Here is a 72,089-nt window from a genome sequence, read left to right as displayed (position 1 = left end):
CTGAGCCATGGTCAGCTTCTGGTCTTGATTTGCTTCTACATCGTCGGCTACAAAGAGTATAATCAATTCAATTCCTCATCTTAATGTATCTTTTTACACATATCAATCAATTAATTAGTTTAAGAGCTATTGTAACACTAAGACTTTTTAACATTCTTCAAATCAACCTTACTTTATGGTATCAAATTTATCTTGTATACCAATGGATAGAATTGACTAATATTTTATTTCTATATCAATATTAATATGTGAGATTGATACCTTTTAGCTTCTCATATAAAGCTTTGTTAAGTTTTGATTCCAAAGTTATACTTCATAAAATTAACTAGAAATGTTTTATTATTTTACCCTGCTCTAGAGCAGATTGTAGAGCATTGGGGATTGGAGCAAATCAGTCACAAAGCCCTCTCAAGACACATCCATGTAACAACAGTTTTACCACTCATTGCTCTCCTTTTCATTTTTTATGATTTTTTCCTTGAATAAATTTCAAGAACTTATATTTTCTCACAATATTATCCATTTAACTGAGTTTCCAATTCCTTAATATAGAGAAAGACCAATTATTAGCTTGTGTAACTGTCCAGAGAGCCTCTTGATGAAAGTGAAACAGGAGAGTGACAAAGCTGGCTTAAAACTCAATTTTCAACAAACTAAGATCATGGCACCCAGTCCTCACTTCATGGCAAATAGATCGAGAAAAAATGGAAACAGTGACAGACTATTTTCTTGGGCTCCAAAATCACTGCAGACAGTGACTGTAGCCATGAAATTAAAAGACGCTTGCTCCTTGGAAGAAAAGCTATGACCAGCCTAGACAGCATATTAAAAAGCAGAGACACCACTTTGCTGACAAAGGTCCGTCTAGGCAAAGCTATGGTTTTTCCAGTAGTCGTGTATGGCTGTGAGAGTTGGACTATAAAGAAAGCTGAGTGCCGAAGAATTGATGCTTTTGAACTGTGGTGTTGAAGAAGACTCTTGAGAGTCCCTTGGACTGCAAGGAGATCCAACCAGTCTATCTTGAAGGAAATCAGTACTGAATATTCATTGGAAGGACTGATGCTGAAGCTGAAACTCCAATACTTTGGCCACCTGATGCGAAGAACTGACTCATTGGAAAAGTTCCTGATACTGGGAAAGATTGAAGGCAGGAGGAGAAGGGGACGACAGAGGATAAAACGGTTGGATGGCATCACCGACTCAATGGAACATGAGTTTGAGCAAACTCCAGGAGATAGTGAAGGACAGGGAATCCTGGCGTGCTGGAGTCCTTGGGGTTGTAAACATTCGGACATGACTGAGCAACTAAACTAACTAAATAGAACTAAAGCAACTAAACTAACTAAGCAACTAAACAGTGACAACAACCAGGTAGTTTTGCTTTGCAGGCCACACCGTCTCCATCATAATTATTCGACTCAGTAGTTATAATGTAAAAACAGTGAAAGATTTGAACATAGCTGTGTTCCAAGAGAACTTTCTTTACAAAAACAAGCATCAGACAGGGTTTGTATACCTGTGAGTTTCAAGAGAGGTGATAGAGATCTCCGTACCTGTTCCCCTGTGTCATTCTTACTCAGAAATCCCTAAACTGCCACCTATTAACCTCCCCTAGATGTTGTTCTAGCTCAAGCATGAGTAGGTCTCTTTGTTTCCTGGTCTCGTCCCCCCATCTCTTGTCCTCAAAGCCTGTGTCCTCCACACTGAGCACATCAGGCTTTGGTCTGCTTCACTTCCCCTGGTCCTCTCTTCCGCACCCTGATTCGCCTTTGAACTGCTTTGATCCCCTCACAGAATCGTCTAAGTTGGCTTTGGCAGACAGTCTCTTTCCCACCGTGGGCTGCCCACGGACATTAAAACAGGACTTCTAAAGGCACACATCTGAAAGGAAAATGTTCTTTTGCCAGAGAATAATCAATCAGTACTCTCCACAATCCATCCAGCTCAATGTCAGGGCAAGTTTTAGAGGAGGAATGAAAGGGAGAAAGAAACATCAGGAGGAAGAAGAGAACAAAATGAAGACCGACAGCCTCATCCTTCCTTGTTGCCTGTTTATCTCCTTGTGTGCCCAGTCGCTCAGTCGTGTCTGACTCTGTGGGACCCCATGACCTTAGCCTGCTTGGCTCCTCTGTCCATGGGATTTCCAGGCAAGAATTCTGGAGTGGGTTGCCATTTCCTTCTCTGGGGATCTTCCCAACCCAGGGATCAAACCCATGTGTCTTGTGTCTCCTGCCCTGGTAGACAGGTTCTTTACTACTATGCCTCCCAGGAGGCCTAGGCACCCACTTTCCTCTCACTTATAAGAGCCCAGGAAGGAAAGTGTTGAGGAGAACTGTGGTCATCAGTCCCATGAGAAGAAAAAGCAGCAGGAGGCTCCCTGTGAGCAAGGAGAGTCAGTCCACTGCAGATCCCCCCTGCAGCCGGCGCCTTCTCTGGGAGCAGCTGAGGACGCGCGTCTCCACTCAGGCTGCCTTCGGTGCTGACCTGGAGCTCACGATGCGGCAGCAGCTGCTCGGGGAAGCCTGGTGTTCAGTTCTGAACGGGCGCTTCAGCCCCTCAGCAGCAGGGCAGCTGCTGAGAGCTACAGCTGCACCTTTGGAGAGATGAAGGGGCTGGAAGACGCTCGAGTCTGTGTTTAACAGAAGCCTGGAGAAGGCAGAGGCAGTGGTGACCACACAGGGGCAGTGCCAGCAGTCAGGGAGAGTCCACGGCACAGGGAAAAGGCCTCTCGGGTCCAGAGAGAACGTGAGCGCTCTGTGCTCCGGAGACGGCCGTGGCCAGGTGCCAGGATGAAGAAAACACGAGCCTTTACCTGCGGTCAAGGCACTTCCGTGTTCCAAGCACAGTTGCTGAAACGGAGTTCTTCTCTCTATGTAACTTGAGAAGTAATTTTTCTTTTTCTTTTAAATTGCAATGATTTCTAATTGTGTTTAATTCCCTATCTGAATATCTGACCAACTGTCCAGTATTTGACAATCCACACCCTCTGTTAATGATCCTGCTCAGTCCTCACGCTTATCCTAAAGGGCCTGCTCATTCCAGTTCTGTCTCCCGTGGACTCTCCATCTCTCTGCCCCCATGTCTATAGCCGAGTGCCCCGTCTCTCAGCCCCACATCTGTACCCGAGTGCCCCGTCTCTCTGTCCCACATCTATATCTGAGTCCCCCCGTCTCTCTGCCCCACATCTATATTGAATGCCCCACGTCTATATATGAGTGCCCCTGTCTATATCCGAGTGCCCCCGTCTCTCTGCCCCACATCTATATTGAGTGCCCCACGTCTATATATGAGTGCCCCTGTCTATATCTGAGTGCCCGTCTCTCTGCCCCACGTCTATATCCAAGTGCCCTATCCCTCTGCCCCACATCTATATCGAGTGCCCCGTCTCTCTGCCCCACGTCTATATCCGAGTGCCCCCGTCTATATCTGAGTGCCCCCGTCTCTCTCACTCCTCTCCCCCATGGCTCCCAACCACTCGGCATCTGCAGCTATTGACCCTGCACTTCACCCTCAGCTGCCTTGCAGTTACATAATTCTTGACATGACCCTTGCACATAATATATTGATAATATAATTATTTTATGTAATCTTCTCCACTCTCACTTTTCTCAGAGGTCTTCCAAGTTCCCCTTCTAAATGGAATGCTAACTTCTTAAAATTAAGTTGCTCACAGTGGAAACTATCTTTGCCTGTGAAAACTTTCTTCAGTATAATGCAGTCACCACCCTTTGGGTCTCAGACTTTACGGCTGGATTTTCTTTGGGCGAATCTGAGATATAGTTAGAGCTGGCCCCTCATCTGACTTTGACCTTTGGGATCTTTATGTGACCCTCTTACTGTTACCTTAATACCTACCCTTGCCAGGTTCTGACCTTCCACAGGTAAGTCTTAATCAGAACTTAGTATTCAGTGTTCCATTTTCCAAGGCTCCGTTAGGGCATTTACTTCTAAAATCCCTTATATGGTGTGACGTTCAAAACAGAAATGCTGAGGACCTGGGTTAACACATGAGTTCTATCACATTCTGCATGTCCTGGGAGGATATCTCTTTTTCGTTTCTGCAAATGGAGATGATTAAAAAAAACCCACATGAAGTTGTCATATAAATAAATTAGGACTCTTGGCAGACAGACATTATCCTAAAGGATTTAAAGGGGGAATGCGGCAATTAAAGAATTATGTGTGGAAATTTTGGCATTGTAAAGAGAAATTTAAAATAAAAATGAGTCTCAACCCACTGGTGAAGTTTAACCCAAGCTAACAAACTGGTCGGAGAAGGCGATGGTACCCCACTCCAGTACTCTTGCCTGGAAAATCCCACGGACAGAGGAGCCTGGTAGGCTGCAGTCCATGGGGTCACTAAGAGTCAGACACAACTGAGTGACTTGACTTTCACTTTTCACTTTCATGCGTTGGAGAAGGAAATGGCAACCCACTCCAGTGTTCTTGCCTGGAGAATCCCAGGGATGCGAGAGCCTGGTGGGCTGCCATCTATGGGGTCGAACAGAGTCGGACACGACGGAAGCGACTTAGCAGCAGCAACAAACTGGCCATGCTGATGAGGGTACTGAGAATGGGAGGCTTCTAACTGAAACCTTCAGATCATTGTTTCATCGACACGAGGTGTTTTAGCACAACAGAGAGACTCGCTGTGCAGGGAGAAGGCATTACAACTCGAGCAAGAGGGTCGACGGCGATGGACTCCGCCATGTCTGCTCAGATCATCAGCTTCTAGCAGGACTCATTCTCATGCTCCCCTGGCCACGTTTTTCAGAGTATCCTCCTCTCTTTGTTCCAGACCTAAACTCTCATATTCATGGGTTGGTCCTATGTCTAAGTCAGACAATGCCATGATGCGTGATGAGGATTCAGACGTTATTCCTGCCTTGGAAATGAGTTTATCTGTACCATTTTCCTAGACTCCATATGCACGCATTACACAATATTTGTTTTTCTCTGACTTACTTCACTTGCTGTGACTGACTCTAGGTCCACCCACATCTCTGCACACGGCTGACATGCACACACTGCCACGTATAAAGTAGAGAGCTGGGGGGAACCTGCCGGAACGCAGGGAGCTCAGCTCGCGGTTTTGTGATGACCCGGAGGGCACGCTGGGAGAGAGGCTCATTCCCTTCTCTGCAGAGTAGAAACTAACACACTGTAAAGAAATCTTACTGCAACTAAAGCTAATAGTTCTGAAAAACAAGCATTCAGACTTCAGGCTCAGGCAGGTCTGCGTTTGGACCCTTGTTCTCCCAAGGGCTTACCTGCCACAGGGTCGCCCGCGATGAAGCAAGAGGCTTCACCATTTGAAGCTTCCCGTCCTGCTCAGTGCGGACACTGACTCCTCCACCCCCAGGTCAGTGTGAGGGGTAACGCCACAGGAGGTGTGGTCTTCCCTGCTGGTTCAGGCAGTAAAGAACCTGCCTGCAACGCAGAAGACCAGGGTTCAATCCCTGGCTCGGGAAGATTCCTGGAGAAGGGAAAGGCAAAACACTCCAGTATTTCATGGGCAGAGGAGCCTGGTGGGCTATATAGTCCATGGGGTTGCCAAGGAGTCGGACATGACTAAGTGACTAAAACTTTCACTTCTCCCCACTTAGCACCTAAATGTGCGGTCAATAAAAGGAAGCCAGAAACTCCATTAGCTGCTTAAGATGTTAAATTAAAAAAAAAAAATGTTGGTGTTGAATTTCTTTAAGGCAACATTTCACTTAAAAGTGAGCATTTCTGGTGTAAAAAGACACTTTAACTCAGCACTTCTTTCCCGTCCACCATGACCGGGGTCACCACGCTCCTTGTTTAGCCAGTACTTGGTCATCATGTTTTAGTAGCGGATCAGCCTCATCTTTCTAATGCTCAAGAAATTAGGGACAATTGAGGCTGACAACTCACATGCCGTGTGACCAGAAATGAAGATCCACAGAAATATCGATCGCTTCCAGGAGCAGGGGGACGGCGAGGGCTTGAGGCAGATGGAGGCGGTGGAGAGGAACAAGGTATACCCTCCGGAGCTTAATTCTTTCAAAAGAGCATCTCTTCCCCGGATTTGATGCAGTTTCCCAGTCTCAGGAACATGAGACCCCCGTGATCATGCTGATGTTCATTTTTACTGTCTCCATTAATCATATTAACTGGATAATTGCTGAGTGCAGAGGCTATGGACCTAGAATCATCTGATCCATGAAATCAGCCGCACCCATAATTCAGCTAATAAAATCACACAAGTGGAGAGAAAACAGTTCCATTAATTTGTCTCTGTGAATTCCACATCTTGGCTTCAATTTGCATCGCATTCAGCAGCGCTTTTCAAATGCAAGTTCATATCCTCAGGGGGCTGTGTGCTAAGGAAATGGGAAGTCAGAGGATAAACATGGCGCATTAATTACTTCATTCTTTCATTCTCTCAGCAAACATTTACCAAGTATTTACGCCATGCCAGGTGCTGCCCAGGCCCCGGAGATTCAGCAAGGAAGAAATGAGTTGCAATTCCAGTTCTCCTTGGTATTTATAAATAGTGCAGTGAAATAGTACAGTGATGGTCACACAGGTCTGGCCGCAGCGTGTAGGTATTTAAAGACTCGGTGGAAAAGTCAGTCAAGTGGGAATAAACTCAAGTATTTTTACAACTTTTAAAACGGATTATTTATTTATTTATTTGTCTGTGCTGGGTCTTAGTTGGACTTCCCTGGTGGCTCAGATGATAAAGAATCTGCCTGCAATGCAGGAGACCTGCGTTCGATCCCTGAGTCGGGAAGATCCCCTAGAGAAGGAAATGGCAACCCACTCCAGTATTCTTTCTGGGAGAACTCCATGGACAGAGGAGCCTGGCGGGCCCCCAGAGTTCATGGGGTTGCAGAGTCGGACACGACTGGGTCTTAGTTACAGCATGTGGGATCAGGTGTCCCGACCGAGGATGGACTCCAGCCCCTGCACTGGCAGCAGAGAGTCTTAGCCCCTGGATCACCAGGGAAGTGCCAACAATTTCTTGTACATTAAGCAGCACATTGCTTTCTATTGCTTACAGCTATGTGTGAATTTTGTCCGCCCTCTGATAGCGGAGGATAAGAGGCCTGCGCAGACTTCCTGATGGTAGGGACTGGCTGTGGGACAATTGGATCTTGCTCTGGGAGGGTAAGGCCAGGCTCAGTAAATCTTGAATCCAGTTTTCTGCCAATGGGCGGGGCCAGGTCCCCCTCTGCAGTTTGGCCTTAGGCCAGACGAAGGTAGGGTGCGGGCTGCCTCCTCCCAAAGACTTAGCAGCTCTCCGTGCCTCCCAAGACGGCAGCTGTCAGCGTCCCTGACCTGGAGGCAGGCTGCTGGCAACCCGGGCACCAGCCGGAGACTCCCAAACACTCGCGGGCAAGTCTAGGTCAGTCCCCGGGGGGCCCACTGCTCCTTCCTCCTGGTCCTGGTGAGCACAGGCCTCGTTTTTGCCTCCAGGAGTCGCTGTTTCCCCAGGCCTATGGATGTTCTGTGATGAAACCCTGCGGACCTGCAAGGTCAGATTCCCTGGGGATTCTCAGTCCCTTTGCGGGACCCCAGTTTGGGAATGTGTTGTGGGGCTGAGAACTTTTGCAAGTGTGAGAACTTCTTTGGCATAATGGTTCTCCAGTCTGTATGCTGCCCACCTAGTGTCTCTGCAGTGGGGCTAATGCGCTCTCCCCCAGGAGGGCTCAGGCCACACTCCGAGCCTCCAGGACTGCTGCTGCCAGAGCCTGTGTCCCGTCGCAGGCTGCCACTGACCCCACAGGAGACCAGCATACGGTCACAGGCGGGCCTGGCCCAGTCTATTGTGGGGGTCACTAGTTCTTCCCCTGGGTCCTGATGTGCATAAAGTTTTGTCTGTGCCCTCCAAGCGTCCGAAGAGCCGAAAGCAAAGAGGAACCAAGAAGCCTCGTGATGCAGATGAAAGAGGAGAGTGAAAAAGCTGGCTTAAAACTCAACATTCAAAACACTGAGATCATGAAATCCAGTCCCATCACTTCACAGAAAATAGATGGGGAAACAATGAAGCAGTGATATATTTTATTTTCTTGGGCTCCAAAATCAATGTGGATGGTGCCTGCAGCCATGATATTAAAAGACACTTGCTCCTTGGAAGAAGAGCTATGACCAACCTAGACAGCATATTAAAAAGCAGGGACATCCCTTTGCTGACAAAGGTCCGTCTAAATCAAAGCTATGGTTTTATGGTCATATGAAGATGTGAGAGTTGGACTATAAAGAAAGCTGAGTGCCAAAGAATTGATGCTTTCAAACTGTGGTGCTGGAGAAGACTCTTGAGAGACCCTTGGGCAGGAAAGAGATCCAACCAGTTCATCCTAAAGGAAAGCAGTCCTGAATATTCATTGGAAGGACTGATGCTGAAGCTGAAACTCCAATACTTGGCCACCTGATGCGAAGAGCTGATTCATTGGAAAAGACCCTGATGCCAGGCAAGATTGAAGGCGGGAGGAGAAGGGGATGACAGAGGATCAGATTATTGGATGACATCACCGACTCAATGGATTTGAGTCTGAGCAAACTCTGGGAGATAGTGAAGGACAGGCAAGCCTGGTGTGCTGCAGTCCACGCGGTAACAAAGAGTCAGACACTACTGAGAGACTGATCAACAAAATACATGAATTACTTTTCCCAGCTTTATTGAGGTGCAATTGACAAATAAAATGTATATATTTAAAGTGTATATGTAAGTTACTTTTTAAAGTAAAACATCAGCACTTCAGTCTATTCCCCTTTCAGAGATAAGGGTTTGCTCTTCTCCATCCTTAGAGTCTTGTTAGTGGAACTGTTTGAAAAGTACTGAAATATTCAAAGCTAGATAATGTTTGGGAATAGTACTTAAGTCTGGATTGATTATGTTACCGACTCCAAGCTTACTCTGCTCTCCCCACGACAGGTCCAAAGAAGACACTGAGGCAAGGGATGCGACTTGAGACTGAAAAGAAGGCAGACTAACTCTCAAAATAAAATAAGGGGATATGGCATCTGATGGGGTGTGGAGGCCAAGTTCTTTTACAGATCAGAGATGGGGGAGGTGAGGAAACAAAGTAAAAAGGCCTTTAATCTTGCAAATATCTCCTGGAATGGCAAGCCTCAGGCAGGGGGATGTGTTAATCCCTGTCTTCCTGCTATTAACACGTGGACAGGGTTCTAAACAAAGGGAAGTCAGCTTAGCAGTCGGGCAGAAGGGCAGGATTCTCTGAGGCAGGCCGTTATGTGTGATTATAATAACAAAAGCAACGGAAAGAAAGTCAAAGAAACAGTTCCAACATGGAGTCAGAACTGATTTCTCCCTGCAACAATTACACCTTCAGGAGCTTACTTTTTGTGAAACTGAAAAAAGGGCCACCTCTACATCTCGGGCCATGATCTTGGCTTGATCAGTCGCCTCCTGCTTGAATATCTCGCCTGGTGGCTGCTGCTGTCATAAAGCACACCTCTCAGCCTTTTGCAAAATACACGGGGGTTGTTGTCACTGTGGCTGTTGCTCTGACCTTGGTTTCCCGAGTCTACGCAGGGTAGGATTCGGCATTGTCCACATATGGTTGTCACTGTGGCTGTTGCTCTGACCTTGGTTTCCCAAGTCTACGCAGGAGAGGATTCGGCATTGTCCACACATGGTTGTCACTGTGGCTGTTGCTCTGACCTTGGTTTCCCGAGTCTACGCAGGGTAGGGTTCGGCGTTGTCCACACATGTATCTTAGTGGCTCCCCAGGTGGTGCCAGTGGTGAAGAACCCGCCTGCGTTAGAGACGTGCGCTCCATCCCTGGGTTGGGAAGACCCCTGAAAGAGGGCATGGCAACCCAGTCTAGTACTCTTGCCTGGGAAATCCCAAGGACAGAGGAGCCTGGTGGGCTGCAGTCCATGGGGTCACATAGAGTCAGACACGACTGAGCAACTTAGCATGCCACATGCGTGCATATAGCTTGCAATTATCTTTATTTAACACCTACCTGAAGTAACTTTTGATGGGGAAACACATCAATGTACTGTTACAAGATATTATTTTTTCAGTAGCCCCATAGCTGAATGGCATTCTGTACTCTCATTTTTGTCAGTGTATAAAAACAAATGCTATGCTTGGTCAGATTTAATATCAAGGAAACTACTGAAGAATTGGATTTGGTTTTACATCTCTTCTATCTCCTCAAATAACAACTAAATTGTGCCAACAGGTGGCTTCCTCAGGTCAGCACGACAATTCCTGTACCTTCCTGGGGCTGTTGAAAAGCAAAATGTATCAGCGTGGATGCCTGGGAGGAAACACGGGAAGGCACACAGGAGGAGGGAAGGAAGCGACAGACTGCACGTTTATCCTATTCGCTTTTGTTGCTGAGTCGCTAAGTCATGTCTGACTCTCTGCCACCCCATGGACTGCAGCACACCAGCCTCCTCTGTCCTCCACCATCTCCCTGGGTTTTCTCAAATTCACGCCAATTGGTTGGTGATGCTACCTAACCATCTCACCCTCTGCTGCCCGCTTCTCCTTTTGCCTTCAATCTTTCCCAGCATCAGGGTCTTTTCAAGGAGTTGGCTTTTTGCATTAGGTGGCCAAATTATCAGAGCTTTAGCTTCAACATAGGTCCTTCCAATGAATATTCAGATTGACTTCCTTTAGGATTGACTGGTTTGATCTCCTTTGATATTATGTATACAAATGATAACTCTAGCACAATATTTCCTTTTGAGTATAAATCAAAATAAGAAGAGTAAAATATTGTCTTAAAGCATAAAAATATTGTTTCTCCTTCCTTTATATGCTTATGTCAGGTGACAAAATTATCAGTCCATTCCTAGCATTAGAGAGGCACATATTTTTAAAAAGAAAATAGATCAGGGGCTTCCTTGGTGGCTCAGTGGTAAAGAATCCCTCTGCCAGTGCAAGAGACACGGCTTCCGTCCCTGATTAGGAAGATCTCACACGCAGCAGAGCAGCCCGGCTGGGGCACCCCAACGATCGGGCTTGCACTCTGGAGCCGGGAGCCGCAACTGTGAGCCCTCGTGTGACGTCTACCAAAGCCGAGAGCCCGCGCTCAGCGACGAGAAGCCTCTACAATAAGAAGCCGGCGCCTCAGCCAGCAGTCCTCACTTGCCTCAACTAGAGAAAGCCTGAGCGGCAACAAAGCCCAGCACGGCCAAAAACAAGCAAACAAAAAATATTAGAAAGAAAACAGATCAAGAGAGATCTTCTTAAGTGATACTTCTCAATTTAATTTCATGAAAAACACAGATGCTGAATTAAAAATTATAATATATACTTGAATCCAAATCAATAAATACTGAACTGTGTTGTTTAATTGTATGAATAACCAGCTAAGTTTTAATAGTTAAATATCAAACTTAAAATATTAAATTTAAATGATAATTATAAAATTAATAGACTACCATTTTAGTGAAGTGTGTGCTCCTTTTTTTTTTTTTTTCCAAAACATAAAACAACTCTACAATGTACACGTTTTCTCATTTCTTCCTCTTAGGAATCTCTGTATTATTGCAGGGAAGTGGGAGCTCATACGGCAATATTCCCCAGATTTCCTCAGCTGGTATATGATGGAGCCAAAATTTGAAACCAGCACTCCTGGCCTTCAGGACCCATCATTTCCCACGATACTCTGACATTTCACACACACATTCATTTAGCTGATATTTGCTCTAGCTCAAGATGTGGATTGCAATGCGTGGATGATGTAGGGACGGGGTGAGGGGTGCTGGATGAGGCAGGATGACAGTCAGGCACAGTCCTGCTCTGTAAGGTATGTGCTGAATTTACCTGCCGCAATTCATTCCTCTTCCTTCCAGGAAAATACAGCTTTTCCTTTTCAAAGACATTTTTACTCTATTCTCAATGCATGTGCTTTCAGCAGAGCCATTCAGAGTACCACCACCCCCAGTCATGACTACTGGCTCACAGATGAGTCCATCAGCCAAGCTGGGCCAGTACCAGCCCTACTTGAGACGTTAATTGAAACTATTGAGAGAAAGACACCATCTCTTTAGTTGATAAACTGGTGGAATACAAGCCTAGAATAATCTGTAGCCTTCTTACTACATGGAGAAAGGCTGCTTGGGAACTGAGTCAACCACGATGAAAGCTGATCTGAGATGGGAGAAAAGGTTCGTATTGCTCGGCCCCGAGCTTCCGGATCTGGCCTCACCTGAAGCAGGCCTACCCCTGGCAGTACACGAGTCAGTAAAGGCCCTGTCCGGAACTGGGCTTCTGGCACTTGCAGCTGAGTTCCTTCAAATACATGCTGTACGTAGACTAAGATTTGGTAGGTGAGATGCAAAGTAAACAAAAGTAATTCGTGGTAAAAAGGGTAATGCCTCAAAAGGTAGGTGAGGTGTGTGATAAGGATTCATATCAGCTGTGATGATGAGGAACACCTTGAATCTATGTAAATGAATTAATACGTAACATTCTAGAAATCTAAAAGCTAACTTCAAAAGCTGTCTTAAATGAAAATTGTTGAAACTAATTCAGAAGCAACATTTTAAATGAGTCACGTCTAAAATAATGAAAGCTGCCAGGCTGTGTCACGGTGCTCCCAAGTGATGGGTTCCGGGTGGAGGGCTGCTCTTGTTTAGTTGCTAAGTCGTGTCCGACTCTCTTGGGACCCTCTGGACCGCCAGGCAATGATGGAGGGTTACTCTCCTTCCAAACTTCTGCAATCAAATTTCTTTTCTCCAATGCTCAGTTAAGTTGTCCTTGCAAAGAAGTGAATTATTAATACAAATGCAACTGTTTAAGCGGAGAAGTTCTGCAAACAGCACTTACTGTTCGTGCTACTAACTCTGGTGTGTTCCTAACGTCCTCTGCTTTGTAGGTTCTGAAATTACTCTGGGCTGTGACTGCTGAACAGAAAACAATGGAGAACACTGGCAACCTCCTGTTGAAACTGATTCAACTGCCACACTGGATAATTAATACATTTCAACTCAATTTATTCATATTCTCTGTCTACAAGCATCAAATTAATGAGGTACTTGCCAAAACTTCCTTTTTAGACTTCCTGTGGTTGTGAAAACCACATGTCCTGGCAAAATTAAAACACAAAGAAGGATTAATACGCAAAACAATGAAAGATGCCAGCAAACAAAAACATTTATGAAACATGTCTCCGAGGCATTTTGCCTATCATAAATGCACAAGAAATGTTAAATCAGTTCTGTATTTTTTCAGGGCCCTATAAACTCATAGCATTATTTCTAACCCTTGAAGTCAGCCAAATTCAGAGGGCTGATAAAGATGAGTTACCAGCAAGATCCATTCTGGGATGGGCAGAGGAGACAAGACAAGAAGACTCGGGTCAGGCTTCACAGACATTAAACCCCCACGTTTAGGGCTCTAACATCAGGCACAGATGAGATGATGTGCTCAGTTAGAGGAACACTGATGGGTTGGAAGAAGGGAGCACTGAGCTCTACACCTGGCTCCTCATACGGGACGCTGCTGCTCCAGGAGTTCGTGTGTGTGCTTGCGTGCTTCCAGTTCAAACACTGTATACCCGTCTTATGCACAGCACACATTTCCATTGAAAACTCTTTTAAAAGCGTTGTTAGAAATGAGTGTCAATCTATACCATGATTTTTATACTTCTGAGTTGAAATTCATTATGATGCAATATTTTAAAGATGTAACTAGACCAGACCTTTATTGCTATGCTCTGGTATTTAAGGACATTTCTAGAAGATATGCCCTTTGCTCATCTTTCTACTTTTCTTTCCCCAGAGTTCTCAGTTCTTGCCTTTGTAATTTTTGCCTTAACCCCCTTTTCTGGCTCCCAACGGATCTGGGGGTTTTATGTACTTTCCTTGGTACTGGGGCCTTAGTTTCCCTTGTGCTTCCTTGTATATATTTCCCCCCCACAACTTCAGCTTTTGGTGTTACCCAAGGAAGGAGTTCTCTTCGTGTGTGCTCAGTCCCTCAGTTGTATTCGACTCGTTGGCAGCCCTGTGGACTGCAGCCTGCCAGGGTCCTCAGTCCATGGATTTTCCAGGCAAGAATACTAGACTGGGTCGTCATTTCCTCCTCCAGGGGATCTTCCCAACCCAGGGATCAAACCCGCATCTTCTGTATCTCCTGCTTTGGCAGGTGGATTCTTTACCAATGAGCCACTTGGCAATTTCCTGCTCTAGAGTTAAAGCCCCAGCAAACCTTCTTTTTGCCCAAAACTTGGGCAACCCTTGTTTTCTGTAAAGAAGGGTCCCGTAACATACTCCTCATCAAGGCATGGAGCACTTCCTGTTGGATACCTATGATAACTGTATCTAAATACGCCTCCCTGATAGTCTGTAGTTTTTCCTTATCTATAGTTTTGCTTTTCATGGTTTCAGTTACCCATAGTCAATCCTGGTGTGAAAGTATTAAATGGAAAGTTCTCAGTTCAGTTCAGTTACTCAGTCATGTCAGACTCTCTGCGACCCCATGGACTGCAGCACACCAGGCCTCCCTGTCCATCACCAGCTCCCAGAGTTCACCAAACGCATGTCCAGCAAGTCGGTGATGCCATCCAGCCATCTCATGCTCTGTCGTCCCCTTCTCCTCCTGCCCCCAATCCCTCCTAGCATCAGAGTCTTCTCCAATGAGTCAACTCTTCACATGAGGTGGCCAAAGTATTGAAAAGTTCTAGAAGTAAACAATTCATGAGGCTTACACTGCCTGCCATTCCAAGTAGTGTGATAAAGCCTTGCCCCACCTGCTCTGTCCTGCCCTGAACATCATTGTGGTCACACGTTCCTGGCATCCAACCCTCCACGTCATCAAAGAGCCACATCCCAAGGTCACCCGAAGCAGACATTCTTTCTTCTGATGTGTCCAGAAGCCTAATGCTGGGGAATTAGACTGTTAGTGGAGTAGAGCCCACGGAGTCACAGAGTCGGGCATGACTGAGCATCTGGGCACTCACTGAGACATGATAAAGATAAGTCTTCATGTGATAAAAGTCATCATTAGAATTCTCCACACAGCCTAACGCTGCCTCACAGGGGTGATGTCATCCTGCTCACTTCACCTCATCACACAGACATTTTATGACCTCACATCCTCATAAGAGGGGTGAGTATAGTAAAATCGAGTATTTTGAGAGATAGAGAGCCACACTCACATAACTTTCACTACAGAATACCGTTATAATTCTTTTATTAGTTTTTGTTATTATTTTGCCTAATTTATGAATTAAGCTCTACTATAGGCATGTGTCAGGAGAAGGAAATGGCAACCCACTCCAGTGTTCTTGCCTGGAGAATCCCAGGGGCGGGGGAGCCTGGTGGGCTGCCGTCTATGGGGTCGCACAGAGTCGGACACGACTGAAGTGACTTAGCTGCAGCAGCAGCATAGGCATGTGTGTTAGTCACTCAGTGGTGTCTGACTCTCTGCGACCGCGTGGACTGCAGCCTGCCAGGCTCCTCTGTCCACGGGATGCTCCAGGCAAGAATCCAGGAGTGGGCTGCCGTGCCCTCCTCCAGGGGATCTTCCCGAGCCAGGGATCAGACCTGCCTCTCTTCGGCCTCCTGCACTGACAGGAGGTCCTTTACCACTAGTGGCAGCAGGGAAGCCCATTACAGGCGCAGACTCAGGGGAAACAGTACATCCAAGGCTCAGCACCATCCGCGGTTCTGGGATCTGCCTGGGGTCTTAGATACGGCGGGATGCTGTAAAGTGATATCTGTACACAATGCATCATTTATAGACACTAATAATTTTAGTTCTTTTTCAGGTCCCTCTGAGACATAGGGCTTCCCAGGTGGCTCAGTGGTAAAGAAACTGCCTGCAATGCAGAAGACATAGGAGACGCAGGTTTGACCCCTGGATCAGAAAGATGCCCTGGAGAAGGAAATGGCGATCTGCTCCAGTATTCTTGCCAGAAAAGTCCCATGACCAGAGGAGCCTTGCGGACTAGAGCCCATGGAGTCACAGAGTCGGGCATGACTGAGCATCTGGGCATTCACCGAGACATGACGTGGATCAGTCTTCATATGATAAAAGTCAGCGTTAGAAGAACACAACGTTTTTATTTTCTTAAGACTAAAATTGACTTTAAGGATAGAAAAGGCTTCTAGGTTTTCTGGGAGCCCTGAGAGAGGAGGCTTGCCCAGCCCTAAGTCTCCTAAGGTGAGAGTGTTAGAATTCTCCAGGCAGGAATGCTGGGGAGGGCAGTGCTCCCTTCTCTGGAGCACCCCCACCCAGGGGCTGAACCCAGGTCTCCCGCACCGCAGGCAGATTCTTCACCAGCTGAGCCATCAGGGAAGCCTTGGGGCCCTTAGAATTACTTGAAAAGGCATTCCCAGGAAGGCCTTGCAATTTCTTTTCAAAGAAAGACTGTAAGAAAGGCTCTAGACAAATTAGCACATAAAGAAAAATTTGCATGAACAAAGTAACACACTAAGCCACAAATAAAACCTGACTCCGGGGAAATGTACCTATCAGAGATGCTCTGGAGATGCAAAACGGTCTTTTCAGATAAACATGATCATAAGCCATTAAGATTCTAAGGTTGTTCCTCGGGTAGTGTAATCCCAGAAAAACTGATACATAAGTGCAAGTGAAGTGAGAGTGAAAGCCGCTCAGTCGTGTCCGACTTTTTGTGACCACATGAATTATACAGTCCATGGAACTCTCCAGGTCAGAATACTGGAGTGGGCAGCCTTTCCCTTCTGCAGGGGATCTTCCCAGCAGGGGAGTCCCCTGTTGGCTCCTCAAGCTATCTGTATCTGTGTATTCCTGCTAGGCCTCTGAGTATACATGTATGGGTGTGAAAGCTGGACCAGGAAGAAGGCTGAAGAATTGATGCTTCTGAACTGTGCTATTGGAGAAGACTCTTGACAGCCCCTTGGACAGCAAGGAGATCCAACCAGTCCATCCATCCTAAAGGAAATCAGCCCTGAATATTCACTGGAAGGACTGAAGAATCGGACACGACTAAGCGTTCAACACATACACACGCTGAAGCTCCTGTACTTTGGCCACTGGATGTAAAGAGCTGGCTCATTGAAAAAGACTGTGATGCTGGGAAAGATGGGGGGCAAGAGGAGAAGAGGGCATCAGAGGATGAGATGGTTGGATGGCATCACTGACTCAATGGACATGAGTTTGAGCAAACTCCGTGAGACAGTGGAGGGCAGAGGAGTCTGTTGTGCTGCAGTCCGTGGGGTCCAAAAGTATTGGACATGACTCAGCGGCTGAACAACAGCACTCCTCTGAGTAGTGATACACAAATATCATCATTACTATTTTTAATTATGGGAAAGAAGGCCTATTAGAACTAGCTTCTTATGACTGGATATAGAGGGTTAGTTCACACTCTCTCCATTATGTCAGATATTCACAAAATGCTACACAGCTAGTCTGCAGAGCACTGATATATCCAGAACCCAAAATGCCACAGTAAACCAGGAGTAGAAGCGTATCTACCCTCATGATGAACATGGGAACGGCCGCTGGGCAGCTTGTTGCCAGCCGTGCACACAGCTGGGCTTTCACAGGGAGCAAGACCCCGGATGGCATCCGGGCCACCTTGGCTGTCCATACATTGCAAGGATACTGGTCAAGCTTCCCTTCTAGAGGTAGTAGAATGAACCACTATCCCCATTAGGGGTTTGGGCCAAATATCAAAATGTACAGTGTGCCTATAGGAACTGAATCTGGGGAGCTCATGAAATTAAAAATGCTTGTTCCTTGGAAGAAAAACTATGACAACCCTAGACAGCATATTAAAAAGCAGAGACATCACTTTGCTGACAAATTTCTGTATAATCAAAACTATGGTTTTTCCACTAGTCATGTACAGATGTGAGAGTTGGACCACAAAAGAGGCTGAGCACTGAAGAATTGATGCTTTTGAACTGTGGTGTTGGAGAAGACTCTTGAGAGTCCCTTGGACTGCAAGGAGATCCAACCAGTCCATCCTAAAGGAAATCAGTCCTGAGTGTTCATTTGAAGGACTGATGCTGATGCTGAAGCTCCAATACTTTCATCACCTGATGTGAAGAGCCGACTCCTTGGAAAAGACCCTGATGCTGGGAAAGATTGAGGGCAGGAGGAGAAGGGGAGGACAGAGGATGAGATATCCGACTCAATGGATATGAGTTTGAGCAAGCTCTGGGAGATGGTGAAGGATGGGGAAGCCTGGAGTGCCTGCAATCCATGGGGTCATGAAGAGTGGAACAGGATTGAGTGGCTGAACAACAACAGCATGCTCAGAGATGGCTTTTTTAGGAAAATGACATGATCTTCCTTACAGATTACTAGAGTGAAGTAGAAGTTATGAGATAGCGAGAAGAGTATCAACAACAGTAAGATGGAAAAGAAAAGCTGTGACAGAACTCGTCCTAAGTCTACACATTTAATTACGTGGTGCCGAGGCATAGGCCCAAGTCCACTGAATGCAAGATTCCTTGTTCTTTTCTCTGTGCTTCAAAATACATGTGTGTGCATGAATATACACATGCTGCGCATGTATCGCTGTTGTTCAGTCACCAAGTCGTGCCAGCTCTGCAGCCCCACGGACTGCAGCATGCAGGCTTCCCCATCCTTCACCGTCTCCTGGCGCTTGCTCAAACTCATGTCCATTGAGTTGATGATGCCATCCAACCATCTCATCCTCTGTCGTCCCTTTCTCATTCTGCCCTTAATCTTTCCCAGCATCAGGTCTTTTCCAAGGAGTTGGCTCTTCACATTAGGTGGCCAGCAATACATTTGTATAAATATTGATTTTTTATTGACCATCTACTGAGTGTCTATGTAAAATACTGCACTCCATCGACTGGCACAAACAAGACTGGCACAGTCCCATGGCTAACAGTGGACCATGGCCACTGTTAGTCTCGGGCACCCTCTCATCTGTGCTTACCACTGCTGCTGTGGGAGAGGAACTCGGGGGGAGAGCCAGTGCTCTGCGACAGCAGCTCTCCTGCCTGTCATCCCACCTCCCCAGACTGTGAAGTCAGGAGCGGAAGATACATGCTGTTTCTCTTAATCCCTCCACTGCCATTGGTCAGGGCCCGATTTGGTTTTTTGCTGGAGGACTAACTGGTCACTCACCCTGAGCGTTAAGCTTTTGAACACTCACTCCAAGCTAGACAGCCACTAAAGGAGGACTCGTGTGTGTATTATGATGTTTGCTGATTTCAGGCGCGATCTGGGAGGTAGGATGATGAACCAGCCATGTAATTATGATTATACACTTCGTTAATTCCAAACGTCATTTACCCTGTGTTGTCTAATATACAAAATAAGTTAAACTGACTCCCTCCCACCCTGCCAATCTCCACTCCCGCCCCTCTCGTGTTCATAAACGTCTGGAGGGAAGGTTTCATGCGGATTCTGTATTCAGGATAAATCCAAGCAGCTGACGGTCCCCAAATGTCCACTCTTTGCTGAGAGGGGTCTGCGTGGGGCTCTCTGCTCGCTAATGAATGCCTCGATCACGCGGTGCTGGGAGAGGCTGGACAGGATGACTTAATACAAGCTAGACAGAACCAAAACTACTGTAACGGAACAAAGAGAGCTCGTTTCCAAATTTCCTTCCTCAAAATAAAATAAAATGAGGTCCAGACTTAGAAACGGGAACATTTCACAGCGTGGAGGAGAGAGTGGCTGGCAGTTCTCGGGCGCTGGACCATCTGACGTCACGGAGTGGGACAGGCAGGACGCTGTACGGGAGGGCTTGCCTTCCCCCTCTCACTCAGCCAAGCAGCTGCAATCGAGCTAAACTCATTGAAAGTGATGAGCTATCCCAGGAAGGCCCAGAGGAAATCCACAAAGGTGCCACGTAACTCCTAAGAGTCTGTAGAGAAAATCAGGAGCAAGACGCCAAGCTGAGTGCAGAAGGGTCTTTGTTTCACTAGAGATGCCACTTGTCATCTTGGGCCTCGAGATAAAATGCCCAAACCACAGATGTGTCATCACATATCTCATTCAGTTAACATGTCCATATGGTCACAATCCAAGTGTCTATTGGCTACTGCAAGGACTGACGCTGAAGCTCCAATGCTTTGGTCACCTGATGTGAAGAGCCAGCTCGTTGGAAAAGACCCTGATGCTGGGAAAGATTGAGGGCAGGAGGAGAAGCGGGCAGCAGAGGATGAGATGGTTGGATGGCATCACCGACTCAATGGACGTGACTTTGAGCAAACCCCAGGAAACCATGAGTAACAGGGGAGCCTGGCATGCTGCAATCCCGGGAGTTGCAGAGTCGGACACGACTGAGCTACTGAAAAACAACAACTGCTTATGTGGAAATAATTTATTTTCAAGGCCAAAAAAAAATAAACATCTATTCTGTTCACTAAACCTTTCATTCAAGAGTGAGTGCGGATACATGCCTCCAGTTTTGTGTCTGGATGTATAAAATTGTATAATCTCAATACTCTCTCTGACTGTTTAAATGTTTGCCTCTAATACTTTTATACTAAGATTTCACTGTTCTCAAGCTCTTAATTTTGTTCCATCGCTTATAAGTGAAATATATATTCACCTATCATTTTTGCTCCAAGCATGCTATATTTTCTGAGCCCTTGATGACCTAAAATCAATCGCCTTTATCCATGAACTGCAATATGGCAAGGCACTCGTTCCTGGACTGAGCACACAACTTTGGAAAGCTGCAGCTGCCCTCTGGCTCTGTAACTTCAAGTGTCGTATATAATTGTTCTGAAGCCAGTCTGTTTTGTCTTGCTTTGCCAGGGAACTATTTTCCTTTCCTCACTAGGGTTCTTGATGCTGTTTAAAAATTATGACCATCTGCACCTCCTGTGGTTCTCTTCTCTTCTGATTTTGCTCAGAGCGCAGCCTCCTTTCTCAGATTTCCTTTTGTATTTTGCTAAAATCAGAGGGACTACCACTGTTGTTTTCATCATAAGCAGACAGACTCATATTCTGTACTTTCTGCTAGTTCTGTTTTGGTCTTTTCTTTTGGAACCCAGAGCACAGATCTCTTAAATCTTCATTCCGTGTCTCTAAATTGATTTCAGGTTATGGACTCCTTTTGCTATATGTTCAGAAAACTTTTCACATGTATCCCTTTTGCCAGGGATGTGTTTCAGCTTCAGAGGGTCCTCAGTTCCTCAGTGTCTCTGGCGTGGAGCAGAATTCCACTTCTTCACTTCTAATTTCCTCGAGCCATCCCGAGTCTCAGCCGTCTCTCCTAAGATACATGACCTGTGCCCTGTCTCTTTCACCCGTGACTCTCTCTGCTGTTTCAGAGAGTGTCCTGTTTGCATTTCCTTGTGGATGATGAACACACTCATGCAATTTCTCCTTGTTGTTGCACGAGTAATTTCCAGAGGGACCATCTTTGTGACACCTGAGGTCAGTTTCCTTTTTTAGTTTTTGGAGATTATTTTTTCTAGACAACACCCCACTTGTTTTCCCTTTACTCATATTTGAATAAACTGAGGCCTCATCAAAGTGAGTGGGGATGGTCCTTGACCAAGGTCTACAGCCACTTCAGAGGGGTCTTACGAAGGTCTTTGAGGGGTCAAGAGAGACCCAGATTGGTCTACAGCCACTTCAGAGGGGTCTTATGAAGGTCTTTGAGGGGTCAAGAGAGACCCAGATTGCTTGTATTTTTCTGGCTTCTGATATATTTAAAAAGGAAAAAGAAAATTGCAATATAATATTAAAAATGTTGTGTCATATTTAAAATATTCAGATTTAACAAATTGCTACTTTTTAATATGTACACATGGAAAAATAACTGGATGTATAAACTTATTTAGAAAAATATCTAAATGTAACCTTCATTGTGAATTTTATGTAAATGTCCTTCTTAACATCCTTCATTGAGAGTTCTTGGTCAAGTTTCTTTTTCAGGTTAATAGCTTGAGATTAGTTAACATGCCGGTCACAGTAATCACATATATTTAACCTAATATATTCATTTTAACCTAACTGTTCATTTTTTCCTGTATCTTGTACTCTTTCAGGCATCACTGATCGTTCCTGTTCAAGTGTTTTACCCAACTCTGAGGTGAGGCAAAAGTGTCACCTGCTGGAGAACAACAAGACTTTTATTATTGGGGACATCGAGGCTGGAGGACATACTGTGAGAGAGCAAAACGGGCTGGATCCACAGAGCCTCCAACCTCTCTCCTGCCTCCTCTAGTTCCTGAGAAGCAGGACGCACTTGCACCCCTTGATCAAGACCCTGTCAGAGCAGCTCCAGCCTGGCAAGAACCAGAGACCCCCACCTGCCACCCACCAGGTGGCCTCACCTCTGCAGAAGGCTGGGGATATTTGGGAATGAGAGGGATAGGGCAAAGTATTATCTTTGAATTTAAAATCTTCCTCTACCCACAATGCTTAAACCTCTGATTATCAGAATGAATGACACATGAAAGTAAGGAGAAAAAAAATCTTATCAACTCCAGAAAAGTCTGAGCACAGAGCTTCCTGTCAGTAACACAGTCTTCCTGGGAGATGGTTCCCTTCTCAGGGTACCTTCGCCTCAGCTACCTGTGCTTTCACCCCCACTTTCTTGCTCTGCTGTTTCCTGTGAACTCCCATCTATGAACAAGTATAGAAAGCGGGCAGAGTCAGAGAACTGCCTCATCTGTTTTTGCAACTAAGGTCGAGTCCTAGGCCTTAAACGCAAGGAGAGGGCCCTTCAGTCCCCACGCGCCCTCGGTGCCGTTACAGACGCTGTGCAGCCCACCGTGCGCCGTGCCCGAAATGTTCCCCAAAGCCTAGCACGAGCTTCTTTGAGTCCTGATGATCACTTCTGGTTGTTACAATTTCCCCTTGTTTCTATCTCTTCTTGGATATTTTAATGGAGTGATACTGAGTCAGGTAAATTTGGGGCCAACTAAAACAGAGTAAAAAGTAAAACATGCTTTTGGACTGTGGTGGAGAAGACTCCTGAGAGTCCCTGGGACTGCAAGGAGATCCAACCAGTCCATCCTAAAGGAGATCAGTCCTGGGTGTTCATTGGAAGGACAAACGCTGAAGCTGAAACTCCAGTACTCTGGCCACCTGATGCGAAGAATTGGCTCATCGGAAAAGACCCTGCTGCTGGGGAAGATTGAAGGCAGGAGGAGAAGAGGACAGCAGAGGAAGAGATGGTTGGATGGCGTCACCGACTCAGTGAACATGAATTTGAGAAAAGCCCAGGAAACAGTGCAGGACAGGAAAGCCTGGCCACAGCCCATAGGATCCCAAAGAGCCAGACAGATCTCGGCGACGGAACAGCAGCAGCAAAAAGAGTAGCTTCTCGTTTTGTTTCTTTCAGAAGTGCGGACCATGAGGCCTTCAAAGTGCTTTCTACTTTTAAAGAGATAGAACTTCTATTGTTCTGTGAGCGGTTTACCTTCAACACATCACACCTAATTGAGTCAACAATGATACCTTGATATAAAAATATATTCTGTTTGGGGGCAGACACATATTTTTTTTTTACATGTTATATCTTGCTTTTTGCCCTGATTTTCAGAAATTGGATGCATTGGAGATATGCGGTTTCCCTGCATCAAGGAGAGGAACATGAATGATGTGAGCTGGTCAGGGACATCATGTTTGCTCAGTGGAGGAGAGATCTCAGGCAGAGTTTCCAAGACTGGGCTTCGCTGATGCAGGAAGCTGAGCAGGGCATGGTTGCCATGTCTGGTCCAGGCCTCACGGGCATGCACGTCATGTTTCATCAGCTAATCGGTGACAGCTATGTCATGCTTTTCAAGATATGTCCCACTGATGGCTTTAAAAGAAGGACAGCATGATGAAAGAGTGACATGTGACATTATGTCCCAATTAGCACGTCTTCCTCTGATATCATCACAATGGGAGCCAAGGAGATCTGAGCACACACTGGTCCTCTTTACTGTAGGAAATGCAGACCCTTCTCCGTCCTTAAGTCCCTTATGGCATTTCTGGCTGCTGGCTGTGTTAGTCACTCAGTTGTGTCTGACTCTTTGTGACCCCATGGACTGCAGCCCGCCAGGCTCCTCTGTCCATGGGATGCTCCAGGCAAGAATATTGGAGTGGGTTGCCACTTCCTCCAGGTGATCTTCCCAACCCAGGGATCAAACCCACACTGCCTGCATTTCAGCAGATTCTTCACCATCTGAGCCACCAGGGGAGACCCTTATGGCATTACTAACAAAATTGTCACAAGACTTCTCAAAGTCTAGTGTGAACCCATGTCACCTGGGGATCTTGCTAAAGTACAGACTCTGTTTTGGAGTAAGGCCTGAAACTCTACATTTATATCAGGTTCCCAGGGCGCTCAGTCTGACTGGCCCACAGACCATATTTTGAATGGCAAGGAGCTAAGATACATCTCCCGCGCAAGAGGGAAGGCCACGAACAACCAGGTATTTGATTGTGTCCTTTTTCAATGCAGCAGTAAGTACAAGAAGCAGGATAGTTTTCTTGTTTCCTCTGATGCATGTGCTTCTAATATTTTAAGTAATAACACTAAATGGATTTATAAAAGTCATCAACCCCTCATGTTAAATATTGGCCTTAAAAATGGCAAAGGCAGGAAATAGATACCAACATGAAAAACTTTGCAGGAAGCCAGGGTAATAAATGATTAGCTTGTGAAGAGGCAGTAATTTAGAAAACCAACTGGGGCATTGAAGGAGCTACAATATTCAAACCTCCATCAATCACTCCTTAAACTCCAGTTTTAGCTCTCCCCTGAAAGAGGAGACAAAAGTTGAGGAGCTCACTGAAGAAATAGAACCCTGCTGTAAGCCCAGATGCCCCCCTTTGTTATAAGTGAAACAAATCAGGCATATTTATGGTATTCCTCAAAAATGAGTCACATCTGGACTTTATTTCTCACACCAATAAGTCTGCGCCTAGCCCCCAACATTCTCTCTTCCTCATAAATTGTCTCTGTCCACAGCCCGTGTCCCCAGGATCAAATTAAATGGAGACGAGACGCTCACTTCCGTGAAGAGAGTGGATGACAGCAACATGATGGACCTAGAGAGTGTCAGGCTGAGTGAAGTCAGACAGAAAGTGGGAAATAACCTACGGTGTCCCTTACAAGTGGAATCTAAAAAGAAAAAAGAAGAAATGGTACAAATTAACTTACAACACAGAAAGAGACTCATGGACGGACAGAAGGAACTTACAGTTGCCGGGGGAAGGGATGCTGCCGTTCAGTTGCCCATTTGTGTCCAACTCTGCATGACCCCATGGACCACAGCATGCCAGACGTCTGTCTCTCACCGCCTCCCTGGGTTTGCCCAAGTTCATGTCATTGAGTAGATGATGCCATCCAACAGTTTCATCCTCTGCAGTCCCCTTCTCCTTCTTCCTTCAATCTTTCCCACCATCAGGGTCTTTTTCCAATGAGTTGGCGCTTCACATCAGGTGACCAAAGTATTGGAGTTCAGCTTCAGCATCAGCCCTTCCAGTGAATATTAAGGGTTGATTTCCTTTAAGATTGACTGGTTTGATCTCCTTGCTGTCCAAGGGACTCTAAAGAGTATGCTCCAGCACCACAGTTTGAAAGCATCAGTTCTTCGGTGCTCAGCCTTCTTTATGGTCCAGCTCTCGCAACCATACATGACCACTGGAAAGACAGTAGCCTTGACCACATGGACCTTTGTCGGTAAAGTGATGTCTTTGCTTTTAATCACATGGTCTAGGTTTGTCACAGCTTTCCTGCCAAGAAGCAATCGTCTTAATTCCATGGCTGCAGTCACCATCTGAGTGCTTTGGAGCCCAAGAAGAGGAAAGCTGCCACTGCCTCCACGGTTTCCCCTTCTATTTGCTATGAAGTGATGGGACTGGATGCCATGGTCTTAGAAATGAAACAAATGACCTTACTTACAAAACAGAAAGAGAGGGACTTAGAGAGAGAACTTAACAGTTGCCAGGCGGAAGGGATAGTTAGGGAGTTTGGGATGGACAAGCACACACTTCTGTATTTAAAATGGATAACCAACACATAACTCTGCTCAGTGTTGTGTGCCAGCCTGGATGGGAGCGGGTTTTGGGGAGAACAGACGTATGAATATGTAAGGCTGAGTCCCTTCACTGTTCACTTGAAACTACCACAAGATTGTTAATCAGCTAAACCCCAATAGAACATGTTTTTGATGTTCAAAAAATAAAAAATTAAATAAAATAAAGTGCATCAGGGAACTTACTGGAGAAAGTGAGAGTGAACGGTATTGATAAGAAAAAGTGCCAGGCATTACAGAAGAAGCAATCTTCCTGACGTCTCTCCCTGGAAGGCAAGGTGATTAGGAGGAAGCAGAGAAGGCAAGCTGGCAGACAATGTGCTTCCCCAGACCCTCCAAGCCATGTAATTTCAACTTTGATCAGTATTTGATTTGATGGGAGCCTTCTGGGGTTTATATAAAATCACAGGGGAAGTTACGCATGGAATTCAGTAAGGAGGAGAAGGTCTCTGAGATCAGATACAAAGTTCATTTAAAAAATCACATCAAGGGACTTCCCTGGTGATCCGGCGGTTAAGAATCCACCCTCCAGTGCAAGGGCTGTGGTTTGATCCTGGCCGGGGAGCTGAGATTCGTATGCCACAGGTAACTAAGCCCACAGGCCACAACTGGAGAAGACTGTGATGCGACTGCTGAGCCCAGCACTCAAGAGCCACAGAGGAGAGCCCTCATCTCAACAAGAAGCGCACGACCCACAGCCAGAGAAACCCACATGCACAGAGGAGACCCAGGGTGGTCAGTCTTAAGAATAAATAGATAAATAAAAATGTAAACAGTTATGTCAAGAAAGGGACAGACTCCCGGGACGGATGGCTTCATTTCCCACCCCGTCTTTTATCAGAAATGTCCCACAGAAAGCGGACAAGGGACTGAATGGGATCTCCGTCTCTTTCCATCGTCCGCGTCTTTTCTCCAGGCGTGTGAATAACGGCAGTTTGTATTCTCCTCCCGAGTCGTCCAAGCCTGCTTTCACTACAGTGTGTTCAGTTTTGAGCCCACATTTCTGTGAGGTAGGCCGCTTGATCACAACATTTCTCAAATACGGAAGAGGAAGCTGAGGCCCTTGGGGTAGAAGTTACATCATCGGCTCATAGAGAAGTCAGGGACTGATTCTCGGGCTCCCTGATAGGGGGTGCAGCCCGCTTCTCACCTCTGAATATGCCTCCCTCCCATTACAGTGACCGTTTCACAGTGGTCTCTAGCCCGACTAAGGTAAAGAGAAGATGTATCACTTCTGAAATATATCATTCATAGGAAATTGAAGGAAACAAGGCATGTGTTCACAGATATGGATGGCTTTCAATGACTCAAGTCAGAAACACAAAAATAAATAAGGAAAGAAAGGTTTTTTTTCCCTACAGAAAAATAATCAGATTCCATCAATGCTTAAAATTGATGGGAAAACCGTTAAGTGCCGTAGGTCTGCTGGAAGCCTCCGGGCGTGAGGGAGATGGGCTGGCAGGCGGATACTGGTCTTTCCCGAGCGTTCCTTGTCTTGCTTTAGCCTCTGTCAGTCACTCAGTCGTCAAAGAAATTAGGCTGAATCCCACTGCAAACCTAACTGCCTTAGAGACTTCCTGTGGACTCCAGACCCAAAATTCACTCTGGACTACCTGTGACTCATCTGGTCTAACTCTTCCTGAGCTAATCCATTGCTTCGCTCACTAACTGATTTCTATTTCATTTTATGGCCTCCGAGTGTATGCATTTGGATGCTTTTCAGCTTAATCTGAATCAATATAAAAGCATTCTGAATTAATTATGCTCAATAAATAATTTTAAAAAATGAACCCCCTGAAACCAAAAAACAATAGGAATTGCTCTCAAATGAGCATCTTATAAAGACTGGAAAAAGTAAAGCTTTAAGATATCTTTTGCCTCCAAATTAAAACTCAGTCAAATATTCGGGTTTCTGAACAAACCATAGGTGAAGACCCTAAGGGTCTCACTCACTTTCTGATATATTCAATTATGTAGATTTTCAGGACCATGGTATCAACTGTGAAATAGGGGCCTTATCAATGGGGTCCCTACAAGCTTTAAACAGACATTTTTCCACATGTGTTACAAAAAAGCTCTGTGATGAAGGGGACTTCTAAATCATCTCTTCTGTTGCACTTAGAAACTTGAGAATGTTTTTGACAGATCCATGACAGGCGGCACATGTCAGTTATTTATCTTTAATTTATAAATCTTACCCAAACTGAATAAACTAAAGGGAGATTAAGTAGGTCATAGAACTAAAATTACTAGAGCTCTTAACCTCCAAGCACAGCTTGATCAAGGGTTCAAATTATTTCACGAGTATACTCTCAGGGCTTCCGTGGTGGCTTAGTGGTAAAGAACCCACCTGCCAATGCAGGAGACACGGTTCGGGTTTGATCCCTGGGTCAGGATGATCCCCTGGAGAAGGAAATGGCAACCCACATCAGCATTCTTGCCTGAGAAATCCCATGGACCAGAGGAGCCCAGTAGGCCATAGTCCATGCGGATGCAAATGAGTTGGACATGATTTAGTGGCTAAACAGCAACGATACTCACTCCCTCTCACACACATCGTTTGTCTCCTTTTTCTCACTTACACTCCAACATATTGGTTCAAAACTCAGAGTCTTTCCTCAAGGCTGCATTGTGGCTGCAGCAGCTCCAACCCTTATAGCCTATTCTGTTCCCATCCAGACAATAGAGTGTCTGTTCTCTCTTAGAAGACTCAGAAAAGCCTCATGGCATCACAATGACTCTGAGAGGTCATATATTCATCTCTAAACCAGGATTCCCGGGGTGTGCATGCACTCACTAAAAATAAAGAGGCACTGACGCACTTTGCAGAAAATCAGGCTTAAAGAGTTACACAGTAAATTTCCTTCCCAGCCTTATTGAGATGTAACTGACAAATACTGCATATATTTAAGGCATACGATGTGAGGATTTCATGAATTCATATTTGCATATTGTCCATCTAGTCAAGGCTATGGTTTTCCCTGTGGTCATGTATGGATGTGAGAATTGGACTGTGAAGAAGGATGAGCACCAAGAATTGATGCTTTTGAACTGTGGTGTTGGAGAAGACTCTTGAGAGTCCCTTGGACTGCAAGGAGATCCAACCAGTCCATTCTGAAGGAGATCAGCCCTGGGATTTCTTTGGAAGGAATGATGCTAAAGCTGAAACTCCAGTACTTTGGCCACCTCATGCGAAGAGTAGATGCATTGGAAAAGACTCTGATGCCGGGAGGGATTGGGGGCAGGAGGAGAAGGGGACGACAGAGGATGAGATGGCTGGATGGCATCACTGACTCGATGGACGTGAGTCTGAGTGAACTCTGGGAGTTGGTGATGGACAGAGAGGCCTGGCGTGCTGCGATTCATGGAGTCGGACACGACTGAGCGACTGATCTGATCTGAAACTCACTAAAATGAAGTTCATTAACATACGCATCACCTCACACGGTTTTCCTTTCCTTCCTTTCGTTTCCTTTTCTGGGAACACTCAGGATCACCCCTCAGTCAGAGGCTCCTAAACGCTCCCCAAAGGCTCTAGCGGAGAGCCTGGCATCGAGCACTAGGGGCATTTGTCAAATGAAATGAGGGATACATTGTTTAAAGATCTAAATTACAAATAAATAAAGTATCAGAACATACAAACTCTCAGTGATATCACAGAGATACTGAGAGTTTGGTTCCAGACCACTGGAATCAAGCAAGTATTTCAACAAAGCAAGTCACACACGTGTTTCGGTTTCCCAGTGCACACTTACCATGACACTGCAGTCTATGAAGTGTGCAAGAGCATCATGTCTAAATAAACAATGCACATACCTTAATTAAAAAGTATTTTATTGCCAGAAAATGCTAACCACCATCTGAGCCTTCGGTTAGCTGCGGCAATAATATCAAAAGATCACTGATGACGCATCACCTACCATTTATATAAACTTCACAGTGATGTTGCGGATTGTCTCACTTTGCTTCTTATAACTATACAGTTAGGCTTTGTGTTATGCCCGTTTTATCTATGAATATTGAATGGCCTCAAGGTGGTTGAGTCTCTGGCTTTTCTAAAGACAAAGCAAAACAAAATACACAAACGTTAAGATGACCCCCAATAATTCTTTTCCTCTAAATTCCATGTCTTTGTGTAGTTCCTTCCCCTTGAATATAAGTGAAACTTGTGACTTGGTTCAATACATGGCAAGCTAATAAGATATCACTTTCCTGATTAGATTTCATTATATGGCAAAGATTCCTGTTATGGTAAATTATCTGCCTGCCAATGCAGGAGATGCTGGACATGTGGGTTCAGGCCTTGGGTCACAGAGGTCCCCTGGAGGAGGAAATGGCAGCCCCCTCCAGGATTCTTGCCTGGGAAATCCCATGGACAGAGGAGCCTGACTGGCTATAGTCCGTGGGGTGTCAGAGTCAGACACCACTGAGCGTGTGTGCGCGCGCGCGCGCGCACACACACACATACACACACACACGATACATTGCATGAAGCTCCATCTCATTAAGCTGGAGCAAAAGGTTCCCTTTGCTGGCGTGGTCAAGTGAGCAATCAAAATGAGGAAGCCCATGTCTCAGGATACCGTGGGTGGCTCCTGAGCACTGGAGCTCTGAGGGTGCTTTTGGCTATAGTCTGCAAGAAAATGGGGGCCTTTCTCCTACGGCCACAATGCAATGAATTCTGCCCAAAACCTGGGGAACCTGCGGGTGGACCCTCAGTCAAGACTCTGAGGAGGCTGCAGCCCTTGCTGACACCTGGTTGCCGTGTGGTGAGATCCTGGGGCAGAGCACCCAGCTAAGTGGTGCAGGAGCCAGGAGCTACCGAGGCAAAGAAACCGAGATGGTAAATGAGAGGCCACCTGAGGTGAAGAGCTGACTCAATGGAGAAGACCCTGATGCTGGGAAAGATTGACGACAAAAGGAGAAGGGGCAGCAGAGGATGAGATGGTTGGATGGCATCACCGGCTCAACGGACCTGAATTTGAGCAAAGTCCAGTAGATAGTGGAGGGCTGGGAAGCCTGTCATGCCGCAGGCCATGGGGTCGCAGAGAGTTGGACACGACCGAGCGACTGAACAACAACAATAAATGAGCGTCATTTTAAGCCACTAATTTGTTACACAGCATAGATAACTCACACAGCTACAAAGTCAGCCTTCCTTGCACAACACCATCGCAGACTTTGCCATGGAAACATGGACAGCCTTGCTAAGGACTCAAGCCTCCTACACAGTAAACAAGGATGAATCACTTTATTTTGTCAAGTTGGCAAAAATGTCTGCTGATTGTGGATGCTCAGCAAAATTAGAGACATACACAACCTAGAGCAACAAGATTAGACGGAAAAAGCCATTTTATCCAAAACAACTTCATTAATCACTGTTGACTGCTCACAAATCAGTGTCAAACTCTTTATCTACACAAATAAAATTGTTTTGCCTATCTTTGCTCATTGAGAAATAAAGAAATAAACTAAAACTGTCCAGTGTGGGTTTTCACCATATTTGGTAGGTCTGCTTGCAATACTCTGACTTAAACGTAGGATTGTTGCACCTCCAGATACATTCTATGGGACACGACGGTGAGGGGACGCATTAAGGTCATCGCAGTCAATCTTTCAGAGCAAGTCAGGGTGGGCCACCAGGCTGGTCTGCAAACTAGCTGCCTCGGTGACATTCTGAAGCTTGTTTGAGGCAAAACTGTGAGCTCTGCTCAAAAATGACTGAATCAGGACCTGCACGTGAGCAGGATTCCTTGCTGACCTGTGTTCACATTAAATTTTGAGAAATACTGCACTGAGAGCCTGTGTGATGCTCATCAGGGGAGATCTGCTAAATCCATCAAGATGCTCCAGGCACGTTAACAGTGGTTTGAAAACAGCCCCAAGTTGGTTTCCGGTTCGTGTTGATTGTTTGCTGCTGACCTGCTTTCCTATGCAGTGTGTTCCAGGGACAGGAGCCAGCTCCAAAGGGAACGGGACTCTTGAGCAACTGAGAGGGAGCCAACCTGTATGAAGTAGAGCACCTGGCATAGGCAAGACTTTGGTGGGTGCCCAGTGATTTTCTGAACCTCTACTCTGAACCCGAGGCATCGGCCAGCACCCAGATCCTCAGTCCTGGGAAGCCTAAAGTAAGCAAGTCCTCTGGCCTCCTCAGGCAGCTGAGACCAGAATCTCCGGGTGTGGGTCTCAGGTGTGAGTATTTTTCAAAGCTCCTCACACAGCTGCTCAGGTTTGGGTACCACAGTCTGGTATTGGGGGTGTCAGATGGGAGTCTTTCAATCCAAGGTAGTGATCCAGCAACTACCATCAACAGGCTAAATCTGGCCCCACGCCTGTGTTTGCAAATAAAGTTTTATTGGAACACAGCTATACTCATTTTTTTTGTTGCTGCTTATCGCCACAGTGGCAGGGGCAGTAGACCTGAAATATCGACCATCTGGACCTTAAAGAAATGCTTTTGCAGCTCTGAGATAAGCTCACACAGCGGCTGTTAAGAATTATCTAAGAAAAAAAAACCCATCCAAGAGAAACTGAGTTTTTGCTTCCTCAGTCTTAACAGGTAGAGGATTGTGAATTTTAGCGAGTTTGTGTGTGTGAGTTCACATACTGAGACTGAGGTATAATTATTTTGTTTTGTTTTGCCAGGAATTCTAGTGAATATAGCCTATCCTGTGAAGAAAAAAAAAGTGATATTCTATCCTGCAACTAATCACAAGTTCTACCTACTTGCTTCAAACAAAGCATTTAAAAATAAGAACAGGTATTTAAAAAAAATAGATGGGTGGTTTCTATTTTTTAAAGCAAGAAGAAAAAGAACATGTGTTGCATGAAATGATGCAGAATCGATTCACTTCTTGAAACCACATGCCTTCAGGAGAACCTCGGCAAAAGTGTCATCTATATTTTCATAGAAAATTTGTTACTTATTTTGGGGGACTGTGCAAATCAAGTTTTTTTTTCCATTTCCTATTGGCTCCCCTCTCCCATGACTTTACCTGGGGTCTATCCTTTAATATGCATTTGCTCTACCAAGACAGTGTCTTCCTTTGGAGGAGTTTGGGCCCAGCTGGATGAGTACATCTATGCTGACTTTCTGTCCATCTTTCCTTCTAGTCAAGTGTCACTAATTTACTGAACCTCTTCAAGCTTCCCTTAAGCAAATGCCAATAATGACCTTCTGTGGATGTTTGAAAATTAATCAGAAGCGTTATACATAATCAGTTACAGTGCTGGGTACAATGACCGCTTTTGCCGTTTGAGGGGAGAGAATTTCGTTATCATTCCTCCTTCTGATTGTCTCTAACTTCTGTCCTGTTGACTCCGAGGGTGAGATCGTGCGGGCAGAGCTGCTCTGCACACTGCGGATGCTGCGGCATCTCTACCTTCTCTGGCTTCCCTGGTGGCTCAGCAGTAAAGAATCTGCCCACAATGCAGGAGCTGCAGGAAACGTGGACTGGGTCGAGAAGGTCCCCTGGAGGAGGGCACGGCACCCACTCCAGTGTTCTTGCCTGGAGAATCCCATGGACAGAGGAGCCTGGCGGGCTACAGTCCATGGGGTTGCAAAGAGTCGGATATGACTGAAGCAGCTTGATACTGCACGACTGCCTTCTGCCTTGATTCCCTGGTGGGTCAGTGGTCAATAATCCGCCTGCCAATGCAGGAGAGGCAAGAGACGCTGGTTTGATGCCTGGGTCGTAAAGATCTCCTGGAGGAGGTAATGGCAACCCAGTCCAGTATTCTTGCCTGGAAAATTTCACGGACAGAGTAGCCTGCAGGGCTACAGTGTATGGGGCCACAAAGAGTCAGACATGACAGCGTGAGCACGCACACAGGCTACCTTCTACCCACTCGATGCCAGTAACATCTGCCCCCTATTCAGTTGTGACAGCCAAAACTGTCTTCAGATAATGTCAAATGTCCCTGCAGGAAGAGTCATTCCTCCTTAAGGATCGCTGTTCTAAGGAGAGAAACCTAGCCCTTCTTCAGGGTATATACATCCTGAGATGTATATATGCTTATATGCATGTACATGTGTGTTTCTACAGGTTGTCGAGGAGACATCTTAGTCGCATTTTTAAAGTTCACTTCAATGAATGTAATGAGTTGCTGGCTTTGCAGTCCCTATTTTTATTCCACATTTTATTTTATGAAAAGGCTAGATGGACCTCATCTGGTTCCTTCACATCAGACAGGGTAACGCTGAGCATCTGTCTGCCAAAAAGCATCACATTGCAAATTGGACTGTCTTCCCATTTCTCACTCAATCCATCTGCTCTTGGTTTGCAGCATTAGGAAGCAGCTGATGTGGTCAGCATATCATCAGAGTGATTTTCAATAAAACTTTATAGATTCAAGACTGTTCCCCAGCTATCAATATATCCAGCATGTAAAAGTCATTCCAGTCCAGAAGAAAACTGGACACATCTCAAATTCTACAACCCAAGACCATGTGGTAGGAACTCTACAGCACATTCCAGTCCAAAGTCCTGGGCTGTAAGACTCCAGCATCTGTATTTACAACCACCACGCCCCCCACATGCTCTGTTGTATCACTTTGCTGAATGCCACACACTGGACCCCAAGAAGTGCACAGTATCCCAATAGCCTGGACCAAAGAGATGGACATTATCCAGAAGGCATGGGTTCTCTTCAGCTGAATGGCAGGGTCACTCCACTTTAATATTACAACATGCTTTAATTTGTAAATACTTTTTTTTAAATTTATTTTTAGTTGCAGGATAACCGCTAGACAACACTGTGTTGCCTTCTGCCACACAACACCGTGGATCAGCCGTGAGTACACATACGCCCCTCCCTCCTGAGCCTCCCCTCCGCCCCACCCTTTCCAGGTGTCAAAGATCATACAGCAAATCCCACTGGCTGTCTACTTTACACACGGGGGAGTACATGTCCCCTGCTACTCTCCACTCGTCCCTCCCTCTCTGTGCCCGAAGTCTGTTCCCTGCGTCTGCATCTCCCATTCTTCCTGCAAGTAAGTTCCTCAGTACTGTTTCACAAGATTCCACGTGTGTGTGTTAATATCCTGTACTTGTTTTTCTCCTTCTGATTGAAATTGTAAATACTTTTCTTTGCACCCATCTCTACACTTTCCTTTGAGCTTTTTTTCTGCTCAGGAATACAGTTTTCCCAGCCAGGTATTACCCCTTAACTCTAATGTGGTCTCCTGCCTTTGGGGATGGACACACCTGTCTCCCCTTCCTGCCCCCTTCCCCCCATCAAAGCAGGCACTCACATGCTTCCTCTCGGTTTTTGCCCTTCTTACCTCCAGCAGACACTGTGAACTCTGCCGGATTAAGCGCACCGCTGCAGATGTTACAGTTTATAAGGTTTAGGGCAACAATTCATCTTTTCCTCCTCTGGTGCTGTCAACACTGCCCTCCAATTCTCCACCCTTCAAAATTAGGGGCAGAGAAGATGAGCAGCTGCTTTTCCTGCTGCTCTGAATAATTCATGCCAGTTTAGCTTCAGCTTGGTGATATCAGTGGCCTTGTTTAATACCGAGGGGAAGGAAGAGCCTCTTGAGAATTTTCCAAAGCATGAATTTAAAAGGAATAAGATTTTTTAAGCCTCCAGATTCTTCTGACTTTTTCTCCAACACAAATAAAATACAACAAAAATTAAATTGACAATGGAACTTTCATTCTTTTCAAGATTCTTCTTCAAGATGAAATTAATCAAGTACATTTATTTACATTTACTTTAGGAGCTATGCCATCCAGCCAATAATCTGTGTTGAGTATTCTCTGTGCTACAGGCACGTTACTGGGCAGCTGGGGGGCTGGGGGTGGGAGACGCCGGCATCCCCCTCAACCAGGGGGCGCACCTGCTGGCGGAGGAGACGGATACACATCAAAAGAACTGCCGAATAACCACTCTCAAGGCAGCAGACGCCCTCCGCTATGACTATGGACCCACCACATTAATTCATCTTACAAATGCTTGTATTTAAGGGCTGTGCACCAGAGGCTACTGGACAGTGAGGAAACAGCAGCGCGTGAGCAAAACGGACACAGCGGCGGCCTTGATGGAGCTACTCAAGTGCGGGACCGAGTGGTTGATCGTCCGCACGCACATAAAGGCACCATCTGAGATGAGTGCGGTGAAAGAACGCTCCGCAGCAAAAACACTTCCCAGGAGTTCTCACACGTCCGCTTATCCGCTCATGCCTTCATCTGAGTGCTGTATGTGCATTTCCTTCTCAGCGCTAGGCACTTAGATTTCAGCGCTGGCTGCGGTTGGATGGGCCCCCTGACCTCACAGGACTGCAGTCACCTGGAGGATGAATAATTGAAGAAGCAAAAACAAAGACGCTCATGTACTTAAAACTGTGCTAGTTCTGGGTCAAGGTTGTAAATAGGAAATACGTAGACTTTTTTACATGAATTACCTTACGTAGCGCTCATAACTGCCCTTTCCATGTGATTAACTTGTTTACACATGTTGGCACAGTGGTAAAACAATCTGCCTTCCAATGCAGGAGACCCAAGAGCCGCAGGTTTGATCCCTGGGTCAGGAAGACCCCCTGGAGTAGGAAATGGCAACCCACTCCAGTATTCTGGCCTGAAGGAGCCTGACGGCTACTGTCCCTGGGGTGGCGAAGAGTCGGACACAACGGAGCGACTGAGCTGCATGCGGGCAAACCTGAGTCTCACAGACGTTTTAAGGACACGGGACTGATAAGCCCCATTGAGGCATCACCACCATGGGTTCCCATTGCTTTAGGATAAAACTTAATCCCTGACTATTTACAAAGTCCTGGATGAACCACCCTTGTGTTGAAGACAGATTGCAGGATAAGCAAGAGGCTATTGGCCATTACACACGAGGCCAAGACTGAAAGCAAAAATCAACATTATATCGAGCCCTTGACCTCCATAGCTTGGTGCTTCTAAAAAGAACCCATTCAGCTCTAAATATCACAAAGCTTGACTCTAGTATAGTGTGACTCACTGTATTTTTTCGTGTTTACATCCTTTGCTCAGATTTTCTCACGTTTATCTCCGGTTTAGCAACATGGCTCTTGAACAGCTTCCAGATGTTGTTCTATAGCCCAGGCCAGATTTCACTCTAACTAGTGTCAACTCTGCATATAAAGAAAGGAGTTCAGAAATCAGGATTTCCTTTCCTGCCAAGAATCCCTAGAAACCCTGATCCCAATATATTGTAGACATTTTTCCCTTAATTTTACCGTTTAGCCTCTAAGTCTAACCAGGTGGTACTAGAGGTAAAGAACCTGCCTGTCAATGAAGGAGACACAAGAGACACGAGTGTGATCCCTGGGTCAGGAAGATGTCCTGGAGAAGGAAATGGCACCCCACTCTAGTATTCTTGTCTGGAGAATCCCATGGACAGAGGAGCCTAGTGGGCTACAGTCCACAGGCTTTCAAAGAGTCAGACATGACTGAAATGACTTAGCATGCACCCATGCAGCTTCTAGGGTCTGTGCTTGGTTAATGAGTGATGGGGTTTTGTGCAACAAAAATCAAAACACAATACCATGCTTTTGGAATAAAAACTGATACATTTTATCTAGATGAGAAAAAAAAATGAATTTGGGAATATTTTGGCTACTTAGTAATACTGAGAGTGACCTATGAAGCTAAACTAGAGGGGCAACATATGTCTGAAACTAGACAAAAAATTTCTCCCATGAGATCTATTTCAATTTTTTTCCCTTAATGTCCAGTTACAGGGTTGGGCAGTGATGTTCCCTGAGTCTGTTTCATGTCACTGGTGTCAGAGTAGCTGGTGTGAAACATGATAATCGGGTTCAGGACCTATGATTTTGAGTTTTTCATGCCTACAGTGTCCTTAAAATTAATCTGTTGAATGTACAATTATTTTAAACACCCTTTTTAGTTAGAAATCATTTTTAAAAGATAATTTTACATTAAAATATGACTCCTTATCCTTTAATTCTTAAAGTTTAAGCTCATTTAATATAGCAAAGGTTGAATAAATTCTCTAGGTAATATATGGATGTTAATTAAAATTCCAAATCTACCTTCAGTGGAGATACCACATCAATATGTTTCCTTTGAAGCAAACCAAATTAAAAATGTGACTTTAAATTTATTATCAAGTATCTGTTGAGGAACTATTATGCTTTTGTTCATTCTTTTGTTTTTTGAGTAGGAAAAGAAACAAAAATTTTACTCATAAGATATTATGGTGTATTGGGATCACAGTGTACTGGGAAAAATTTTAGCAGATAATTAAAATCAAGTGTGATTACATTTGTCTTAGATTTTTTTTTCTCTGTAAAGAAAATCTCATTATTAAAATCCCTATAAGGAAAAAACAGGTTTAAAAAATAAAACTTTGTGTAGATGGAATTTTAAAATCCTTTAACGCCAACTTGATTTTTTTTTCCCATGAAAGCTATTGTTTTCTAACACTCTTTGTGAATAACTTGGCTCCCATATTGAGAGGAGAATCGTGATGTAATTAAGAGCATGGACGCAGAGACTCCTGTCTGGCCTCAATTCCGTCTCTGCCAACCTCTAGCTGCAACTTTGGACAAGTTCCTGAGACATATTGTGCCTCCGTTATCCTATCTGTAAAATGAGATAATCATCATAGCTATTATTATCAAGTTACTAAAAGGCTTAAATGAACTCCTAATTGGAAGTGCTTAGAGTAATGTTTTATATCTCACAGACACTCAAGAAGAGTTGTTTATTATTGGAGAAGAGGGCGGCAGAGGATGAGATGGTTAGGTAGAGTCCCCAGCTCAATGGACATGAATTGGAGCAAACTCCTGGAGACAGTGGAGGGCAGAGGTGTCTGGCGTGCTGCAGTCCACAGGGTCACAAACAGCTGGACACAACAACCAGTTGTTAACATTATCATTTCACAGCAAGAGACTATTTTCCTATACTTTTTATTGCTTTTAATTTTACACAATACTTTTGCATTTCTTATCCAAATTGACCCTAAAACCACCAGCTAAAGATGGGGAAGACAATACTGCCCACTATATATGGGGAGCCTGCATCTGAGAGCTTGAGACTCTCAAGTTTATTTCACGGCACAGGAATCCTTGTTCTCTCACACCTCCCCTACCACCATGCTTGGCTGGGAGTCCAGATGGACTTGATCTTTACTGGTCACTTGGTCTTCATTTGATACCTCTCATCAGTTCTTTCACAGGAATCGAACATGACTGAGCGACTTGACTTTCACTTTTCACTTTCATGCACTGGAGAAGGAAATGGCAACCCACTCCAGTGTTCTTGCCTGGAGAATCCCAGGGACGGGGGAGCCTGGTGGGCTGCTGTCTATGGGGTCACACAGAGTCGGACACGACTGAAGTGACTTAGCAGCAGCAGCAACAGACTGACCAACGACTCTGGGGAAGTTAAAAACCACATTGTAGGAAGTAAGTTGGAGAAGCATTTCTGTCCACAAACCCAGAGGAGACAGCTCCATCTGCCTCTGAAGCCATTAGATAATACCAGGCAAGAGTAATGGAGTGGGGTGCCATTGCCTTCTCCAAGATAATACTTGTAATGATACCAAATTAGAATGAAGTCTGATGGGTCCAACCGGGGCCACCCTCAGGTAATTCTCATTGATAAGAGTAACTGTGTGTTTTCTGTAAACCACCCAGTCCCCCTACCCTAGAGGAACAGAGCTCACAAGAAGGCTGCAGGTCTTGTAGGATGGCCGCAGGCTGCACCTGTGAGGGGTAGAGATATCTTAACATGCTCTGTCCCCATCTCAGTCATCAGGCAGCTTCCCTCTGCACTGAAGGCTAGTAAATAAGTATTAAATGAATTAATCATAGCATTGCTTCAGGACTTGAATTCATGGACTTAACTAAGCACTATATGTTAAAACACATGGTATGCAGGCCCTGAAAATGTTACTTCTTCCTTTCTTTGCAAATAAGTATAATAGCACTGTACCATTCCAAGCAGATATGCATTGTTTTTTCACTTAATAATAAAATTGTTCACTGAATGACTAAAACTCTTTGCTGATTGAGTATATGGCCTGGAGATATGCTTCTATTTGAGTGCAAAGGAAGCTGAGTAACCCTGTAATTATTATAATATTGTTTTCCATCAACAGAATCATAAAGTTGAATCGGGTAAGTAGTGGTTAGTAGTTAGTGGCTAGTGGTTAGTAACCGAACTGAAGGCCACCCTGCTCCAGCCTGCTAGTTTATGCAGGAATAAGACTACTGCGTAGCCAGATATTTTTAAGGGAATCCAAATCAGTAGATTATTATGTGAAGTTTCCAGATTGTTAAATATTGATCATAAAATGCATTTAAGGTAACACACCAGGCATCTGCTTCTTGCCAAGTCGAATAATAGGAATTGTATTTACTACCCCCTAGCAAAAAACTACACAAGATACTTAAAATAACGGATACGGTAACGAAGGACAATGATCCCGAGAGGTAGGAAACACAGGAGAAAATCCATAAACAAGAACTCAATAAACTTGACTTCACCACAATTTAGAACTTCTGCTCTTCAAAAGACAATGTTAACAGAATGAAAAGATTGGAAAGAAATGTATCTGGTAAAGCACTTGTGTTCAGAATATATAAAGAACTCCCCAAACTCAATAATGACAAATATTACATAGTATCATTTACATGTGGAATCTAAAACATTGACACAAATGACTGTATTAATATTTACAAAACAGAAACAGACTCACAGACATAGAAAACAAGCTTATGGTTAATAAGGGCAAAGTGGGTAGGGATAACTGAGGAGTTTAGGATGAACATACACACACTGCTATACATAAATTAACAACAAGGACCTACTGTATAGCACAGGGAACTGCACTCAGGATTTTGCAGGAACTTCCACGGGAAGAGCACCTGAAAAGCCGCATATATGTGTGGCACTCACAGTGCAGCTGAAACTAACAAAACTGCACAGGAACTAGACTTCAGGTTTTAAAAATATAAAATAACACTCAATAAGAAATCAACAAAATATTTGAATGGACTTCACCAAAGAAGATATACAGATGGCAAATTAACACATCAAAAGAAGTTCAACATTATTAACCAGTAGTGAAATGCAAATTAAAACCCTGATGAGATACCATTACAACCCATTAAAATGGCTTGAATTAAAAATACTGGCAATACCAAATGATGGTGGACACGTGAAGAAGTTAGGATGTGAAGAAAATGGTGGTTGGAAATTTAAAATATTGCAACTACTTTAGAAACACAGTTTGGCAATTTCTTTAAAACCTAAATATACACTTATTTTCTGAGCTAGCCATGCCAAGTGCAGGTATTTGCTGAGGAGAGAAAAATGCATCATCCATACAAAGATGCATACCCAGATATTCACAGAAACTGCATCTGCAGTGGCCCCAAGTGAAAATAACCCAAATATCCATCTATTGATGGATAAACATATGGATATGTTTAAACACATGGATAAACACATGGCATATGGATAAATACTGTGGTATGTCTATACAATGGAAGACTAGTCCACAAAAAAGGGATGAATTATAAATATCTACTGCACCATGGATCTCAAAATAATTATGCTCAGTAAAGAAAAACAAACCAAAAGATTATATTCTCTATGAATCTTTTTTATAAATCTCTAGAACATGTAAACTAATCTGTCAATCTGGGCTGCTATAACAGAAATACCATAGCCTGGTACTGTCTTAGAAACAATAGAAATGTATTTCTTACCTTTCTGGAGTCTGGGAAGGTGAAGGTTAAGATTTCGTATCTGGTGAGAGCCTGCTTCCTGGTCCTGGATGCCATGTCCTCACCTGGGGGAAGGGGTGAGGGCGACCTCTGCAGCCTCTTTTTTAAGGGCACTAATCCTATTCATGAGGGCTCCACCCTCATGGCCTAATCACCCCTCAAAGACCCCACCTCTTAATACCATCACACTGGGGGTTAGGTTTCAACTGATGAATTTGGGGGGAACATAGACACTTAGTCTACTGATAATCTCTAGTGACAGAAGGAAGAACGGGGTTACATAGGGATAGGGTAGGGCAGAGAGGGGCAGGCGGGAGGAAATACAGAGGCATATGAGGATATATTTGAACTTCCCTGGTGGCTCAGATAGTAAAGAATCTGCCTGCAATGCAGGAGACAGGGGTTCAATACCTGGGTCAGGAAGATCCCCTGGAGAAGGAAATGGCTCCTCACTCCAGTATTCTTGCCTGGGAAATCCCATGGACAGAGGAGCCTGGAAGACTACAGTCCATGGGGTCACAAAGAGCCGGACACAATTGAGTGACTAATACATTACTTTTTTTTTTCATGAGGATATATTTAGGGATAATGGATACGTTCACCACCTTGATAGTGGTGATAATTTAGTGGGTATACACGTACAAAAAATTCTATAAAATTATACTTTTTAAATATGTTTGGAATTAAATGTCAATTACAGCTCAGTAAAGCTATTAGAAAACAAAACAATAACATGGATTTTAAAAGGTAAACACCAGGTCGGCGACACGCAGGACTCTGGGCTATGAGTTTGCAAACTCTGATCTGTGTTCATGACTTACTTTCAGGAAAATACTCACAGCCCCGAACACCTACACTAAATTACGAAATGAAATGTTTGCTAAATGGGGGCTCTCTTGTTGGCTCCTTTCAAACAAAGCAAGTACCACTTCCAACTCTTTCCTTGAATGATCCAAGCCAACTCTTTCTGAATGGTTTGATGGCTGCTGAGCAAAAGTTCTGATTTAAGTCCAGAATCTCTTAATAGCAAAAGATGGCATGCGAGGCAGAACTCGTTTCCCTTTTGACGTTCACACATAATTCCTCTTCACAGCGGCAGGAATTACAGGTTTAATAGCACCCTGAATCTCTGCTGACAAAGTCCCTTCCCAAACCTCACTTGCCTCACACAACAGACTCTCTCTGTGATGTGGAACTATTGTTCACAAAGCACTGTGGAGACATCTTTCTGAAAGACTCCAATACGTGAAGGGAATGGAGATTTTCCTTACAGCGGGTTTCATAAATGTATGAGGTAGAATAAAAAGTTTTAAATCCGCATTTAGGAACTTACTGAAAGCATCTACGTGTAACTATGGATTGCACGAGCTGGGCAGAATGAACAGAGCTTTCTCTTTCTCCTCTGCTCCCTTAACCTCGCTCCCTTTTCTACACTGACGTCTTTGAAAAGACGCAGGCTTTTTCATTCAGGAGCATGGTCATTTTGGTAATAAGAAGATCCAGCCAACGGAAACACCGCTCTTCCCAGCGCTGTAACGCCTGTCTGTCTCCACTGGCCTCAGAGTGGCTCCTTCCTCCCCATCGGCCGGGCCGACTGCGGTCCCGGGCAGAGGCAGCAGGCACAGGGCCTGCCGCGGGCCAGCGGGCCCGGCCGTGGGCCGCCTCGGCGGAGCCGTTCCTGCTCTGTCTGGCACGTGGGGCGCATTCCTGAGAGCGGCCCCGTGGGGGCTCCATCTACGCGCCCCCGCAGAGATGCGAGCCGTCTCTCCCGTCGTCCGCTGGGACGCCTCCTCTCTGCGGGGGCGCCGGTCTGTGGGGCTTCCAGGGCCTCCTTTACGACGCTTGGTTCTGCCTTCAGACGGTCAGGGCTGGTCCGTGAGAAGCGCGCCTTCCTGTTCTGAGCCCAAGGGAGGCTCGCAGGGCAGCCCTCTCTGCTCGGCTAAGCCCTCCATCCCTCGGCTTCCCTTCATTCAGCATCCGATGCTGATCCCTATGTCCCCAAAATCAAGGAGGACGTATGTCTAGTTCTCAATGTGGTTCTCTTCAAAATCTCTCCGTTGGATAGAGGTAAAGAATCTGCCTGCCAATGCAGGAGACCCCGGCTTGATCCCTGGGTCGGGAAGATCCCCTGGAGAAGGGCACAGCTACCCACTCCATTGTTCTAGCCTGGAGAATCCCATGGACAGAGGAGCCTGGCGGGTTACAGTCCATGGGTTGCACAGAGTCGGACACAACTGAATGACGAACACTGACACTGCCTAAGAAAGTAACACCGTGTTCATTTCTCCACCGCGAGGTGCAATTCCGGAATACACAGCACAGCCACTGCTCTGCGCGAAGACCACCGAGTCCTGGCCCTGCCGCCCCTCCACGTGGCTGGTGGCTGCGTGACGGGCTGCTGCTGGCGGCACCCCAGAGTCCTAACCTCTTGGCAAAGCCTGCGCAGCTGATGGAACCTTGAATTAAAATGGGAGAGCATTTGTCTCTTGTCCATTTCTGAGCTTTAGAAAACAACAGGAAGGTAAGGGAAGGCAACAGAAAAAGTCATATTAAATTTCATAAGCTTACATAGAAAAAAGGGCTCAGTGAATGTTGTAATTACAACTGGCCAATAGCTTATCTCTCTTTTCTCTGTGCTCCAGGGATGAGATCATACTGCAGTTTTCAGCTTAAAATTAATTCCATGAAAATCTATTTTATGAGAAGTTTTGAGAATTTTCTTGAATTACAATCCATAAATGAAAATGTGTGGAAACATGACTCAGAATAACTTGAACTCAGTACCTCAGTGATTATAACCTTATTTTAAATTGTTTAAAACATTCAAGCTAATCATTTAAATTATCTAAAATTCTTTGTGCTAAAATACCCAAATGTTTCAAAGGAAAGTAGGTTGGGGTGATAGTGTTTTATTTAAATTAAATACATAATTGCCAAAAGTATATTCTTTAAGGTTCGGGGAGCTTGGGTTAATTCAGTTTTCACTGCCTGCTTAAAATGGGGTATGTTCAAAGAATATAGAACTAGGTTGGATATTTGCTAAGCTGCCACTTATCTCTATTACCTTATGATTCTATCTTTGCTATTTTTAAATGACAATATCCAGGCTTAAAACGAATGTAAAAATGGGTATAAATGTAAAAAGGTGCTCCTCTTCCCATCACAGTCTGACCTTGATACCACACCTCAAAGGGAACTATCGTAAACAGCTTAGTTCTTTACACACACTCATACACAAACACACACACATACACAAACACACACACACACGCTAACACACACACACACACACACAAATAAATATCCAGTGGCACAAGCTTACACAGTGCTTGCCTGCTTGCTTTTACCAAAAAACACAAAAAGCAGGGGGCGCCTCTCAGCACAACTCTGTAACCAGCTTTCTGGTTTGTGTTGTCCCGTCACTTCCTTCTATACATCATGGCTCTCCTTTAGCAGAGGCATGCATGATCTGTATTTCTTTTTAAGGTGGTCAACACAGCTCATATTTACTAGGTCAATTCACTTAATCATCTAGTCTTGTTGGTCTTTCAGGCAGCTTTAGGGTTTTTGTTTTCTTTTTCCAAGGCTGCCATAATTATTAATGTGCCGTGCTGTGCTTAATTGCTCGGTCCTCTCTGACTCTTTGTGACTCCATGGACTGCACGAATCCTCATGTGCCCACCAGGCACCTCTGTCCATGGGATTCTCCAGGCAAAAGTACTGGATTAGGTTGCCATGGCCTCCTCCGGAGGATCTTCCCGACACAGAGCACGAACCCAGGCCTCCCGCAATGCCGGTGGATTCCTTACCATCTGAGCCACAAGGGAAGCTCAAGAATACTGGAGAGGGTAGCCTGTCCCTTCTCCAGGGGATCTTCCTGACCCAGGAGTCCAACTAGGGTCTCCTGCCTTGCAGGCTGATTCTTTACCAGGTGAGCTACCAGGGAAGCCCAAATGTCAATAATAAGACTTAAAAGTCTGTATGTGACATTTTCTTGTTCAGAGCTCCCATTACTCTTGCTTATATTTTAAAAAATAGAAAATGCAGACATTAAGATGAGTGATTAACTCAAGGGTGAGGACAGGGGGCTGCATGGGAGCGGGTTTTGATGTCTCTGGCCATGATCAGGCAAGTGGAGTAAAATGAAACATAACCGAAACTCCTTCCCCATGGGGGTAACAGTCTGCCCTTTGCACAGACTTATCCAGAGATACTGCGTTGTAAGTACCAGATGGTCTATGATGCTGCGGCTTTATTTTATGATTTTCAAAGGTTGGAAAGAATCAGACACTCCAGGCTGCTTCTCTGCTTCGCATGAAAGACCCACAACCTTTGCACGGTCCTGGAGAGGGCCACCTGACCTTCAGTCCCTCTGAACGTCCTAGGGAGACCCCTGAGTCCTTGAGGGCAGGCCAGTGTGTCTTTCCATGTTCATTTGGGAAAATATGCTCTTTATTAATCCAGACACAGTGCTCAGGCAAATGGAATGAGCAAAAAGGGACCACCAGGTCCATTACAATCAGAATCTTCTGTGTATGTAGATAAGATAAAATGGGTTACATTAGCTGCATGTGTACATTAACTGTTCATTTTTCATACAGATAGTCCTGTTTAATAAGTAATGGCACCTTAGTCCATTAAGTTTCATGGCTAATATGTCCCTCCTCCCTCTGAATCTTGTTTAAAGAAAAAACATTTGGTTGGGTAATGTGCAGGATGTACCTTGGGGTACCAATTTATAGTACTCTCTTATCAGAAATTGCTTCCAAATGCCTCATATCCATATTTGAAATTCTGCAGGCAACAATTTCCTACACCGCGCTTGTGGCGCTCCATGGCAGATTACCTCAGTTGATGATGCAGTGGGTCAGGTAGAGAGCGGACGGATACACACAGGGGAAACCAAACAGAAACAAACGACTATCGATTTGGACAAGATTTCTTATTGCATGGAATTTTAAAATTTAACCATTTAACTAGTGTAGTAAAGCCAGGTTTTATTCATCAGTGTTGTAATTCCTAGAATATTGGCTACAGCTGTCATTTTTAAAATACATTATTTACATGCATGTTATACAAATGTCTTTGGACTCTATCCCTTCTGTCTTCATTCCTGAAAAGCCCTTTCCCGGGTCTGTGTCTGGCTTATCATTTAGCTGTTAGCCCAGGTCACTTCCTCACGTCAGGCAAGGCACTCCTGGGCCGATCGGCAAACATGAAATGCGGACTGTGTGCATTCTAGCTTTGTATCCATGTTCAACATCCTGGCTACGACACCGTTCCATGGTGATTTCTAGAATGACGTTGTTCTTAGGACACACACACTAAAGGGTTCCTAAGTGAGTAACACAAGCGAAGGATCAAGGTGCCCAAAGCTCTTAATTGGGTCAGAGCGATGTATTATACAACAATTATACAGAAAATACGGCAAGTGTTAGCAGTTGGTTAAACTGAAGGAGTCATGAGTCAACGATACTACTTTTGTAACATTTTCTAGATTTGATGTGTTTTCAAAATGAACAGTTGGAAAAAACAAAATAGCCTCCTTAGAGAAGATGTCTCTCCATTACTGAAGTCTCCACTGCCCCGTGCCGTCTATGCCATTATTCACATCACAGAACATTGACTTAACATCACTAGAATGCTTTACTTTTCAGTAACTCTGTCTGCCATCCTTCCAGACAGAATGCATGTAGGGCCTTCACATTCATCACCTCATTACACAGAACATTTCACAGAATGTTAAAAGATGCTCAAAAAATTTTTTTCTGAAAATATTTTTTGAAAATCTTAATTCATGGCAAATTCATATCAATCACCCAACATGTTTTCTGAAATTAGTATCCTTCTCGTAGTTGCCAGATTCTTGGGAAATGCAAATCTTTTGATGTGAGCTAAAAGTGTAATGTCCACACACACACACATAGCTAACCAACAAGCGTGGCAGAGCACAGTGACTTTACTTGGCCTGTTCATCCCATTCACTGGCATCACTGGCAAAAGTCAATCGTGGATTGACTACATTTCCTTTAACATCGGCACAAAACCCAGCATCTAGTAGCTCTGGCAGAACCAAGAGGAGACTCAGGCCCCGTCACCAAGTGCACACATGTGCCGTGTGCGCTGGCAGAACTGTGACTCAGCCCACGTCACTAAGTGCACACGTGTGCCGTGTGCACTGGCAGAACCATGACTCAGCCCACGTCACTAAGTGCACACATGTGCCGTGTGTGCTGGCGGAGCCGTGACTCAGCCCATGTCACCAAGTGCACACGTGTGCTGTGTGTGCTGTGCGCTCAGTCACCTCTGACCCTGCGATTCGTGGGCTGTAGCCCTCGGGGCTCCTCTCTCTGTAGGTTCCCCAGGCAAGAACACTGGAGTGCACTGCCATTTCCTACTCCAAGGGATCTGCCCAACTCGGGGACTGAACTCACGTCTCTTGTGTCTCCTGCCTTGCCAGGCAGATCCTTTATAACTGGGCCACCTGGGAAGTCCCTATATGTGTAAATATACACATACTTTACTAAAAACTCCAGAAAAACAGCATGTAGTCACAAACATCTGTGCCCAGAATAGGCATCTGTACAAGACACATCCTCTTTGCTTTGTCCATATTTAGAGAAGCCCAGCAGCAGGTGATCTGCCTATTCCTTTTACAGGAATTTCTGGTCAATGTCCAACCTGTTTCTTCCTGATCATAACTGATTTTCCAGTGCGGATTATAAAATTGCATCTGATTTCTGTTGGATTTTATTATTTGGAGGATTTTTGGAGTTCTAAACTTATGCTTTTCCTTTGGATGAGGAATAGGTATTTTTCACCAAGATAATAGATGCAAATGACGTGGCTGAGGCTAGTTATCAAGTCAAGTTTACATAGCACATGGGGTACATGCTTTTATGCTTTGAGGTGTTTTGATTTTTGTTGGGCAAAACAGCCATCTGGCAGATCAGAGAGAACAATTCTAAAATGAAAAGGATCCCTCAGTCTAAAAATAATGAGCTTCATGGGTGCAGCTCATTTTTTAGTTAATTGCCCTTAATTTATTCAGCTGAAATACCTTACAGTTTTCCGTGATTAAAGGGCACCATGTTTGACTTGTCATTGAATTAGTTTGATATTGATATAAATGAGCCATAAAGTATCCCATGATTGTTTCCTGAATAATATAAATGCATTTTCTTTTGTTACTGGCTCAATAAAGAATGAGATATACCTGATCTGTGGGTTTTTAAGCAAATCTTCTGCAGTTTGAAAATGAAGGGAAGATGGACTTAATCAGCAAGGAATGTATTTCCACAAGAAATTAAAACGTCTGTTGGTAATGAAGCTTATTTACTGTGATGCAGAATGAATAATGGTACCAGTTTCCATTTCTGTCTTAAACCTGAAAGAAATAAATCTCCATCAAAAAAAAAAAAAAGAGGAAAAAAGGAAAAAAACCAGCTAGACAAACAGTTGTCTCACCCCAACCCCTCTGTTGAACAATGGTCTAATTTACAGTAGCATATTGACTGAATTTGCTGTTTGCCTCAAAACTGTGTATTACAAACATTTATAAAAAGTCAATTTATTATAGGATAATTTAAGAAAATAAAAAAAGAAAATGTACACATCTGCTAGGCATGTCTCAGATAAAAACAGCTTATCTGTACTGCAACCTTCTGCACAAGTCATGTCATAAGAAGCATCCAGCTAAGGGTTACGTGCCAGCAAGACGCACTGAAAGGAGGGCAACTGGTAGCCTCTAAATGCTGATATGTTTTGCCCCAAAACACCGAATGAAACGCTCCCATTTTCTTTCTTTGAAGGACTTTTCCATGTTTCTAGAAGATATTGTTCAGTTGCTAAGTCCTGTCTGACTCTTTGTGATCCCATGGATCGCAGCACACCAGGCTCTGTCCTCCACTATCTCACAAAGTTTGCTCAAGTTCAAGTCAAAAAGATGAGCCATTTGAAAAATATACCTAGAATTTCAAACCTAACTACACAGATCTGAACTCCTTTATTCTATTAAGTCTTCTCCCCTTATTTCTGATTTCTGACCATGTCCTTACAGCTTTTAAATGATTGTGAAAATTTTAATTGTGTTTCCTGGTCCTTTTAACTTGCCTTGGTGCAAGGAATCTGAGACAGAGCTGTCCACCAGAAATAAAATGTGAGTCACACATGAAAGTATAGATTTTCTGGTAGCTACATTTTTAAAAGTAAAAAGAGGAAATTAATTTAATAGTATATTTTATCTAACACAAATGTGTCCCCAACATTTTCATTTCAACCTATAATCAGCATAACAATTTTTTTCATAGTAAGTCTTTAAAATTGAGGTATAGAGTACTTACGCACACGTAGTGGACTGAATGCTTTTGTCCTAAAATTCACATGCTGAGATCTGCAACCCCAGTGCGGTGATATGAGAGGGGGCCTATGGAAGGTGATTAGGTCATGAGGGTGGAGACCTCAGGAATGAGATCAGTGCCCTTACAAGAGACACCAAAGAACTCTCTCTCTCTGCCCGCCAAGTGAGGAATACAAGGAGAAGGCAGCAGTGTGCAACCCAGATGAGGCTCTTAGTCGACCCTGGCATGGTGGCACCCTGGTTTCAGCTTCTAGAACTGTGAGAAATAAATCACTGTTGTTTATAAGCTACCTCCTCTATGGTACTTTTTTTTTTTTTTTTTTTAGCAGCCCCAGTGGACTAAAACAGAACATCTCAGCTCAGATAACCACATTTTAAGACTTCAAGAACCACACACGGCTTCTGGCTGCTGGATCAGAAACCACAATTCCAAGAGAAACATACAGAGTACTAGAACTGATATCAATAAGCCTCGAGGCTTGCAGTTGCCCTCCGTCAACTGTCTCGAGCAAGTTAACCAGGACACTGAACCCAAGGGCTAAGGGTTTTAAATCTTTAAAATAAACAGGTCAGGGTAGATGGTCTTGAGTGTTTATTTTAACTCTAAGATGATGATACTGTTATCATATGAAGAAACTTTTGCTTTCTGGCTTCCCTGGGGTTGCTCTGAAAAACCATTATCCATGGTTAAGTAAATAACATTCCCGCTGAGGACCACTGTGGAGCAGCGACTCAGGCTTGTCCTGCGAGGAGCAGCTGGCTTGCAAATCGGAGCCTGCAGCTTAGAAGGCCTGCTCTAGGGATTCTTTTGGTGAAGGCTCATATTTAAAATCACAGTCTTTAAAATTTGCCTTTTACTTTTTAATAGTATCTTAATAAACATGACATGCATCCTCCAAATACATTTAGGTTTCTCACTGCAGCTAGTTTCAAGTGCGTTGGTTGTTGACACCTGGAGTGTGTCTGTGGGGCTCACATGAGTGCTAAGTTGCTTCAGTTGTGTCTGACTCTTTGTGACCCTATGGACTGTAGCCTGCAAGGCTCCTCTGTCCATGGGATTCTCCAGGCAAGAATACTGGAGTGGGTTGCCATTCCCTTTCCCCAGGGAAATTTCCTGACTCACGGATTGAAGCTGGGTCTCCTGCACTGGCAGGTGGATTCTTTACCATCTGAGCCACCAGGGAAGCCCCATTTTAAGTGAGACCATCCCGCAAATACCCTCCATATCGCAAAATGCTAGTCATCTCCGTGTGGGTGTGCTGGATGCAGAAACATGCTGCGCTGACATAGGTCTTAACTACGTTGCATGGTCTTCATATGCGGGTGGTAAGTGCACGACATGCATCATTTCCTTTCATTCACAGTGAGGGAAGGGGGGGTTGGAAAGATTTGCTGGTTTTCTCAAGATCGCCCAATTGTTTCCTAGTGAAGACAGAACTTGAATGGAGACTCTCCTCCTGATGGATGAGGGTGTTCTTAGCCACTAGGTCCTGCTCCCTAACTGTCCTTTTCTGCTCAGGTGAGCCACTCCTCCAGGTCAGTCTCAACCCTGGCTGTATATGAGAATCACAGGGGGCTTTTTATTTTTTTTAACTTAAAAAATTGCTTTACAATGCTGTGTTAGTTTCTGCTGCACAATAACATGAATCGGCTATAAATACGCATCTACCTCCCACCTCTGAGCCTCCCTGCCACCCAGCACCTCATCCCAGCCCAGCAGGCCATCACGGAGCCCCGGAGCTGATGCACAGCGGGAGTTCTAAACCTCCCACTGTCCTCGCCCACCCACAGCACCAAAACCTACTGACTCAGAGCCTCTAAGCACCATCTGGGCTGGGGTGAGGCCTGGAGCTGGGTGTTCTTTCAAAGGTTTCCCATACACTATGATTTTCATCAAAAGCAGAAAGGAAACCTTAACCTAAGGAATAGCTACTTCCATTTTACTCATTAAAATATAAGTCTGCGCACACAAAGAGAAGTAGATGACTAAAATTGTGTGAATATGTGTGTGCCAAAGGTACTTTTTACTAAACATTTTAAGTATAAGGATGGTGTGTGCTTGTCCTTTAAAATTTCAGTTCGTGTTCCTTAAGCATTTGTTTGTATCATAGCCAAGCACCTTCAGAGACCTGCTGGTAGCCCACTGTTTAATTCTCTTCCGATTTTTCCATCTCTTAAGCAAGTTCTCAGCTCTCACATCCCACTCTGAATTAGCCTGAAAACCGACTAACATATCTTTTAAATTATGTATCATGTGTCAATATGTGTGCAAAATACATAAAATTTGTATTTCAAAATAATTTTTTGTATTTGTTTTTGTCACGTAAAGGGAAGCCCTTGGGGGGACCGAGCTCTTTCTGTCTCTCTGCTCATGCTTCCTGCCCTTACGCCCCGCACGATCGTTCCCCTCCAGAGTTTTGCCGGAACTCCTGTGGGAGGAGGGCCTCCGAGGGACAGGACGGGCCTGGGGCGGTTCTTCCTCTCGGCTGAGTGGCCAGGCCCCTGTCACAGGCTCTCTCTGCTGGAAAAGGACGCTGGGAAAAGGGCCTCCTTGAAGCAGGGCAAACGGGCTCCATGCCCAGGCTCCAAAAAGTGAACGAGCAAGCCAACAAAATTCCCAGACCGCCGCCAAAAGCAGCGAAAAATACAGAGTGCTAAGGACGAAAGGGGGGCCTTGGGAACGGGGCGCCCACAAAGGGGACGCCGTCCCTCGCTGAGGCATCACGGCTTTCCGTCTCCATGTTCCAGCGCAGCCTGTCACTGTATGTTCATTCACTTACCTCCGTCTCTTGCTTATTGTCTGCACTGCCCTTTGTCTCTGTAGGGTCAACGTTTGCTCTTCTCACCAGAGCCTCCCTGCCACCTACCATGTTGTTTGGCCAAGAAATGTAACGAATCTTTGGTTACTGAAAGCTGAATGATGAGGTTATGGAGTGAGGAGAAGTAAGGACAGGAGGGGCTCCTGTTTCCCTTATCTAACCGAGACCTACTCTTTTTAGTAAATTGATTTTTTTTAATCAGAATATCTTTAGTGTTTTAATACCACCACACTTTAAACAGTCTTTTGTTATGTTTGCTTTCAATAAAAGTTTTGGCATAAATTCCCAAACCCTGATCATAAGGAAGATCATAAGGAAGAGTCCATACACAATGCAGAACAATATATCATGACTTCCACACCACAGAGCAAAGTCTAATGCGATGCAGTAAACACAGATACAACACTGAAATGAAACTCACGGAAATGAAAGTTACATAAATCAAAATGTTAATCAGTCATACTGAAGCTAACTTTAAAATTGCTCCCTTAGACTGTTGTAGAAACTAGGAAATCTTGTATCAAAGTATATAATTTCATTTCACAAAAATCTAAACATCACAAAATCCTTTTTCTACACCGCCAGTGATATTGAGTCAGACTGGCTGAATCCCGCTTCGGGGGTCTCCCCTTCTTTCTAAGCCCCACGTTCGCTCAGCTCTAATCTCTCGCTTGACCTTTTTCCCAGATTGCAGGTCATCAGTTAATGCCTTAGAAATTGGCACGGATGGTGCATATGCAGACTCAGCAAAGAAAAAAAGATAGGCTTGGAAGAAAGAACAGAAAACATTATACTCTTGCTTCTTTGAAAGATAAGGTTCAGCTTACTTTGCAAAGAGTATTGAACAAATCATAGTACCACACTGTGTCTTTTAGCAGCGATTTTAGAACGGTCCCTTTACCCTTCCATCAATTATTAAACAGAGCGCTCTAGTTGAGAGGCCGCCAACTCTCACTTCCCATGCTATGCTGCTGCTAAGTCACTTCAGTCGTGTCTGCTCTGTGCGACCCCATAGACGGCAGCCCACCAGGCTCCCCCGTCCCTGGGACTCTCCAGGCAAGAACACTGGAGTGGGTTGCCATTTCCTTCTCCAATGCATGACATCCTCAATTTTTCCTTTGACCCTAAATGACCTTGGAGAAAGCAGATATCCACTCTGCACATCAGTTGCATTCTTGTAAGGTGCCCTGCTGGAAGCTCAGAGTCCAGGTTCGTGGTGACAGACAAACGAGATGTAGAGGGCATGGACATTGGTTGTTGGAAAACAGACACTCTTCTAATGAGATTATATTCTTCCCTTGTTTAAAATCTTCCAAAGTCTTTCCATTACCCTCAAAACAGAACCGACTCTTGGCTCGCTGACGCCTCCTCATCCCTCTGAACTCGCTGCGTGGGCGTCTCCGTTCTCTGTACCCCACCCAGCCCAGCGCACTCCTCTTTATCACAGCGCTTCTCTGTGTCTAGATGGCTTTACTGCCAAATCATCCAGCAGCTAATTCTCAGCATCACCTCTCAACCCCCAAATCCTCTGTTAAGGGGCTTCCTATTTACTGCCTTGTCAAGACCCTCCCTAACCTCACACCCTCTGTTATACTCTTCATAGCACTATGTGAAATGATTATGCTTGTTACAGGTGAGTATTCTGTTTTCTCTGCCTAACACGAAAGTTTCCCAAGGGCATCACTGTCTACCGGGAACAGTACATTGTAAGTATTAAAGAAGAACTACAATGAATAAATAATGTTTGGTTAAAATGAATACATTTCAAATAGTCTAGTTCAACACACACATCCTCACTCAGCTTCAGAGAGCAGCTAGAGCATTCTGAACAGGGACTGGATACTTTGCTGTAAATGCAACTTACATATGCAATGCCTGAGACATACGTAACCCAGACATCAGCTGTGACCTCATTCATTCATTCACTCTCCATGTGCAAGGTCCTAGGCTGGGCACAGGGACATGATGGTACGGTCTCATTAAGACGGTCACGAGTCCGCCAGCCCATAACGTATGGGCATTGGAGACAGTCGGTGTTTCTCTACAGCTTTGCGCTGAGTAAGGAACGAGGCAGAGTGACCCCTGGTTTCGAATTCCTTTCTCTGTGCACACGTCATTTGCTGCCCACAACCTGTCACCCAGCAGGCATTCACCTTCTTAATGCACTCTCACAGAAGCTGCTGTGGGTCCAGCGTATTTGTGAGTGAAATAAACTGTCACATAACAGGGATGGGGTTGCTGGAAAGGAGAAATTCTTTAGTAAAGCAAACACACAACACGTGAACACGCTTCTTCTCAGAACCACTTGCCTCCAGCCTCCACTCTGCAGCTTCACACACCTTGTAACAGGCGATGCTTCACTCTCCCCTTCCCCCTTGGCCCTTCTTAACTCTCTCTTCTCCCCTTCTTGGAGATGCTCTCCATAATATTTTAATAAGGCTTATTGCTTGAGTTCTGTTGGCCAACATCTCAAAATTTCACCCAACAACCCATGTGCCTTTAAACACACACACACGCACACAACTATACAACTAGAGCAATATCTTTCCTGAGATACACCAAATGCCCCTTCTTACCATATTAGTATTTTTTTTCATCTTATTACACTCAGGTATATTGTCTGAGGCTTTCCAGGTGGCACAGTGGTTAAGGACCCGCCTACCAGTACAGGAGACACAAGAGACGAGGGTTCAAACTCTGGGCTGGGAAGATCCTCTGGAGTCGGGAATGGCAACTCCCTCCAGTATTCTTGCCTGGAAAACTCCAGGGACAGAGGAGCCTAGTGGGCTACAGTCCATGGGGTCACAAAGAGTCAGGCATGACTGAGCCCACACATAAATACTGTCTGAAAGAATGGTTAGGGAAAAGACCAATGGCTGGTAACCAGAATGTCAGGGTATTAATTACACGCCTCATGATAATGTTTTATTCTGATAATAGCTGTTGAAACCTAATATAGATTTCCCTCACAGTCTGCTGGTTAAGACTTTGCCTTCCAACGCAGTGGGTATGGGTCTGATCTCTGGTTGGGGAGCTAAGACCCCACATGCCTCAGCCAAAAAACCAACAGGTAAACCAGAAGCAACATTGTGACAAATTCAGAAAGACTTTAAAAACGGTCCACACCAAAACACCTTTAAAAGAAACATAATAATGAAAAAGTGTGTTTTCTGTATGCCAGTCATTGTTTTAGACACTTTGCATATGTTATCTTATCTCAGTCCCATATTTGCATTATATGGTAGGTTCCCAGGTGGGATCAGTGGTAAAGAATCCACCTGCCAATGTAGGAGGTGCAGGGAGCATGGGTTCGATCTCTGGGTCAGGAAGATTCCCTGGAGCAGGAAATGGCAACCTGTTCCAGGATTCTTGCCTGTAAAATTCCATGGACAGAGGGGCCTGACGGGCTAAAGTCCATGGGATTGTGAAGAGTTGAACACAACTGAACACAACAACACTATCCCTGTTTTATGGATGAAAAAACTGAGGCAGGGGTGGGTTAAATAATTTGCCCAAGATCACAGAGCCCTACAGACGTTGCCCGACGTCGCAGCTCTGACCAGACTCACGATGTCCAAGAGCAGGAGGGTCAGAGGAAATGTCCTCCTTCCCAATGAGCCGAAATTGTATCTGTGAGCACTGGTGCCTTCCCTGCAGAGAAGGGAGTGACAAGAGAAGCCTAGCACGGGATCTGATGGAAAGATTAAAGGTCACAACGTCCTTAACTTACTAAAATCAGAAGCCAGTGCTTACCACCACTGAGTACGTGCCAGAGTCTGCTAAGCACTTGCAAAGCTTAATCTTGTTTTAACCCCTCCAGTCTCCAAGGCAAGTATCATACATATATTTTAATATGCTTTCAAATAGCTTAAAACCCTTAGGTCACAAATCTGATGAGCAGAGGAACTGGGCTTCTGCTTCAGTGAGACTTTTCACCTGCTCCCCTGTCCTACCCCACTCCACGCTGAGCTGTGTTTACCTGGGCGGGTAGGCCATCGGTCACTGTGCCGGCCCACGGCTCCCTCGCAAGCTCACACTCACATGTCATCTCACCTCTTCCCTTGGGTTATTGTCATAAACTGCATGTGATGACATTTCTCCCCTATTCAAAAGAAACAAAGAAAGGATACTGATAAATTCATCCTAACTGAGCAACCCTTTTCAATTTCCACTGCATTTCATAGTAACCAAATAACAACAAGCTCATGGAGGTAGGTAGGGTAACTTATGGAGACCTGGTTTTGCTTAGGATTTTTAAAATCACATTGTCTTGCATATTTACGGCAAATCTTTTCTATAAAAGACATTTTTGAAATGCCATCTTGCTACACAAATCTGATATTCCGTGATGTCTTAAACACGTTACAGTACTCCTATGGGTGAGGGTACTGTGGAGGGTCTTTCAATCTATATCAGCTCAGGTGTGTTGGTTTTATGTGTTTATTTCCTCTGAGGGGCTTCATATATTCTCACCAGCCACACTTCTGAAATAATTGAGAAGCAGCAGGTAGTCTAGGCAGTAAGTAATCCTTTAGAATACATAAATCTTTTGACTTGGTGGCTCCTTCAAGATATGTCACAGTAGCTACTTGAAAAATGCTTTCTTTTTGCCAAGTGATATCACAAAGGCTTGGGGTTGGAAAACCTGTGAGCCATCTGAGACGTTCGTCGCAGCTGAGAGATGGGTCTGTGAGATGCCTCCTATTCTGACCACCATCTGACGGCAACTCCAGGCTGTTATCTGTGTGGGAACTGGCCCGTTGCACTGAGTCAATCTGCAGAACTGTGAGGGACAATAATAAATGCTTTAAAGCACAGAGACCTAGGATGGCTTATTTTGTAGCAATACAGGCAAGGGGAACACTCGTTAAATGTTGCAATTTCAAGCCTCAATTTTCTAGGAGCATTTCATGTACAAACAACCACACAAAAGCAAACATTTACAGTGAGCTTCAGATTTTCAAGCCATGGTCAGGCAACTGCAACCCCTACACACTTTTAGAAACACATACACACACACAGAACAATCTGTGTGACCCTGAGTTGGGAAAATTTTTCTTAAATATGATGCCAAAATCATGGTCCATAAAATTTTTTAAAAATTCATTAACTGGACTTCACCAAAATTGAGAAGTCTTGCTCTTTTGCTCTTCAGAAGGCAGAGTTAAGAGCATGAAAAGACAAGTCACTGACTATGGGAAAATATCTGCCAAACAGATCTCCTACAGAACTTTTATGCAGGATACATAATGAATTTTCAAAACCCAACAGTAAGAAAACAATTCAATTAGAAAATGGGTGAAATATTTACCAGACATTTCACTGAAGAAGATGTAAGGATGGCAAAGACACACGTGAAGGCTGCTCGGCATCATAAGTGATTAGAGAAAGCGTGTTAGTCGCTCAGTCGTGTCTGACTCTTTGTGACCCCGTGGACTGTAGCCTGCCAGGCTCCTCTGTCCATGGGAAGAATAATGGAGTGGGTTGCCATTCCCTTCCCCAGGGGCTCTTCCCGACCCAGGGATCAATCCGGCTCTCCTGCACTGCAGGCAGATTCTTTACCAAGTGAGCTACCAGGGAAGCCAAATTAAATCCTTGGAGTGAACCTGCTCCACATGTGAATCAATGGGGGAAAAACTACAGGGTGGAAAACAGATTATTAGTTGCCATGAGCTGGTGGTGGAGGGAAGGCTTGACTACAAAGGAGAAACGTAAAGGAATGTTTTGGATAATGGGAGCATTCTGTGCAGTGGCTGTGGGGCTAGATATGATGCTATGCATTTGGCAAAGCCCATAGAACTGTGCCCCACAGAACAAATCCTACTGTATTCACTTAAAAACAAAATCAGCCACCACAAACAAGGCTGTCACGAAGGGTGATGGTGCACCCTGAGGATGACATGTGACTTCAGATCTCTGCCTCTCAGTTCCAAGAGCTTGGTTCAGTATCTTTTAACTCCTCACCTAAGTGGGGCCAGTGGAGACTGAGGTACGTTTCAGGGGGAATAGACAATATATAGGCTGAGAGTCTTAAAAGAGTCCTAGGTCAACTATTTTGCAAATCAATCCAAATCCACTATGGCTATAGATTCTTCATTTTTTTTTTCCCTCTAGAGCACAAATCTTCACTTTCCTGACCTCTACATTTGTAATAAATTTTGTCTTTATCCCTCAAGTCAAAAATTGTTCTTAGTGGATAATGCATATGCCTGGATACCAAAAGATGACTCTCAAAATATTTTCATAAAATGCACTTTTTAGATCCTGTCCTTTGTCTTATCATTGGGATCCTGATGGAATTTCATTAGGCAGATGAATATCAACATCTTAACTTTCAGAAACTTAGTATATCTAAGATCATGGCATCCGGTCCCATCATTTCTTGGCAAATAGAAGGAGAAACACTGGAGGCAGTGGCAGACTTTATTTTCCTGGGCTCCAAAATCACTGCAGATGGTGACTGCAGCCATGAAATTAAAAGATGGCTGCTCCTTGGAAGGAAGCTGTGACCAACCTAGACAGCATATTAAACACAGAGACATCACTTTACTGACAAAAGTCCATATAGTCAAAGTTATAATTTTCCAGTAGTCATGCATGGATGTGAGAGTTGGACCATAAAGAAGGCTGAGCACCAAAGAATTGATGCTTTTGAACTGTGGTGTTGGAGAAGACTCTTGAGAGTCCCTTGGACAGCACGGAGATCAAACCAGTAAGTCCTAATGGAAATCAACCCTGAATATTCATTGGAAGGACTGATGCTGACTATGAAGCTCCAATATTTTGACTACCTGATGGAAAGGGCCGACTCATTGGAAAAACCCCTGATGCTGGGAAGGATTGAAGGCAGGACGAGAAGTGGGTGACAGAGGACGAGATGGTTAGATTGTATCACAGACTCAGTGGACATGACATTGAGGAAACTTGTGAGATAGTGAAGGACAGAGGAGCCTGGCACGCCGCAGTCCAAGGGGTCGCAGAGTCCAGCATGACTTAGTAAATGAACAATGACAACAAATAGCTGAAATAAAACATTGTGGACTTAGAATTCTGAAAGTTGTGCCAGTCTCCCTGCGAAATGCCACTTTAGCACCATTTAACAGAGGGATGGATGGCAATCAGAACAATTAGCACACACCTCAGGTCACACCCTTCATGCGTATTCCTGGTAAACCCTGGAAACCAGAGCTAAGGAAGAGGGGGAATGATCCCTCCTTGCTCTTCAAAGGGCTCTACAAGTGGGCATTGTGATACCGACATTTTCTGGATAGTTCACAGAGAAATTCAACAGTTCACAAAGAAAATTCAAATCACATATAAAAATAGTGTCAAGGCTCTCAACTCTAGCTTCATTCTCCTAATGTTGAGGAAATCCTGAAAACAGCTTCTGGCATGCTTTCATTCCATGCAGTACTCACCAGTATACCTGGCTTCCCCATGCTTAGAAGAAAGAGCCTCCAGCTCTCATATTTTAAGCCAGGTCAAGATGTCACAACACACTGTCCACACACACAGTATGAAGGTGTCCAGGGTCGGCCGTGGCTGTGACCCGCAAGAACGGGATGAAAGCCAGGACAGAGACCAAACAAAATTTCCCTTTGAAGTGAGTGCAGAAGTGCCAGAGAACACAGGCAGCACCCAGCACCTTCTCACTGTACCCAGTCTACCGGGGATACCACCTCCCAGGGCTTTCTCTGGCCGACAGTCCCTGAATGAACAATGAGGACTTTAACGTTAGGTATTTTCCTCCTGTTCCTGTCACAGATTCAGTTCAGCAGAAACATAGCAGGTGATACCGTCCAAAGCGAGACTTGGCAGTGGTACACAGACTTTCTTTGTAGCTTGTTGTCCAGTAAAATGATTTAGAGGAAAAAGGGAAAATAAGGTGATGTGTAGTTTAGAGAAACCAAATAGTAAATTAGTATCTTTTCAGAGGGATATAGGAGGAAAGTGACTAGAAAAGAAGGCAGCAGCGTGGCTTCTGAATCCTGTGTCCTTGACTTACACCATGAACTTGGATAGGGTACAAGGAGCTGCCATCACCATGCAAGAATCGCCTTGCTTACTTTACCTTTAGTGCATGTGACATTTTTCTCCACAATAAATCAAAGGATTATAACATTGTATGTCTGCATCAGCTTTCATCCCTGGATTATAAAATGATTTGCAAATAGATGCCTCTCATCTTCAAGATTTCCATGAGAGACAGGAAGGAAATAAAGAACTTAATCAGATAATTGATATTTATAGAACACCTACTCTTTGCTCTGTATACTCTGCATCATCTCATTTAATGTCCATCACGAATCACTATGGCAAATATTCTAAACCCCACTTTACAAACAAGAAAGTTGAGATTCAAAGAGATTAAATAATATATTCCACATAACATATCTTTCTCCAATGCCCACAGCTAACCTTCATCTCAGGACAGAGAAAATGTTATTACATATCTGCCCCAAATCATAGAGGGGTCCCTCTGTAAGTAGATGACCTTCCTGACTTCAAGTAAATGTTTCCGCACTAGTTTCTTATGTTATCGTGGCTTTTAGAATAATCAAGAATGTAGGATCCGTGGTCAAAGCCCTTGATTTGGACCTTAGTCAACTTGATAAATGCTTCCTGAGCTTCAGTTTCCTTACAGATAGTGTAGCATAACAAATCTATAGAATTTGCTTTATAGATCCACTGTAAATATCAAATGATACATAGTGTGTGTCGGTCTGTCCATCTGTCTATCTGTCTACAGGTCTCCCAGGTGGTACTGGTGTTATTGAACCCACCTGCCAATGCAGGAGGCATACGAAACATTGGTTTGATCCCTGGATCAGGAAGCTCCCCTGGAGAAGGAAATGGCAACCACTCCAGTATTCTTGCCTGGAGAATCCCATGGACGGAGGAGCTTGGTGGGCTACAGTTCACAGGATCTCAAAGAGTCGGGTATGAATGAGCGACTTTGCGTGCATATATATAGTGAGCAGGACTCTGCCTGGCCTCTATTAGTACTAAATCCTCTGTAAAGGTTGGGCAATGATATCATCATAACAAAGACATTTGAAAAGTATAATTAAACATGTGGCCATGCATTCACTGACTTCTATGTATGGCATAAAATTGTATTTGATTGCTGACAAAAAGAATATGGTTATTTGGCTTATTTCCTGTTCATTATGACTCAGATTTAGCGCTCAGACAGGTGTGCATTTGATGAAGTTTGGAATTTGGCAATCTTTCCTTCTTTAAAAAGAAATACAAAGATAGAAGAATAAAATTACAACAAATATTTATAAATTAGTCCTTTATTTGATAAATACTTCTTGGAAAATTACTTTGCCAAAAGTCAGAAAGCAAAAACAAAACAAAGAGAGAAAAACAGTGGTTATAGTGAAGAAAAAATTACCAAGGAGTGACGTGACTATTTAAGAAGACATGCTTTCAGGACTTAAGGTATCTTTTGCCCCCAAATCCATAAAATGTCTGTGGTTGACTTTCCCATGCCAGTATGTAGTTGGTGTAGGATAAAAAGATAGAACCTCAGCAGAGCACGCAAATTTTTAGAGATCTGGGTTTGAGAGCTGAGTTACAGCAATGCTGTGAATTATTAACTGAGAAATCACAAAATTTACCTGCAGTCCAGGGGCTGTTCATTCCTTTTGTTCACAAATCCTCATTTTATTCTGATCCAAAAGCCCAGTGTTATGTGGCCTTTGCCTGTGTCACTGACCGTACCCTGTACTACAGGCGCTCATGGAATTAGGCAGACTGAGTTAGGCTTTAAGGAGCAAATCCATCATCTCAGGGGCTTCACACACAGCGGCCTTCCCGTCATACTCTGTTACTTATTCCTCCTTTAATTTAAAGCAGAGCATAGCTTCGTCCCCTGCAGGACTTCTCCCGCCTTCTGTTCGCGCGGCTCGCGCTTCCTGAGAAGTAACCATGTGTGACCGAAAGGCCGTAATCAAGAATGCCGATATGTCGGAGGAGATGCAACAGGACTCGGTGGAGTGTGCTACTCAGGCATTGGAAAAGTATAATATAGAGAAGGACATTGCGGCCCATATCAAGAAGGAGTTTGACAAGAAGTACAACCCCACCTGGCAATGCATCGTGGGGAGGAACTTCGGTAGTTATGTGACACATGAAACCAAACACTTCATCTACTTCTACCTGGGCCAAGTGGCCATTCTCCTGTTCAAATCTGGTTAAAAGCATGGACTGTGCCACACACCCAGTGATCCATCCAAAAACAAGGACTGCAGCCTAAATTCCAAATACCAGAGACTGAAGTCTTCAGCCTTGCCTAAGGGAACATCTCCATCTTTGAACCTTTGTTGTGTTTTGTACAGGGCATTCTCTGTACTAGTTTGTGGTTATAAAGCAATTAGTAAAACAGCTTACATTTGTATTTATTTTCTATTCCATACCTCTCTGCCCCATGTTTTTTCTCTTCAAAATCCATTCCTTTAAAGAAATAAATCTGTTGAAGTGTGCGTTAATTACCGTTTGTTCAAATAATCTATTGAAGATGGCCTATTACTTGATCTTGGGTAGGTTGGTGGGGGTGATTCCTTGAAGTTTCTGTGGAATGTAATAGACTAGCCTATTCAACACTCTGGAGTTTCATTCTTGTCCAGCCTGCTCCTGTTGTACATGGAAGAATACTACTCAGAAGTGCATGTTGAGAAATGCATGGCAGAGAAACTCGTACTCCTAACCTGATAAATACATTCCTTAAGTGCTCCTTCTGTGGTAACTGCTATAGACTGTTCTAGGCCTTAGGCCTCAAGAGAAGATGAATGTGTCGTATAACTCCTTTAAGTTTTCTGTGGCTGTAAAATGGAAATAAGCTGGTGAGAAAGTTGGGCTAATGAGAAATTTGTTGGGCTGTAGACATTTACCCTCCCCTGCCTTGGCCAAAGTATACTCTAGAGATTAAAGGTGGTCTTAAAGGGAAAAAGCTTTTGAGCAGCAGTCCTCCATGTGATTCTAATAAAGTCTGCAGGAATTTAAACTTAAAAAAAAAAAAAAAAAAGCAGAGCATTTACCACTATCTGATTTTCTCATCCCCTCGCCCCCTTGAAGCACAAGTTCTAAGAGACCAAGGATTTAGCTTATCTCCTTTATCAGTTGGCATTCTAGCACTTAGCCTGGCCCTGGTACGTAGCTGGCAGTTAGTAAATATTTGTTGGGACAAATGAGCAAACCAAAATATATGCAAATTAAAGTCAGTTCATATGTGACCAAAACTTACTTGACCAAACCATCTATCATCATCATCATGTGTGCATGCTCAGTCGTGTCAGCTCTGCAACCCCATGGCCAGTAGCCCACCAGGGCCCTCTTCCCATGGAATTTTCCAGGTAAGAAGAGTGGAGTGGGTTGCCATTTCCTTCTCCAGGGAATCTTTCTGACTCAGGGATCAAACCTGGGTCTCTTGCATTGACAGGCAGATTCTTTACTGTCTGAGCTACAAGGGAAACCCCCAAACAATCTAATCCAATCTCCAATCCAACATCAGAATCCTCTATACACTATCCTGGGCACCACATCCCCACTCTACCTGAATACGCCTGGGAAACAGGAAGCTCACCACTCATCGAGGGCAACATGAATGTATTTGCTGAGTGTGCAAGCTGTTCTAAGAATATTTCATTATACTTTTACCATTATAATAGCACTAATGAATATTACTGCTATTATCACTTTTTAAATTTATTTTTAATTAATTTATGTTAATTGGGGGATAATTATTTTGCAACGTTGTGATGGCTTTTCCATACATCAACATGAACCAGCCACAGATACAGACATGCATCCACCCTATCCAAAAACCCATCCCCCTATCCTTCTGTGCTGTCCCAGAGCACAGGCTTTGAAGGCCCTGCTGCATGAATCAAATTTGCACTGGTCATCGAATTTGCAGTTTTACATATGGTAGCAAACACGGTACTGTACATGGCTGCAGCAGACCTGTGTCACCCAGCATGGGGCATAAGCCATCTTGGAGGAGGTCATAACTGGCCCCATCATACAGCCACTGAGCAGAGGAACGACACACTGCAGAACAATTATACCAAAGAAATTCTCACACTGTTAAGAAGTTCTAGGACCCACAGAAGATTTCCCAATCTGGGGATCTGGGAAAGGGACTGAGAATCCCCAGGGAATTTGACTTCGGAGGCCAGTGGGATTAGATTACAGAACTTCCACAGGACTGGGGAAACAGACTCCTGGAGGGCGCAGACAAAACCTTGTCTGCACCAGGACCCAGGAGAAAAGAGGAGTGTGCCGAGGAGAGACTGAGCTGGACTTGCCTGTGAGTGTCCAGGAGTCTCCAGTGGAGGCCTGGGTCAGCATGCCTCAGGCCAAACAATGGGGATGGAACACAGTCCCACCCATCAGCAGAAAACTGGATTAAATATTTACTGAGCACTTTCAGAACAAGACCCAGTTTCCCATACAGTCTATCTCTCCCATCAGGAGGCTTCCATAAGCCCCTTATCCTTATTCATCAGAGGGCAGACAGATTGAAAACCACAATCACAGAAAACTAGCCAATCTAATCACATGTACCACAGCCTTGTCTAACTCAATGAGACTATGAGTCATGCCGTGTAGGGCCACCCAAGATGGAAGGGTCATGGTGGAGAGTTCTGACAAAACACGGTCCACTGGAGAAGGGAATGGCAGACCACTTCAGTATTCTTGCCTTGAGAACCCCATGAACAGTATGAAAAGGCAAAAAGATAGGACACTGAAAGATGAACTCCCCAAGTCAGTAGGTGCCCAATATGCTGCTGGAGATCAGTATAGAAATAACTCCAGAAAGAATGAAGAGATGGAGCCAAAGTGAAAATAAGACACAGTTGTGGATATGACTGATAATGGAAGTAAAGTCCGATGTTGGAAGAGAACAATATTGCATAGGAACCTGGAATGTTAGGTTCATGAATTAAGGTAAATTGAAAGTGCTCAAAAAGGAGAAGGCAAGAGTGAACATCGACATTTTAGGAATCAGTGAACTAAAATGGATTGGAATCAGCGAATTTAACTCAGATGACCATTATATCAACATTCAACCAATTCAACACTCAAAAAACTAAGATCATGGCATCTGGTCCCATATCTTCATGGCAAATAGGTGGGGAAACAATGAGAGACTTTATTTTCTTAGGTTCCAAAATCACTGCAGATGGTAAATACAGCCATGAAATTAAAAGATGCTTGCTCCTTGGAAGAAAAGCTATGACCAATCAAGACAGCATATTAAGAAGCAGAGGCATTACTTTGTCAACAAAGGGCCATCTAGTCAAAGCTATAGTTTTTCCATCAGTCATGTAAGGATGTAAGAGTTGGACTATAAAGAAAGCTGAGCACTGAAGAACTGATGCTTTTGAACTGTGGTGGAGAAGACTTTTGAGAGCCCCTTGGACTGCACGGAGATCCAACCAGTCCATCCTAAAGAAATAAGTCCTGAATATTCATTGGAAGGACTGATGGTGAAGTTGAAACTTCAAAACTTTGGCCACCTGATGTGAAGAACTGACTCCTTAGAAAATATCCTGATGCTGGGAAAGATTAAAGGCAGGAGGAAAAGGGATGACAGAGGATGAGATGGTTGGATAGCATCACCGACTCAATGAACATGAGTTTGAGTAAGCTCCAGGAGTTGGTGATGGACAGGGAAGCCTGGCATGCTGTAGTTTAAGGAGTTGCAAAGAGTCAGACATGAATAAGTGAATAGGTGAATTTAACTCAGATGACCATTATATCTACTAATGTGAGCAAGCATCCCTTAGAAGAAATGGAGTAGCCCTCATAGTCAACAAAAGAGTCCAAAATGCAGTACCTGGGTGCAATCTCAAAAATGACAGAAAGATCTCTGTTCATTTCCAAGGCAAGCCATTCAATATCACAGTAATCCAAGTCTATTCCCCAGCCACTAATGCTGAAGAAGCTGAAGTTTAATGGTTCTGTGTTGACCTACAAGATGTTCTAGAAATAACATCAAAAAAGATACACTTTTCATCATAGGGGACTGGAATGCAAAAGTAGGAAGTCAAGAGATACCTGGAGTAATATGCAATTTGGGCCTTAGAATATAAAATGAAGCAGGGAAAAGACTAACAGAGTTTTCTCAAGAGAATGGACTTGTCATGGCAAACCCCCTCTTCCAACAACATAAGAGACAACTCAAAACATGGACATCACCAGATGGTCAACACTGAAATCAGGTTGATTATATTCTTTGCAGCCAAAGATGGAGAAACACTATACAGTCAGCAAAAACCAGAACGGGAGCTGACTGTGGCTCAGATCATGAACTCCTTATTGCCAAATTCAGACTTAAACTGAAGAAAGTAGGGAAAACCACTAGACCATTCAGGTATGACCTAAATCAAATCCCTGATGCTTACACAGTGGAAATGACAAATAGATTCAAGGGATTAGATCTGATAGAGTGCCTGAAGAACTATGGACAGAGGTTTGTGACACTGTACAGGAGGTAGTGATCAAGACCGTCCCCAAGAAAAAGAATGCAAAAAGGAAAAATGGTTGTCTGAGGTGGCTTGACAAGTACCTGAGAAAGAAGAGAAGTGAAAGGCAAAGGAGAAAAGGTAAGTTATACCCATTTGAAGGCAGGGTTCCAAAGAAGAGCAAGGAATGATAAGAAAGGATTCCTCAGTGATCAACGCAAAGAAATAGAGGAAAACAATTGTATGGGAAAGACTAGAGATCTCTTCAAGAAAATCAGAGATACCAAGGGAACATTTCATGCAAAGATGGGCTCGATAAAGGACAGAAATGGCATGGACCTAACATAAGCAGAAGATATTAAGAAGAGGTGGCAAGAATACACAGAAGAACTGTACAAAAAAGATCTTCACAACCCAGATAACCACAATGCTGTGATCACTCTCCTTGAGCCAGACATCCTGAAATGTGAAGTCAAGTGGGCCTTAGAAAGCATCACTACGAACAAAGCTAGTGGAGGTGATGGAATTCCAGCTGAGCTACTTCAAGTCCTAAAAGATGATGCTCTGAAAGTGTTGCACTCAGTATGTCAGCAAACTTGGTGGCCACAGGGCAGGAAAAGGTCAGTGTTAATTCCAATCCCAAATAAAGGCAATGCCAAAGAATGCTCAACTACTGCACAATTACACTCATCTCACAAGCTAACAAAGTAATGCTCAAAATTCTCTTAGCTAGCTTCAACAGTACATGAACCAAGAACTTTCAAATATTCAAGCTGGATTTAGAAAAGGCAGAGGAACCAGAGATCAAATTGCCAACATCCATTGGATCACCAAAAAGCAAGAGAGTTTCAGAAAAATACCTATTTCTGCTTTATTTACTATGCCAAAGCCTTTGACTGCGTGGATCACAACAAACTGGAACATTTTTAAAGTGATGGGCATACCAGACCACCTTATCTGTGTCCTGAGAAAGCTTTATGTAGGTCAAGAAGCAACAGATAGAATGGGGCATAGAAAAACGGACTGGTTCCAAATTGGGAAAGAAGTATGTCAAGGCTGTATATTGTCACCCTACTTATTTAACATATATGCAGAGTATATCATGTGTAATGTAAGGCTGGATGAAGCACAAGCTGGAATCAAGATTTCTGGGAGAAATATCAGTAACCTCAGATATGCAGATGACACCACCCTTATGGCAGAAAGTGAAGAAGAACTAAAGAGCTTCTTGATGAAAGTGAAAGAGGAGAATGAAAAAGTTGGCTTAAAGCTCAACATTCAGAAAACTGAAATCATGGCATCCGGTCCCATCACTTCATGGCAAATAGATGGGAAGCAATGGAAATAGTGACAGACTTCATTTTCTAGGGCCATAAAATCACTGCAGATGGTGATTGCAGCCATGAAATTAAGAAGCTTGCTCCTTGGAAGAAAAGCTATGATCAACCTAGACAGCATATTAAAAAGCAGACATTACTTTGCCAACAGAGGTCCATTTAGTCAAAGCTATGGTTTTTCCAGTAGTCATGTATGGATGTGAGAGTTGGATCATGAAGAAAGCTAAGCACTGAAGAATTGATGCTTTTGAACTGTGGTGTTAGAGAAGACTCTTGAGAGCCCCTTGGACAGCAAGGAGTTTAAACCAGTCAATCCTAAATGAAATCAGTCATAAATATTCATTGGAATGACTGATGATGCTGAAGCTGAAACTCCAATACTTTGGCCACATGATGTGAAGAACTGACTCTTTGGAAAAGACTTTGATGCTGGGAAAGATTGAAGGCAGGAGGAGAAGGGGATGACAGCGTATGAGATGGTTGGATGGCATCACCTACTTGATGGACATGAGCTTGAGCAGACTCTGGGAGTTGGCGATGGACAGGGAAGCCTGGCGTGCTGTGGTTCATGGGGTCACAAAGAGTCAAACATGACTGAGTGACTGAACTTAACTGAACTGAGTGTACATGCTTCAGCGCTATTCTCTCAAATCAGCCCACCCTCACCTTCTCCCACTGAGACCAGCAGTCTGTTCTTTACATGCCTGTCTCCTTCGCTGCCCTCCGTGTAGTTTCATCAATACCGTCTTTCTAAGTTCCATATACATACGCTAATATACAGTGTTTGTCTTTCTCTTTCTGACTTACTTCACTCTGTATAATAGGCTCCAGGTTCATCCATCTCATTAGAATTAACTCAAATGTGTTCCTTTTTTATAAAAAAGCTATATATATACACATATATATATGTGTATATATATATATATAGAGAGAGAGAGAGAGCTATAACTATATACATATCTTAACTAAGCTATAGCTACAGCTAGTCAGTCCATTCAGCTTCTCAGTCGTGTCTGATTCTTTGCAACCTCATTGACTGCAGCACGCCAGGCTTCCCTGTCTATCACCAACTCCTGAAGCCTACTCTAATTCATGTCCATTGAGTCGGTGATGCTATCCAACCATCTCATCCTCTGTTGTCCCCTTCTCCTCCCGCCTTCAATCTTTCCCAGCATTAGGGTCTTTTCCAATGAGTCAGTTCTTCGCATCAGGTGGCCAAAGGATTTGAGTTTCATCTTCAGTTATTACTCCTTCCAAAGAATATTTAGGGCTGATTTCCTTTAGGATTGATGTGTTGGATCTCCTTGCAGTCCAAGGGACTCTCAAGCGTCTTCTCCAACACCATAGTTCAAAAGCATCAATTCTTCGGTGTTCAGCTTTCTTTATAGTCCAACTCTCACATCCATATCCAAATACGGGAAAAACCATAGCTTTGACTAGATGGACCTTTGTTGGTAAAGTCTCTGCTTTTTAATATGCTGTCTAGATTGGTCATAACTTTTCTTCCAAGGAGCAAGTATCTTTTAATTTCATGGTTGCATTTACCATCTGCAGTGATTTTGGAGCCCAAATCTCACACTCTAGCAAAGTAATGCTCAAAATTCTCCAAGCCAGGCTTCAGCAGTATGTGAACCATGAACTTCCAGATGTTCAAGCTGGATTTAGAATAGGCAGGGGAACCAGAGATCAGATTGCCAACATCCACTGGATTAGAGAAAAAGCAAGAGAGTTCCAGAAAAATATCTACTTCTCCTTTATTAATTATATCAAAGCCTTTGACTGTGTGGATCACAAGAAACTGTGGAAAATTCTTCAAGAGATGGGAACACCAGGCCGCCAGACCTGCCTCCTGAGAAATCTGCACGCAGGTCAAGAAGCAACAGTTAGAACTGGACGTGGAACAACAGACTGGTTCCAAATTGGGAAAGGAGTAGGTCAAGGCTATATATTGTAACCCTGCTTATTTAACTTCTATGCAGAGTACATCATGAAAAATGCTGGGCTGGATGAAGTACAAGCTGGAATCAAGATTGCTGGGAGAAATATCAATAACCTCAGATATGCAGATGATACCACCCTTATGGCAGAAAGTGAAGAAGACCTAAAGAGCCTCTTGATGAAAGTGAAAGAGCAGAGTGAAAAAGTTGGCTTAAAGCTCAACATTCAGAAAACGAAGATCATGCATCTGACCCATCACTTCAAGGCAAACAGACGGGGAAACAATGGAAACAGCCATAGTTACAGCTGAGTAATATTCCATTGTGTATATGTACCAAAACATCCTTATCCATGAGGAAGCTGTGGTACATATACACAATGGAGTATTACTCAGCCATTAAAAAGAATACATTTGAATCAGTTCTAATGAGGTGGATGAAACTGGAGCCTATTATACAGAGTGAAGTAAGCCAGAAGGAAAAACATAAATACAGTATACTAACGCATATATATGGAATTTAGAAAGATGGTAACGATAACCCTGTATACGAGACAGCAAAAGAGACACTGATGTATAGAACAGTCTTATGGACTCTGTGGGAGAGGGTGGGAAGATTTGGGAGAATGGCATTGAAACATGTGAAATGTCATGTATGAAACGAGATGCCAGTCCAGGTTCAGTGCATGATGCTGGATGCTTGGGGCTGGTGCGCTGGGAAGGCCCAGGGGGATGGTATGGGGAGGGGGGAGGGCGGAGGGTTCAGGATGGGGAGCATGTGTATATCTGAAATTAAAAAAAAGAAAAAAAAAAAAACAAAAACATCCTTATCCATTCATCTGCCAATGGAATGATAAGGTTGTTTTATCAATAATACGAAGCCATGATAATGTTGCTTCCATTTCCTAGCTATTGTAAATAGTGTTTCAGTGAATACTGGGGTACATGTGAGAATTTAGAACTAGTGGCTCATAGAAGTTTGGTAATGTGCCCTGGGGTCACACTTAGTGATTCAAATCAAAGCTTACTTTAATCTCAAATTAACCGCTTAACTAAAATGATCTAATGTTTTTCAGAAAGTGACCTATTCAGTTTGGGGATATCTCTGTTAGAAGGACATCTTTTCTAAACTAAAAATAAATACAGATGATATTACTTAGTATAAACCAAAACATGTCTCCCTATAACTTCTCATCATTCATATTTTTCCCAGTGATTAAAGTCATTCATATTATTGTTCTAGTTTCTATCTGAAAGCCCCAACAAAATTTGAAAACAATCTTCAACACTGTGATTCTATTTCCAGACAATTCTCTATCATGTTTGCCATCTTCCTGAGGTAGAGGAGCTTGTCAACAGCCCTTGGAAACGTGGCGTATGGCTGGGAACGAGCTTTCCCCGTGTGCTCCGCCTCCTGCGCTGTGTGATGAGCCCTCATCACTGCTGATCTGCACACCATGTTCCAGCTTCACGGCCAGTCTGCAGCCTCAGCTTATTTAGCAAATGTGTCT

At 44.2% G+C, this 72,089-nt stretch overlaps 1 protein-coding gene and 1 long non-coding RNA gene across 3 annotated transcripts; one reads left to right on the top strand and one right to left on the bottom strand.

Moving 5' to 3' along the window:
- Positions 1 to 33,987: 33,987 nt before the first annotated feature.
- LOC133259931 (uncharacterized) lies at positions 33,988 to 43,871 on the bottom strand. 2 transcript variants are annotated; one of them, XR_009740600.1, is made up of 3 exons: positions 42,472 to 43,871; positions 41,633 to 41,715; positions 33,988 to 36,213 (listed from the first exon to the last, which is right to left on the bottom strand). It is a non-coding gene; the product is annotated as an uncharacterized LOC133259931 (long non-coding RNA). The 2 variants fall into 2 exon arrangements; XR_009740599.1 differs by having other exon boundaries at positions 42,984 to 43,867.
- An 18,871-nt stretch (positions 43,872 to 62,742) lies between these two features.
- LOC133259930 (dynein light chain 1, cytoplasmic-like) lies at positions 62,743 to 63,220 on the top strand. The gene has a single exon (XM_061438014.1). It carries the CDS (start codon positions 62,765 to 62,767, stop codon positions 63,032 to 63,034), a length of 270 nt encoding a protein of 89 aa, XP_061293998.1. The 5' UTR covers positions 62,743 to 62,764; the 3' UTR covers positions 63,035 to 63,220.
- The last annotated feature ends 8,869 nt before the right edge of the window (positions 63,221 to 72,089 follow it).

This window comes from Bos javanicus, chromosome 13 (assembly GCF_032452875.1).
Source record: "Bos javanicus breed banteng chromosome 13, ARS-OSU_banteng_1.0, whole genome shotgun sequence".
Lineage (NCBI taxonomy): Eukaryota > Metazoa > Chordata > Mammalia > Artiodactyla > Bovidae > Bos > Bos javanicus.
This window is presented reverse-complemented; position numbering and strand designations above follow the sequence as displayed.

Excerpts from the sequence above, each read along its gene's own strand:
- LOC133259930 (XM_061438014.1), top strand. The coding sequence starts at position 62,765 with ATGTGTGACCGAAAGGCCGTAATCAAGAATGCCGATATGTCGGAGGAG.